This window comes from Bos indicus x Bos taurus, chromosome 26 (assembly GCF_003369695.1).
Source record: "Bos indicus x Bos taurus breed Angus x Brahman F1 hybrid chromosome 26, Bos_hybrid_MaternalHap_v2.0, whole genome shotgun sequence".
In the NCBI taxonomy this organism is placed as follows: Eukaryota; Metazoa; Chordata; class Mammalia; order Artiodactyla; family Bovidae; genus Bos; species Bos indicus x Bos taurus.
Window position 1 is genome coordinate 19,042,810 of NC_040101.1, and position 72,089 is coordinate 19,114,898.

At 45.3% G+C, this 72,089-nt stretch overlaps 1 protein-coding gene and 1 pseudogene across 1 annotated transcript in view; one reads left to right on the plus strand and one right to left on the minus strand.

Annotated features, from left to right (window-relative positions):
- Positions 1-3,068: 3,068 nt before the first annotated feature.
- Positions 3,069-55,593, plus strand: LOC113884388 (annotated as a pseudogene).
- Positions 55,594-60,681: 5,088 nt separating this feature from the next.
- Positions 60,682-72,089, minus strand: part of TECTB (tectorin beta) — a 17,891-nt gene continuing 6,483 nt past the window's right edge. Inside the window, exons 5-10 of the mRNA XM_027529069.1 lie at positions 70,027-70,130; positions 69,802-69,885; positions 65,487-65,649; positions 63,906-63,978; positions 62,486-62,518; positions 60,682-60,965 (exon numbers count right to left, since the gene is read on the minus strand). Coding sequence (XP_027384870.1) covers positions 60,916-60,965; positions 62,486-62,518; positions 63,906-63,978; positions 65,487-65,649; positions 69,802-69,885; positions 70,027-70,130 — 507 coding nt within the window. The 3' untranslated portion in view covers positions 60,682-60,915. The remainder of the gene's footprint in view (positions 60,966-62,485; positions 62,519-63,905; positions 63,979-65,486; positions 65,650-69,801; positions 69,886-70,026; positions 70,131-72,089) is intronic.

Below are 72,089 nucleotides of genomic sequence, written 5' to 3' on the forward strand. Positions count from 1 at the left end.
AGTGGTTAAGACTTCACTTTCCAGTGCAGGGGATGCAGGTTTGATCCCTGGTCTGGGAGCTAAGATCCCACATGCTTCGCAGCCAAAAAACCAAAACATAAAACAAAGCAATTTTGTAACAAATTCAATAAAGACTTTAAAAATGGTCCACATCAAAAAAAATTCTTAAAGTCTTTTTAAAAAGTGTTGTGGTTATATCTTATCATATGCTCTCATATGCTCTTGTTTTGGTGGGATAAATCCCCCAAATTGGAATTTCTGGGTCAAAGATGTATATGAGAACTGCTATCAATCAACATTCCTATGAGGAGTGTATGTCTGTTTCTTAAATTCTCACCAACACTGAACACCATTGGCATTTTCTCCTAGTTTTGACCATGCTTAATACAAAAATACTTACGATTAATAATAATTTGCATGCTTACCGGTGCAACAGTGTCCTGGATCTGAGGCTCCAAAGAGGAACACATGCCGTCATCTGCCTGAAGGTTTCTTATGGGAAGGCAATCTATAATCCCAGAGAATCTCAAATTATCCAGAGTGGGAATACCCATTTTAAGAAGTTTGTATGTGATAGTGGGAGAGAGGGGACACGGAGTATATCATATAATATTGTTCCCAGAATCCTGGTCTCGAGACCCTGCCTTATGCAATGACATGCCCTGACATGCCCTGTAGACGTGCTTCTTTACAGAGTTCCTACTAAGTGTGGGGCACTGTGCTAAGTACTTATGTCATCACACAACACCTTTACAACATCCTTCTGAGATAGATATTGTTCAGCTCTTTCTGAAGTTGACAAAACTCAGGCACAGATTTAACTGACTTACCCAAACCTACTTACATCTGGTAAGCATTTGAGCCAAAAAGATTCATGGAATTCTGCCTGTGATTAGAGCAAGGGAGTCCTTAGACTCAGACTTTAAAGAATTTAGACTTTAATCTTTAAGGTGTAGCAAGTTGACACCAAGTTGTCCTAGAAGAGGAGAGAGAATCTGAAGTTCAGTGCAGAAGCAGCGATGATGAATTTGGTTTGGAGAAAAGCAACTCCCCCTAATCCAGGGGTTTTGAAATGCCCTCTGAAGCAGATCAGAGCTAAAGCTCAGTAATCCCATGCTGGGAATTTGCTACTGAGGGAAATTAAGTAGTGAATAGTTAATGGTGATTCTTGACCTCTCTCGTTTTAGACTGTCTCAGAGCTTCTCGCACTAGTGTATTTAGGAGTATATGAGCATCTGTTGAATGCAGATTCCTAGAGTAAACTCAAGGCATCTGGTTCATAGGATCTGGAGTGGAGGCCTGGAATCTGTCTTTTTAACCATAAGAGGCTGATGTAAGTGGTCCTCAGATCAAGCCTTGAGATTCATAGTGAGTCTTCTGTGTTAAAATACATGATCCTGAGATGAGTGGGAGTTGCCAGCTCCCACCCTGCAAGGGCCCAAAAGAAAATCCATTTTAGTCGTATTTGAATTCTTTATGGAAACAATGACAAACTATTTTGGGGGCCTCCAAAATCACTGCAGGTGGTGACTACAGCCATGAAATCAAAAGACACTTGCTCCTTGGAAGAAATGTTATGACCAACCTATACAGCAAATTAAAAAGCAGAGACATTACTTTGCCAACAAAGGTCTGTCTAGTCAAAGCTTTGGTTTTTCCAGTAGTCATGTATAGATGTGAGAGTTGGACTATAAGGAAAGCTGAGTGCCGAAGAATTGATGCTTTTGTACTATGGTGTTGGAGAAGACTCTTAAGAGTCCCTTGAACTGCAAGGAGATCCAACCAGTTCATCCTAAAGGAAATCAGTCCTGAATATTCATTGGAAGGACTGATGCTGAAGCTGAAACTCCAGTACTTTGGCCACCTGATACAAAGAACTGACTCCTGGGAAAAGACCCTGATGCTGGGAAAGATTGAAGGTGGGAGGAGAAGGGGATGACAGAAGATGAGATGGTTGGATGGTGTCACCAACTCAATGAACATGAGTTTGAGTAAGCTTCAGGAGTTGATGATGGACAGGGAAGCCTGGTGTGCTGCAGTCCATGGGGTCTCAAAGAGTCAGACACAACTGAGCAACTGAGCTGAATTCTTTACACTGATGTGCATTTACCTGGTTGGTGGCTAGGTCATCTTACCTGGGGATAAAAATGGCTTCCCAAGAGTCTTGTCATCCCCGTAATATTAATGCTTAATATAATACGATTCTTTACAAGCGAAGTGTTCATACTTCATACATAATTATTCAGTAAAGAACTGTCCTCAGCTCTTTTCCCTGATCTGTGTAGAGGGAGAATTAGTATTCATTTGCCAGTAACCTTCCCATGGTCTCTAGACCAAGGTGAGGGATGTCAACTGTGCCAGTTGTGAGTAAACTCTTTCATAACCACTCATTCTAGGAAAATTTCTTATAAGATGGATTCAGAAATAATGACCATCATTACATGATCAACATCATCAATCACCCCATCATCCTTCTCACCACCACCACCATCATCTGACACTGACAAAGTGGCTCTCTTTGCTGAGATGTTGTACCAACCACTGGACTTGTATGATCTCTTTTAATCTTTACCTTGTCAGCTGAAGAAGATTTCATTAAATTTTATCCCCAATTTGTGGATCTGGAGATGAAGCCATAGAGAAGGGAAGTAACATGTCCTAGATCACATAACTACATGTGATGGAGTCAGAATTAAATCCTAGACCATCTGTCTACATTTGAATGGCTCCCATGATTCATATTTTACTAGGGGAGAAGGGCCTGGGGGTTGGAGATGATCTGGGGTTATGTGACTTGTCAAGAAACACGAAGTTGGACAGTGGTACCACTGGATCAATGACCAGGGCCACATCACCTCCCTGCCCCAGGCTCTTTCCTCAATACTGCTGCTTCTAGATGTGTTAAGACAGTCTCTGGAAAGGAAGAGTTTGATTAATTAACAGCACTGAAGAGAATACAAGCTGTGGTCCTCAGGGAACTTTGCACTGTTATTTAAGCTCTGGGCACAAGTGGTCAGGAGGCTGGGCCTCTCAGAGTTCTGCAGTGATCCAGGTATTAGACACCATTCATGGCTCCCAGGACAGGTGCTAAGCCCTCAGTCAGATCTGGGCTCTGTTTGGGGGTTGCATGCCATGTTGGCCACCCAACATTAGTTCTGATGCTCTTTGCCAGTGTGCTGATGACATGGCTTGAGGCTGCTAAACTCACTGTGGGTTTTTAGCCCCCCTGAAACATCTCCCATCCATTCAGTGTGCAAAGGTTGGGTGGTGGCCTCCAGACTGCCATGGACAAGACCAACTCTGAGCTGGTGGACTTCGGAAATTTCAGCTAGGAGTTTACTTACATCAACTCAACCTGTGGTGCCAAGGAGTCTCTCGCTCTTTCCATCAGCCAGGTCCAGAAAGAAGAGATTTCTCCCTCGTTTGGACCAGCATGCCCAGAAGCCACAGAGGTAGAATATACGGCCTTCTAAGAAAACTCTGAGTTTCCATTGGAGAGGGTGACCTTAAAGTGATGGTATAGAGTTGAAAATCTTTTGACTTGGATGGCATTATTATAAACAATAACTGTGTCAAGTCTTGGGTACCATTTCTTTAAAATGTAACCAGACCATGCGATGAAAACAATTAACACTTTCTTTAAAGAAATCCTCACAAGTCAAGAATTGTTAGTTCACTCACTAACTTGTTGATGTTCACTAAAAAAACCGTGGATTGTTTGGCCCTGGTGCTGTTGGATATGAACTCATTATTCACACTAACGTTGTCAGCCATGTGGTTCAGAAGAAACTGAACACAATTTTAAGTAGAAAAATATCTGTGTAGGTTTCCCTTTGGTGTGCATAACAGATTGCCATAAGCTAAGGCAAGAAAATGAGAGAAATGAATGATTTGTATTGGTTTAGCTAATGAGATTAGCTTTGTTAACATCCTTGGGATCTTGTGCTCTTTCAGGTGTAGATGCAAGGCTGAATAGACAGTACAGTGTTCATGTTCAAAAATCCTGCAGAACTATTATTAGTGGGTGCTACAGAGTTTAGTTTACATTTGAATTTGAATCTTAATCTCTCCTAGAATTCCCCATTTGACTAACAAAGCCTACCCATTCTTCAAAGTCAAGCTCAAAAGCCATGGAGCCTGTCTTTATCCCTCTACCTTCAATATTCACATCCCTAATTCCCAAATTAGAAGCAATTTCTTACTTCCCTAAGTTTCTCTAAATCTATTGTCTATAAATGTTGAAGGGCATATTTAACTCTACAGCTATTTTTACATGTCTTAACTCCTGTAATAATTGATCTCAAGATCTTTTTTAAGAGGAAGGTCTCTGAAGTTTCCTGTAAATAGTAGGCTTATAGTGGAAAACGAATGAGAAATGAATAAGGAACACATTAAGAAAGACTAAAAAAAGTAAGTAGTACCTATGAGTGTGGGCTCTGCTATCACACTACCTGAATTCCAAGGTTTACTACTTGCTCGTTTTGTAAGTTCCGTTTCTGTGCCCCCACGTTTTCAGCTCTAAAATGAGATGCTAGCTATTGCTACTATTGTTTTCTGAGATTTTGCATCATCAAGTTGGACCTAAGACGTTATCAGTACTCCAAAAGAGATGGTTCAGTATGACCCATAGACTCACTGAATCCAAAGTTGAGGCAGATATTTTATAGTGGAGTTGGATAGTAACAAAACTCAATTATGGAAAGACATCCCTTTGGTTACTTTAAGGTTATTGGTTTGCTGGCTTCTGAGTGGAACATCCCCATGTTTGACTTTGCTGGACAAACAGCGCAACTGGAGAACAACTTCTTGTATGACACCTATGTGAACCTCGTGCCATCCATGCACCGAGTCAGTGATGTCCTCCAGAAAAGCCTCCACTACCTGGACTGGAAACACATTGGCATGTTTGGAGGTCACTTCGGGACTTCCTCCTGGGATGGAGTGGATGAGTTATGGAGGGTTGTAGAGAATGAACTCAAATCCCATTTCACCGTCACCACCAGCGTAAGATATACCAACAACGATCCGGTCTTCCTTCAAGAGAATCTTAGGAGCCTGTCATTGATTTCCAGGGGTAAGTAGGAAAGAATTTTCTGTTCCTTATGTTTAGAGAGGCAGATAGAGAAAAAAAAAATGATTGTTTGAAAAAAACTAAGAATTTTCATTTTTCTATGAATGTAAGCAGATGAAAACAGGGTATATAATTAATGATACATAAAAGCATCACTACCTGGAGAAGGAAATGGCAACCCACTCTGGTATTCTTGCCTGGAAAAGTCCATGACAGAGGAGCCTGGTGGGCTGCAGTCCATGGGGTTAAATGGCTGAGCCTGTGTGCATGAAGGTGGAGGGTGATGGGTTGGTAGCAATAAACTGGTAGAACTAAAAAAAAAAGCATCACTACCAACAAGAAAAATATCGTCTACAGTGAAGTTCTTGATGCTATAGTGTTTTGATGTAAATGGTAATTTCTGGAAGAACTTGCTATGTGGGCTGGGTCTTGGTCTTGGGTTGTCATTCAGAGCTAGGGCTCTGGAGACAGACAGTCCTAGGTTTGAAACCCGTCTCTCACACTTTCTAGCTGTGTGCTCCAGAGCAAGTAGCTTAATTTCTCAGTGCCTCAGACATTTTATCTGTACGGGCGAAGACAATCATCTTACCTATCTCATAGAACAGAGAGGATTAAATAAGGTCATGCCTGTAAAGTGCCAGACCAAGTAACTGATAAACATATCATAGTGCATATTGGGGTAATACTTCTAAGGCTCTACTTTCTAGCAGGAATTAGTAACTGACTCCTTTCTCTTCTTCAAATAAACTGCTCCTTCTGGAGTTAGGATTTTGGGACTTGCTGATCCCTTGGCCTGAAGTTCCACCCATAATCCCACCTCACCCCACCCAGCACTCTTTTCATAGATAGCTTCCTCTCAGTCTTCCAGACTCAGCCCAGAGCCCATGCAATGTCCTCCAAGGGACCTTTCCTGACTACTTGATGTGGAGGAATTCCCCTCCCCGCATTAGTATCACAGCATTGTTTTTCCCCTTCATTCACTAGAATCCCGAATGACCTCTCTAACCTTTTTACTTGTGTATTGTCTGTCTGACTGTCAGCTCCCTGAGAACAAAGACTTTCTCTTTTGCTCACTGATGTATCCTTTGCTTAGCACATTGCCTGGCACCTAGCTGAAGCTCAGATAAATAGATTATAATTTATCTCATTTTAAAAAATAAATCACTAAAATAGATAACCAACATGGACCTATTGCATAGCACAAGAACTATACTCAATATCTTTTAAAACTTATAAGGGAAAAGTTATATATATGTGTGTGTGTGTGTACATATATTTGAATTACTTTGCTGTACACCTGAAACTAATACAATATTATAAATCAACTATACATCAATTAAAAATAAAAATTCTGAAGTGAAAGTATGCTCCAATATAAAAATAAATACATACAAGTAAATCATTGTTGTGCCCTCAGAATGCATGCTGATGTGTTTGGATGGAAAAAAAATACCACGGTCTACTCATTTTTTCCCCATCCCCACTCAGACAGTCTAAGCTCTCCTGGTTTTCAGTTCTCTGTCAATCCAACCTACCTACAAGCCAGGTCTATTGTTCTGAGTCAATTAAATGAAGAAACTAGAGCACAGAAGTGGTTTCAAACTTTTTCCATTTGTGCTCTGGGAAAGAGCTGCAGTGAAGACTTTAATTCCATGAGGTGAAAGCTGCTGGTCTGTATATGGCTGGCATGGTTCAAGAAGTACAGGCTCATACAGACCTGTGGTTATAACCCCAAATCTTGATTACATAAAAACGGATGCTTAGTTGTGTAAATACACAAATGAGACCTAGAAGGCACACCAAATGGTCAACTGCTTGTGATTATGGATGACTTGTTTTTGCTGCTTGTGTTTTTGTTTTTTTGTTATGCACGTGTTAACTTTTAAAAAAATAAATGACAAAGAAGAAGAAGTATAGTCTGAGGGAGCAGTTTAGGCATTCCTGTTTCCTAAAGCATGCTCAAGGAAAGGCAATGCTAATGTCTCATTTGCAGTGACTTCAGGCTAGACTTTAAAACGTGTATATGTGTGTATGCCCATGTGCGGTTGCTAACTCCATTTTGTCTTATAGTTATCATCTTAATCTGTAGCTCAGAAGATGCAAAACTTATCCTGCTGGCTGCAGAGAACCTGGGACTCCACACAGGAGAATTCATCTTCATCATTTTGCAGCAGCTGGAGGTGGGTGTCATGACCCCTCAATGGCTCCGGTAGGCAGAGGTAACAAGCACTCAGCACTTGCTAGGTGCCAGATGCATTAGCTCACTGAATACTCAACCTAGGAGGCAGCAACTCTTGCGTCCTTAACTGAAGATCAGGAGGCTGAGAGGAAAGAACCTACCCAGAGTTTGTTCACTCAGTTCCTAGGACAGGGAGACTGGCCTGGAGCCAGGCTGCTGGTCCTGGAGCCCGGCTCTCTATAGTCTATATCAGCCAGCACCAGCTGAGGAGAAACTGTCATTCCTACTGGATTGCTAGACCTGCCCTAACGCTCTCAAACTCAGGGCCTCCCAATTTCTTTTCTCCCATAGCCACCTCTGTTTGAGCCCCAATAAGTCCTGGAAAAACCAACATGCTGGTCCAATGAGGCAATTTGTAGGTGGTTTGGTTCTTTTGGTAACAATAGGGACAGCTGACATGTACCACGAATCCCACCATGAATACCAAGTTCTGCATTATACCTGCACCAGGGCTAGATTTTCCCAACAGCCCCTGAGACAGATGGATAGTCCATCCATTATTTACATGCACCATTGCATTTGATATTTTCAACAGCCTTGTAATATAGAGATTATTAGCATTGCAACTCAGAGATGAAAAAAACTGAGGCTTAGAGAAATAAGGAAACTTATCGAAGATCGTGGAGCTCCCAAGTGACAGAGCTGGTCTTCTGAACTCTGGGACTGAGCCCTTGGGCCCAACAGCTCTGCTTTGTGGAGTGTGTGCTAACTGCCAGGCCCCACTGTGAGTGCCTGATAAACTAAAACTAGCTCACATCATCCTATGGAAAGATAAGAAAACTGAGGTCCTGAGAAGCAAATTTATTTGCCCAAGGCCACACAGCTAGTGCATGAGGAAGACTGAGTAGTCAAACTAGGTGGGCTGGTCTCAGTACATTTAACCACCATACGTGCATCCACAGGCTTCTAAGAAAAAGCTTCTTGCATTTAGCCAAGGACACGCTGTGTAATTTTCCCAGCAGTTTTATCTTTGTAAAATGAACTTGTTTTATATGATCATAAGAAACTGGGGTTGCAAAGAATTGGACACGACTGAACGACTGAACTGAAATGAAGAAATTGAAATGGGGAGAAAGCAAGTAGCGGAAGATGCATAATAACGTTCCAGGTTTCTTTCATCTTTTCATCATGAAGTATTTCAGATTACCAAAGTGTCTCGGGTTTCATTGGGCAGCCAGTTGGAATTCTAATTGTAAGCCAAGATTTTCAGAACCTCCTCCTCCCTTCCCTTTTCATTGCTGTCCACCTTTTCTCCTTCATTTTTCCTCCTCTCCTTCATCTGCCTTCAGACACGTGAGGGGAAGACGGTGCACTAAATCTCAGCGTCAGCAGGGAAGCCCATCCAACCCCCTTGTCACTTTCTCCCCAAACCTTGATGATCCAATTCCAACTGGTTGGAAGTGCAGAAAGAATTTGGGCCTAAAAATAGACCTCACGGCATCCATACAAGTGAATTCATGATGTTTTAAAAAAAGAATAGCGCAAATCCATTTCCTAAAAGTGTTTACAAACTCCGGGAGATAGTGAAGGACAGGGAAGTCTGGTGTGTAGCAGTCCGAGGGGTCACAGAGAGTTGGACACGACTTAGCAATGAAACAGCAAAAAGTGTTCTCAGTATAAGCTGAAGTTGACAAAAATCAAGCTGCAGAACACCATTATAGCATGATACTATTTGTGTAGAATGTACATATGCTCACACAGACCTCTGTCCGTGTCTAGAACATTGGAAACCTCTCAGAGGAGATGAGAGGGAGTAATAGGGAAACTGGAGAAGATCTCACCGTTTTTCACATATGTACACACAGTGAGCTGGTATTACTGTCATAATTGTAATAATGTATGTAATAATGATATTAACCAATCACTTAAGCTACGCTATAAGCAGAAATTGGAGAATCAGCCAGTGTAAGTTTTTCAAGTTTTTGCCATCCATTGCTTAAAGGTGAGCTTCTTGCATCTTAGCTGCTCTTATTGTAAGCTTTCTTATTGATTGATTTTTTTTTTTTCTCATTGCTTCAGTGCTTACTAGAAGACATAGACTTCGCATAGCAGGTCTTCCAGAGCCATCATCATGAAGTATTTCAGACTGCCAAAAGTGTTTCCAAGGATTAGAATAGACATTCACAATTGACCCTGACTGTTGTTCAGGGTGTTTCCTGAGAACAGCTCATTTATTTCATTATTTTTCAGGACAGCTTTTGGAAGGAGGTATTGACAAATCAGAAGGTGACACACTTTCCTGCAGTCTACGAGTCAGTGTTTCTCAGAGCCCTCAGCTCTGCCCGAGAAGGCCCTAGTGGTGAAGGCTTCCGAGAGCAGGTCTACCGAAGGCTGCGGGGGCGACCGTTCCACAGCCCCATCCAAACGGCACAGCAGGTCTGACGGGGTCCTCCTGTACACGTCCGTCCCCCCTTCCTCGAGGATATCTGTGTCTGGCTTTCACACTTCCGCTCTTATTCCTTCTCTTCTCCCCCGACTCCCCAGGCTCCTAACACACACACACACACACACACACACACACACACACACACTCTCTCTCTCTCTCTCTCTCTCTTCATCTTCCTCAGCCCCAAATAAACAGTGGCCGGATGAGTTGTGAAATCTGCACCCAGGTTCACGAGAAGGGCAGGGGTTATTAATTGAGAGGTCATGTGGCTTGGGCGTCAGAGTCGTGGGCTTCCATCCTCGCTCTGCTTTTCACTAACTATGAGACTTTTGAGGGGAATTGTTTAACCTCCCCGCACCTGAGTCTCTTCCAAAAACGGGACTGGTAGTGACATCAGCTTCCAGTCTGTAGTTTGGAGAGTCTGAAGACATAGTACACGGAAGTGGCTGAACACATACCGGTGGGCACTCAGACCTCAACGGTTTCTTTTCCCGGCAGGATGCCGGGACCGGGAGCCAGAATGGAGTGGTCAGAACTGTGGAGCTAGGGCAGGTCGAGGCCGGCAGATGGTCTGGAACAGGGAGAAGGCAGCCATCAGCCAGTGGCAATTCCAGGCTGAGTGGGATAATGGGGCAACGTGTCTGGTTAGCCAGACAATTGGCCAGAGTTGAGCTCTTTCCAGTGTGGGGCCAAGCTGAGCCTGAAGCTGGTGAGAAAGCTACTGATGACAGGGATTCCGTGAGGAGTGAGGCAGCCGAGTGTGGACCCCAACACACAAGAAAAGATGATCGATGAATATTTGGGGTGTCATTGACTAAGTGTCAGCTCCATACCAGGTTCTATGGTGAGAACAGGGCCTCGCACCTAGTAGGCACTTGCATTTTTGTTGACTAAGTGAAGACCAAATATGTGCCACTTAATACAATAGATACCATACCTATTCTGCCTCATTTAACTGTCTTTATACTCACCACAACAGCCTTCTGCCTATTTTATAAATGAATGGGCCGAGATTCAGAGAGGTTCTGGAACTTACCCAAGTCTCACAGTCAGTACCAGGACCAGCCTGGCTCCTGGCTCCAACCCTCTCGATTAAACCCTATCCCCACCTGCCCATGGCTGACAACACTGTTCCCCACCTGAAGGATGATGCAACCTGCTAGAGAAAACAAGACCTGAAGAGGAAAAGTGCAGTTGTGATCCCCGGGTATACCGGCAGAGGCCAGGACACGTGGAGGGCCCTCCCTTCTGGGTCGGAATGATGCAGAACCTTTGCTAGGTTCTATGTCACCATGTTCCAGCGTGCTATGTCACACTGTTAAGAGGACAGAAAAAAGTGCTTCTAACTGAGCCCAGACTGTGATGGAGGAAGCCCCCAGCCCTTCTCAATGCTGCCTTTGCTTCCTCCATCTAAGGTGAGCGTTATGCTGCCTACCCTCATGATGCAGTCCTTCTGTATGCTGAGATCCTGATGGAAGTGGTAACAGCCGGGAGCGTTTTCCTGGATGGGAGGCCAGCTAGTGATCTGGGAGTCTGAAAGGCTCCAACTGGACCATGTTGCAGGGTAAGTGACTTGACTGTGGTGGGTTTTCCCGACTCGGTCCAGCTTCTCTGTCCGTGGGGCTTGGAGTTTGTTGGGCTTGTGATTACAGAATTCTTTCTCGTGGAGATTCCAGCCTTCTGGGAGAGGTGGTTGAGGTTCAGTCTCCAGTGGCCACAGTCTGCTATTCTTGCTCTGTCCAGGGGCTGCTCCAGGGGGTTCCTCTAGGATAGCTTTCCCCCCTGAAAAGTCCCTCCCACAGCTCCTTTCAAACTCAATCCATTGAGAATAAAACTCAAGGGAGGGAAGTGTGGGGGAGAATGGATACATGTATATATCTGACTGGGTCCCCTTCACTGACTGTTCAGCTGAAACTATCAGAGCATTGTTTGTTAATTGCCTGTGTGTATGCACTAAGTCACTTCAGTCATGTCTGACTCTTTGCGACTCCATGGGCTGTAGCCTGCCAGGCTCCTCTGGCAGGAAGGAATCCTGGAATGGACGGCCATGCCCTCCTCCAGGGGATCGTCTCAATCCAGGGATCCAACCCAAGTCTCCTGTGGCTCCTGTATTGCAGGCGGATCTTTTTTTTTTTTTTTTTTTTTAACCACTGAACCACCAGGAAAGCCCATTAATTTTCTATAGCGCAATACAAAATAAGTTTAAAAAAAAGAATAAAACTCAAGAGGGTGGGACCTACCTCTTGGGATCCCCCCTTGAGGCTCCCCAAGTTGTATCTTCTCTGCTGCTGTGCCTGCCTGCCCAGGACCTCAGCCTCTAAGGATGGAGCCGATCCCATTGTCACTTTCCTTGCAGGTGAGAGGATGGGCAAACTGTGTCGAAATCACCCTGGGAGCTGGCCAGTGGAGGTCGTCTTGCTGTACTCCAGCTTTCTATTTTGTAAGACAGAGATAATACCTGCTGCCATCTCTAATAATAATAATCAGCATCTATTGAGGGCTTACTTTATACCAAGCTGGGTGCCAAGAGCTGTGCTCTATTTCATTTAATATTCACACCAAACATGAGGTAGTGCTATTACCGCCTATAACACACTACACAGGCATGAAATCCCAGGGTAAAAATGTTACCTACTGGCCCAGGGTCACAAAGTTATGGGATGGAGGAGTTAGATTTCAGAATAAGGTCTGTTTACTTTATTTGTTTTCTCAGGGTTCATATTTTCTATCATTGTGTAATACTGAGAAGTAATTAAAATATACCATGTGAGGGACTTCTCCAGCAATTGTGTGGTTAAGACTATACGCTTCCAATGCATGGGGCTCAATCCCTGGTTAGGAAACTAAACTAAAACATATCAAGTGCTTGGTACATGGTATGCACTCACTTTAGTTCAGTTCAGTTCAGTCACTCAGTCATGTCCGACTCTTTGTGACCCCATGGACTGCAGCATGCCAGGCTTCCCTGTTCATCACCACTCCCAGAGCTTGCTTAGACTCATGGCCATACAGTCAGTGATGCCATCCAACCACTTCATCCTCTGTTATCCCCTCTCTTCCTGCCTTCAATCTTTACCAGCATCAGGGTCTTTTCCAAGGGGTCAGTTCTTTGCATCAGGTGGCCAAAGGATTGGAGCTTCAGCTTCAGCATCAGTCCTTCCAATGAATATTCAGGACTGATTTCCTTTGGATGGACTGGTTGGATCTCCTAGCAGTCCAAGGGACTCTCAAGAGTCTTCTCCAACGCCACACTTCAAAAGCATCAATTCTTCTGTGCTCAGCTTTCTTTATAGTCCAACTCTCACATCCATACATGACTACTGGAAAAACCATAGCTTTGACTAGACGGACCTTTGTTGGCAAAGTAATATCTCTGCTTTTTAATATGCTGTCTAGGTTGGTCATAGCTTTTCTTCCAAGGAGCAAACATCTTTTAATTTCATGGCTGCAGTCACCATTTGCAGTGATTTTGGAGCCCGCAAAAATGAAGTCTGTTACTGTTTCCATTGTTTCCCCATCTTATTTGCCATGAAGTGATGGGACCAGATGCCATGATCTTAGTTTGCTGAATGTTGAGTTTTAAGCCAACATTTTTTTTTTTTTTTTTTGCTTTCTGCCATAAGGATGGTGTCATCTGCATATCCAAGGTTATTGATATTTCTCCCAGCAATCTTGATTCCAGCTTGTACTTCATCCAGCCCAGTATTTTGCATGATGTACTCTGCATATAAGTTAAATAAGCAGGGTGATAATATACAGCCTTGACATACTCCTTTCCCAATTTGGAACCAATCTGTTGCTCCATGTCCAGTTCTAACTGTTGCTTCTTGACCTGCATACAGGTTCCTCAGGTGGCAGGTCAGGTGGTCTAGTATTCCCATCTCTTTCAGAATTTTCCACGGTTTATCGTGATCCACACAGTCAAAGGCTTTGGCATAGTCAATAAAGCGGGAGTAGATGTTTTTCTGGAACCCTTTTGCTTTTTTGATGATCCAACGGATGTTGGCAATTCGATCTCTGATTCCTCTGCCTTTTCTAAATCCAGCTTGAAGATCTGGAAGTTTCCGGTTCAGGTACTCTTGAAGCCTGGCTTGGAGAATGTTGAGCATTACTTTGCTATTAGGTGAGATGAGTGCAATTGTGCAGTAGTTTGAACATTCTTTGGCATTGCCTTTCTTTGGGATTGGAATGAAAATTGGCTTTTCCAGTCCTGGGGCCAATTCTGAGTTTTCCAAATTTGCTGGCATATTGGGTGCAGCACTTTCACAGCATCATCTTTGAGGATTTGAAATAGCTCAGATGGAATCCAATCACCTCCACTAGCTTTGTTTGTAGTGATGCTTCCTAAGGCCACTTGACTTCACATTCCAGGATGTCTGGCTCTAGGTGAGTGATCACACCATCATGATTATCTGGGTCACGAAGATCTTTTTTGTATAGTTCTTCTGTGTATTCTTGCTTCCTCTTCTTAATATCTTCTGCTTCTGTTAGGTCCCTACTATTTCTGTCCTTTATTATGCTTATCTTTGCATGAAGTGTTCCCTTGGTATCTCTAATTTTTTTGAAGAGATCTCTAGTCTTTCCCATTCTGTTGTTTTCCTCTATTTCTTTGCATTGATCACTGAGGAAGGCTTTCTTATCTCTCCTTGCTTTTCTTTGGAACTCTGCATTCAAATGGGTATATCTTCCCTTTTCTCCTTTGCCTTTAGCTTCTCTTCTTTTCTCAGCTATTTGTAAGGCCTCCTCAGACAACCACTTTGCCTTTTTGCATTTCTTTTTCTTGGGGATGGTCTTGATCACTGCCTCCTGTACAATGGCATGAACCTCCGTCCACAGTTCTTCAGACACTCTGAAGTATGCACTCGTTCAACAGCAAAAGAATCTGCTGCACTGCAGGAGCCTCAGGAGACTCAGGTTCGAGCACTGGGTCAGGAAGATCCCCCGGAGGAGGGCACAGCAATCCACTTCAGTATTCTTTCCTGGAGAATCCATGGACAGAGGAGCCCAGTGGGCTACAGTCCTTAGAGTCACAAAGAGTCAGACACAACTGAAGTGACTTAGCACGCACGCATCCATGTGCCCGTTAAAGGCAGCATTTATCTTTCCTTTGGCTTATCGTTCCCTTAATAAATTAAGATTTATACTTCACATGACATTTCAAAAGGACAGCCAAGCCCTGATCTTTGGGATACTCATAGATTCAGTTCACAAGGATCCCATCCACATCTTTTCCAAGTGGAAATATTAACCTGCTTTCCCTCTTTTCTTCCTGACCCTGAAGCATTTACTTAAAAAGGAAGGAGGAAGTGGGAGGAGTCTGTCTTCCTGATCTCAGTTTAATTCTCTGTCAGATCCATTTATTTCCTGGTTCAACCCTGGTTATTGCCCTTGCTGCAGCCCTTCTCCTGTGCAGACCTTGGGAGGGAGCAGTGTTCAAGCCCGAGCATTGAGGACACCAGCAAGTGGGCACAGCAAAGCAGCGAGAGGTGTGGAAGACCACACACCTGGGGTCCAACAGGCCTGCATCTTCCTGGCTCTGCAAACTCCAGGGAGTCTGTGCCTTTAACCCCTGCTTATTAGGAGTGGATGGTGGTGCCTCCTCTGCGGGGTCCACCATGACTGAAAGTGAAGTGAAAGTGTTAGTTACTCAGTCATATCTGACTCTTTGCGACCCTATGGACTGTAGCTTGCCAGGCTCCTCTGTCCATGGGATTCTCCAGGCAAGAATACTGGAGTGGGTTGCCTTACCTTCTCTAGGGTTAGTCGAGTGAAATCACGAGAACCTGCAGCGCTGGGTGCATTGCAGGAGCTGATGAATGTTAGTGTTGTGTCTTGTCTTGGGTGGGAACACATCTTCAGTAAGTCCTAGGTCAGACCCCAGGTCCTAGTTTGGAGTGTGAAACTGCTGTATTTCACTCCTACGGGATTGCTAACGTAGCCTTTGTGTGTGGGGCTTGGCATGTACTAAGCAACAACAAGGAATGCCCCTGGGCCTGGTCTGAGCAGCAAGCTTGCTGTTGCTGCTAAGTCACTTCAGTCGTGTCCGACTCTGTGCGACCCCATAGACAGCAGCCCACCAGGCTCCGCCGTCCCTGAGATTCTCCAGGCAAGAACACGGGAGTGGGTTGCCATTTCCTTCTCCAATGCTTGAAAGTGAAAAGTGAAAGTGAAGTCGCTCAGTCATGTCCGACTCTTAGCGACCCCATGGACTGCAGCCTACCAGGCTCCTCCGTCCATGGGATTTTCCAGGCAAGAGTACTGGAGTGGGTTGCCATTGCCTTCTCTGGAGCACCAAGCCTGAGCACAAACCAAAACCAGAAAGGAAGGCTGAAAGTGAAGCTTGCAAACTCTTGCCCCAGGGCCTGGCAGAGTAGAGAATGTGGGGAGGGCATTCCTCTGATATGAGTCGGCAGGCTGGCATTTTGAGCTCCAAGTTCCTCTCTCTGTCCCCTTTACTGTGTGTAAATGCTTTTCTTTCCAGTAATCACCAGCCCCATGTTTGTGGACTCCCAGGGAGAAAGGCACATGGATTACTCAGTCTATGCCCTACAAAAATCCCGAGACGACTCCCTCTTTATGCCTTTTTTTCAATATGACAGCAGTCAGGAAGTCATCAGGTATGGCAGGACTTTCCCAAGTTTAGTTCATGCTACGGAAAGAGGCCTGGGAGGAGACAGAGGGTTGGGGTTCCTGTTGGGAGGTCAGTTGGGGAATCTAGCTCCTATAATTAAGTTGGTGCTCTCTGAACTCATAAGTCATGGAGAAGTTCTATGCAGTCAGCAAAAACAAGACCAGGAGCTAACTGTGGCTCAGATCATGAACTGCTTACTGCTAAATTCAGACTTAAATTGAAGAAAGTAGGGAAAACCACTAGACCTTTCAGGTATGACCTAAACCAAACCCTTTATGATTATACAGTGGAAGTGAGAAATAGATGCCAGCAAATTTGGAAAACTCAGCAGTGGCCCCAGGACTGGAAAAAGTCAATTTTCATTCCAATCCCAAAGAAAGGCAATGCCAAAGAATGTTCAAACTACTGCACAATTGTACTCATCTCACACACTAGTAAAGTAATGCTCAACATTCTCCAAGCCAGGCTTCAGCAATATGTGAACCATGAACTTCCAGATGTTCAAGCTGGATTTAGGAAAGGAACCAGAGGACTTAGAGGAACCAGAGATCAAATTGCCAACATCCGCTGGATCATCGAAAAAGCAAGAAAGTTCCAGAAAAACATCTACTCCTGCTTTATTGACTATGCTAAAGCCTTTGACTGTGTGGATCACCCCAAACTGTGGAAAATTCTGAAAGAGATAGGAATACCAGACCACCTGACCTGCCTCTTGAGAAATTTGTGTACAGGTTGGGAAGCAACAGTTAGGACTGGACATGGAACAACAGACTGATTCCAAACAGGAAAAGGAGTATGTCAAGGCTGTATATTGTCACCCTGCTTATTTAACTTATATGCACAGTACATCATGAGAAACCCTGGGCTGGAAGAAGCACAAGCTGGAATCAAGATTGCTGGGAGAAATATCAATAACCTCAGATATGCAGATGACACCACCCTTATGGCAGAAAGTGAAGAGGAACTAAAAAGCCTCTTGATGAAAGTGAAAGAAGAGAGTGAAAAAGTTGGCTTAAAACTCAACATTCAGAAAACTAAGACCATGGCACCTGGTCCCATCACTTCACAGCAAATAGATGGAGAAACAGTGGAAGCAGTGAGAGACTTTATTTTTTTGAGCTCCAAAATCATTGCAGATGGTGACTGTAGCCATGAAATTAAAAGACGCTTACTCCTTGGAAGGAAAGTTATGACCAACCTAGACAGCATATTAATAAGCAGAGACATTACTTTGGAAACAATGGTCCATCTAGTCAACGCTATGGTTTTTCCAGTGGTCATGTATGGATGTGAGAGTTGGACTATAAAGAAAGCTGAGCACTGAAGAATTGATGCTTTGGAACTGTGGTGTTGGATAAGACTCTTGAGAGTCCCTTGGACTGCAAGGAGATCCAACCAGTCCATCCTAAAGGAGATCAGTCCTGCGTGTTCATTGGAAGGACTGATGTTGAAGCTGAAACTCCAATACGTTGGCCACCTGATGTGAAGAGCTGATTCATTTGAAAAGACCCTGATGCTGGGAAAGATTGAAGGCAGGAGGAGAAGGGGATGACAGAGGATGAGATGGTTGGATGGCATCACCAACTCAATGGACATGAGTTTGGGTAAGTTCCGGGAGTTGGTGATGGACAGGGAGGTCTGGCATGCTGCGGTTCATGGGGTTGCAAACAGTTGGACACGACTGAGTGACTGAACTCATAAAGATTGACTTTGGGCCTTCAAGGAGATCTTGCCCTTGACTGTGGGTATGGCTCAGCCACTTCAGATTCCACTTATAGCATCCCTACCTGTACCTCCACATCAGCCTAGGCCTCCTGTGATGCTGCATCTGGGCAGGTCCCACTGCCTGGTGTCTCAGGAAGAGGCCCTGGCCCTGGTTGTTGCTGGAGCACAGCAGCCCTTACAGGATTAGGTTCACAGTCAGTGAAACTGCCTCATCCAGACAAGACACGGGGATGCCAGGACATGTCTGCCATCCTGGGCTCCCAGTACCCAGAAATCCTGGGGGAAATAGTCTCTGTTTCTGTTTTCTCAGCTACAAATCAATGAGCAACTAAATGAGAATCTAAAACTTAATTCAGTTTCTGCTTCCCCCCCACCGCCACTGCCTACAATCAAGATTTGATTTGACACTTCTCTTTCCCCTTCTCTTATGGAATGTTGTTGTTGTTGTTCAGTCACTAAGTTGTGTCCAGCTGTTTGTGACCCCATGGACTGTAGCATGCCAGGTTTCCCTGTCCTCTACTATCTCCTGGAGTTTGCTCAAATTCATGTCCATTGAGTCAGTGATGCCATCCAACCATCTAATCCTCTGCAGCCCCCTTCTCTCTCCTGTTCTCAATCTTTCCCAGCATCAGGGTTTTTTCCAAAGAGTCTATTCTTTGTATCAGGTGGCCAAGGTTTTGGAGCTTCAGCTTCAGCATCAGTCATCTAATGAATATTCAGGGTTGATTTCCTTTAGGATTGACTGATTTGATTTCCTTGCTGTCCAAGGGACTAAAAGTCTTCTCCAGGATGACAATTCAAAAGCATTGATTCTTTGGTGTTCAGCCTTCTTTATGGTCCAACTCTTACACAATACATGACTATTGGAAAAACTACAGCTTTGAATATATGGACCTTTGTCAGCAAAGTGATGTCTCTGCTTTTTAATATGCTTACTAGGTTTTTCTTAGGTTTCTTTCCAAGGAGCAAGCATTTTATAATGGAATTTTAATGTTCCCAAATGGATTGGCCTAAGCAGGAGATGCTGGTTTGATTTCTGGGTCAGGAAGGTACCCTGGAGAAGGGATAGGCTACCCACTTCAGTATTCATGGGCTTCCCTGGTGGCTCAGATGGTAAAATGTCTGCCTGCAATGCAGGAAACCTGGGTTCAATCCCTGGGTTGGGAAGATCCCCTTGAGGAGGGCCAACCTACTCCAGTATTCTTGCCTGGGGAATCCCCAAGGACAGAGAGCCTGGTGGGCTAGAGTCCATGGGATCACAGAGAGTTGGACATGACTGAAGAAATAAAGCGACCGTGGCCAACTAGGTTCTCAGTGTTGCAGGAACAGGCATTCTCCATGCAGTGGGGATGTTATAGTCTGTGAAGTGTGAAGATGCTTTCTAACAAGATTTGTCTAAATCAAACATGGAAGAAAACCCCAGCAACATCGGAGAATTGACACATCATCTTTGAAGTCAGAAGTGACATGGTTTGAATCAAAAGATCGAGTCAGTTATTCTGCCCAGCAAAAAGATATTGCTCTCTCATGAATTATACTACCTAAAGGCTAGGTTCCAAGAGTCTAGGTGAGGTGGGGAAACTAGATGGGTCAGCAGATGTTTGAGTTAAGAGACCAAGGCCTGTTTTTGCAATGACGTGTGTGTTTCAGCTGGGCGATGGCACCCCACTCCAGTACTCTTGCCTGGCAAATCCCATGGACGGAGGAGCCTGGTAGGCTGCAGTCCATGGGGTCGCTAAGAGTCGGACATGACTTTCCCTTTCACTTTTCACTTTCATGCATTTCACTTTTTCCTTTTCACTTTTTACTTTCATGCATCGGAGAAGGAAATGCAAAGTTCTTGCATGCAGCAAGAACTCCAGTGTTCTTGCCTGGAGAATCCCAGGGACGGGGATTCCGTCTCCGGGGTCACACAGAGTCGGACACGACTGAAGTGACTTAGCAGCAGCAGCAGCTATACCTAAGGTAGAGACAAGTAGAATAAATCAAGTTGGCACTGACCTTTAATTGTCGTCTTCTTTTTTTTTAACACCCACGGGGAATTTCTCCACTATTTCTTGGCTCCATGGCTCCCTTCTTGAGGACAGACCTGGCTGTAGATTTTCCAATGAGCTTTGTGAAACTGAGCTGGCTTTTACAGGTCAGAGTGGCCGCCTGGAGAAGGGAGCAGAAAAGGATTCATTACAACAGGGCTTCTCAGCAGTGGCAACAGCACTGATGTTTAGGATGGGATAATGTCTGTGTGCGAGGGGCTGTCCTGTGCCTTGTAGGAGGCCTACCAGCGTCCCTGGCTTTCACGCACTGATGCCAGAAGTGGCCTCTGGCTGTAACAACCCAAAATGTCTCCAGACATTGCCAAATATCCCCTGGGGAGGCAGCGTCACCGGCCTCCCCTACTGAGAACCTCTGCCCTGAGAAAACTGGGCCCCTGAGAGTTGAGTCTCGGGAATTCCATTTCTACAGAGATGGAGTCTGGAAAAGGGAGTGTTACCTGGTGGTTAGGAGCCCAGGCCTGCAATGAGGTGGATCATAACTGAGAACAAGTGTAAAGAGAAGACATAGTATATGTTGAATGAAAGGTGGTTATGGTATTAGAGGTTTTCTCTACAAGGGAAGTTTCTATACAAGGAAGAGGTGAGTGCAGTTACCATGGGAATCAGATGGGTGTGGGAAGACCATGCACTTGGGGCCCAGTAGGATTCCCCGAGAAGACACATCTGAGTAGACTCTGTGTGCTTTAACTTGGACCCGAGCCTGGGCTGCTGTTGAGCCTTCTGTTTGGCAGGGCCAGGCTGGGGCCCCAGTGTGGTCACTTCTGCTCCTAGGCGGGCCTCAGCAATGCTATGTCTTTGCCCTTTAGGTGTGACTGCTGTGATCTTCACCCTAACCCTCCTGATTACCATCCTGGGAGATGTCATCATAGGTCTGATTTTAAGGATAAAGAGAGGAAAACTGCAGAGGCAAAATAAAGATATTTGGTGGCAAATCAATTATGATGACATCACCATTCTGCCCCAGAGCAAGGTGAGGCCACGCCTGGCCCAGACATCCACTTTCCTGCTCACTGCTGGTGCCCCATGGAAAGGTCCTGAGCTAGGAGCCTGTGAGGGAGCAGGCTGACTCACTTATAAATTGAATGCTTAATGGAGAGTCTTGGGCCCTGAGTTCTTGTTCTAGACCTACCACTTTCTTGCTGGGAATATCATTTCCGGGCCTCAGTTTCTGAATACTAAAATATGATCAGATGGTGTCTAAAGTTCCCTTCAGCTCTGTTTTGTGGTGTGTAGAAGAACCTGTATGTATGCATGCATGCTGAGTCACTTTAGTTATGTCCAACTCTGCGGCCCACAGACTGTAGCCCACCAGGCTCCCCTGTCCATGAGATTCTCCAGGCAAGAATACTGGAGTGGGTTGCCATGTCTTCCTCCAGGGGATCTTCCTGACCAGAGATTGAACCCGAGTCTCCTGCATCGGCAGGCAGGTTCTCTACCACTAGTTCCCCCGGGCAGTAGAAGAACCCATACATGCTGCTCAAATATGAAAGCTGTCTCCTGGGGAGCGTTTAGTTATTTTCAAAACCACATTAACTTCTTTAACTTACTGATCATTAAGACAATACAATTCATTTATTCAACACACACATGTGTTGCCCATCTACCTCAGGCCAGCAGAGTGGAGGGTACACGGGGAACGGATGCCTTCTGAGGGAGGCGGGTGCTCTGGGAGGTGTCTACAGAGTGAGGCAGAGGCCCCCGCAGGTCTTTGTGGGCGTGGCACCGGGTTGAACGTTGCAGCACTGTGAAGGCTTCAGAGAAGAGGTGTCATCTGGGGAGGGTGGGTTTGCTAGTGGTGACCAGGAGAGGTAGTGCCAGGGTATACTGAGGTGTGGGCTTCTCAGGGCTTCGAGGCTTGACACACATCTAACAAGCATGGCCTTCTTTGATACGTATATAACATTTATGGAATTCCAGAAAATACAGCATTAACTGTATTTGATGCATCCTTTAAGCCTGAAGTTTTGAAGTGTCTTTTTTTCTTCCCCCCCTTTTTTTTTTGTTTTTGTTGTTGATATTAGACAGGGTAATTTTTGCCAGGGTATATTGATTATTCTGAAGTACTTTTTGCCTTCCCAGAGGGATTAGTGAGAAATGTTCTTTAGAGTAGAAAGACAGAAGCCGAGTTTCTACACTTGGATAAGAGCTCTTTGTTCCTGCGGGAAGGTGAAGGGAGGGTTTCAAGTTTACTTTCAAGTGATTCTCAAAGTGATTGAAAACCCACAATTGAAATAAATTTTATGTCAAAGATTAAACATTTTAGAATTTCAGGTAGTACTTGTTCAGGAATACATGCTTCTGATGATATTCAGAGAATCACAAGACAGGCAGATCAACTATTGAGTTAGAATCTATGCACTTCAACAAGTATATGAATCTCAAATATCTCACAGCATAAGTGTTCCAGAATGTAGTTACTTGATAGAAAAGTGCTCAAGTTAGACCAAGGAAAACAGGTTTGTTCTGAAGACATTTAGCTTAATCGTAAAAATCAAGAAAGCACAATGAGTCAAAATCAGACATTCTTCTCGTGTTATGTATATTTTATTCCTGTTATATTGGCTTTATTTTCAAAATTGTAGTTTGCAAAATTAGTTTCCTTTTATTGGTATTCTTAAATGTACTATTTATTGAATAAATGAATTATGACTTTCAATAAAAGGTGACTTGACAGGTACTAAGTCAAAGAGTGGAGAAGGTAATGGCAACCCACTCCAGTATTCTTGCCTGGAGAATTCCATGGACAGAGGAGCCTGGCAGGCTACAGTCCATTGGGTTGCAAAGAGTCAAACATGACTGAGAGACTAACACTTTCAAGTCAAAGAGGCTTGATCAGGAGATTGGGATTCATTTGTAAATTATTTTTCAAGTGTCCCTGGGGATCCTGGGGCTCACTGGTCTGGCTTTGGGTGGATGGTAGAATGAGGTAGAGGTGTGGTGAGGAGGAATTGTGAGCCACCCTCTTCTGCAACCAAAACAGCTCTGCATTGGTCTATTGTATTCTATATTAGGGTCCTGAGTAAGACTCTTCTCGAAAAGCAGGGTTACTCTGTTTAAGATATATTTTCTAGGGACTTCCCTGGTGGTCCGGTGATTAAGGCTTTGTGTTCTCAATGTAGGGGACCTGGGCTTGATATCTTGTCATGGAACTAGATCCTGTATGTCACAATGAAAGATCTTGCATGACGCAACTAAGACCTGGCCCAGCCAAATTAAAAAAAAAAAAATTATAAATTAAAAAAAAAAAATCTTAAAATACATTCTCTAGGTGTTGGGGAGGCCCTGGGGGCGGGACGCAGAGAGGTCACATCCTCACATGCTCATTGAGGAAAATGACTTCAGCGTCAGGTCATGCATCAGCTTAAGTGCCAGGGTCAGAACTTGAATTGGGGTAGCCTGAGCCCAGAGTCTTAACCACGACACTGTGCTCATTGGCACAGACCCAGCAGTGGTGTGTGGAGCAGTTCAGCACTTGCACTGCAGGTCAGAGAGGTCAGGGTTGGAGTCCTGACTCTCATTTATTAACTGCTTCTCACCTTGGCACTAATCGTCCTCATCTATAAAAGTCACAGTCTCATTAGTACTTGGTCATCCTACTGAGAGCAACTGAGCTGTGTCCTGTTTTGCAGCCACCCCAGAGGGCCATGCCTGTGTCCAGAGGGAACAACAGTACCACGTCTAGTGGGACCATTTTGGGAGATGTCAACTCCTTTACGGACAGCCAGCGGGGTCAAGAGCTCTTTTATGCCCCAGTAGGGCTTTACCAGGTACTTATGAGGACAGAGTGGTTACATGCAGATGTTCAAATTCTGGTTGTACTCCCTACAGATGTGTAACCTTGAACAAGTTCCCTAACCTCGATGATCTTGTCTGTAAAAGGACGAATCATACCTGCCTTGCAGGGCCATGCTGCCTGTTAAATGAGGTCTCCCGTGTCGAGCAGTGAGCTCGGATCCTGGACATAGCACCGTGCTACCCCACGGGCGGGTTTGGGCTGGGAGGTGCTCAGTGATTGCTTCCTAGGTGGGTTTTTCCCCAGTCTTCTTTCCCTCCCTCCACTGCCCCCACCCTTTCCTAGCTCTTCTGAGTGTAGCGTTTTCTGGTTAATCCTGGGTTAAGAACATTCTGCTCCATCTCTGGCTCTAGGGCAAACATGCGGCCATCTGGTATGTTGGTGACCAAGCAGAAGCCTGGATCAGGAAGCTGCCTGTGTTGCAGGAAATCTGGCTGGTGAGGCCCCCACCCCTGGAAGGAGACAAAGCTTTGCTGCCCTCAGCCTCTCCTCTGCCAACTCCCAATTCCCACCTCGGGTGGGAGTGGCCCTCACCCCAAAGGGCAATGGTGGGAATCTGCTTCCTTAACTTGGCCCAAGACCACCACCCCAAGAGCCCAAACTGAGGTCTAAAGACCTCAATCCCCTTACGCCTGACTCAGCCCCTGAATCCTGGGAGCTCTCCTAGCCTGTTTTCTGCCTTTAATCCTGGCTTAATCCTGCCTCTTCATTCTTTGTGTCTATCTCCCTCGAACCCAGTCCTTGCAGGGAGTCAGGTTTATAGGGTTCACTTCTGGACACCCTGGTTTTATGTTGTGTTGTGTTAGTTGCTCAGTCATGTCTGACTCTGCGACCTCACGGACTATAGCCCACCAGGCTCCTCTGTCCATGGGATTTTCCAGGCAAGAATACTGGAGTGGGTAGCCATTCCCTTCTTCAGGGGATCTGCCTGACCCAGGGATCAAACCTGGTTCTCCTGCACTGCAGGTAGATTCTTTACTGTCTGAGCCACCAGGGAAGCCCTGTGGGTTTAGTAAATCCCCATTACTGGGGAGACATCAATCATCCTTCTGGTTTATTTGCTGGAGGCAGACTGCCTGGATTTACCTCCCAGCTCTGCCACTAAGAAGTTGTATGGTCTTTAACACGTTACCTTATCTTTTGAGCATCAGTTTCCTAATCTGTAAAATTCGAGCAGTCATAGTTCTTATCTCACAGGATCTTTGTGAAAACTAGCTGACAGTGTGTAAAGCACATACCATCATCCCTAGGGCAGGAAACATACTATACTCACAAGCTATTATTCCATCATTATTTTCAGATGTGTGAATTAAGGCATGTTCCCTTCTTTGGTGTTTGCACAGAATCACCGAACATCTGCATTGTCACCTAATACTGCAAAAAAAGGAAGTCTTAAGGTAAGCAAAAGAATCAGTCTTACCTCACATTTGATTAGCAGCACCCTTATGGCAGAAAGTGAAGAACTAAAGAGCCTCTTGATGAAAGTGAAAGAGGAGAGTGAAAAAACTGGCTTAAAACTCAACATTCAGAAAACTAAGATCATGGCATCTGGTCCTATGACTTCATTGCAAATAGATGGGAAAACAGTGGAAACAGTGGGAGACTTTATTGTGGGGGGCTCTAAAATCACTGCAGATGATGACTGCAGCCATGAAATTAAAAGACGCTTACTCCTTGGAAGGAAAGTTATGACCAACCTAGATAGCATATTAAAAAGCAGAGACATTACTTTGTCCACAAAGGTCCATCTAGTCAAGGCTATGGTTTTTCCATATGGATATGAGAGTTGGACTGTAAAGAAAGTCGAGCACCGAAGAATTGATGCTTTTGAAGTGTGGTGTTGGAGAAGACTCTTGAGAATCCCTTGGACTGCAAGGAAATCCAACCAGTCCATCCTAAAGCAGATCAGTCCTGGGTGTTCATTTGAAGGACTGATGTTGAAGCTGAAGCTCTAATACTTTGGCCACCTAATGCGAAGAGCTGACTCATTTGAAAAGACACTGATGCTGGGAAAGATTGAGGGCAGGAGGAGAAGGGGATGACAGAGGATGAGATGGTTGGATGGCATCACTGACTCAATGGACGTGGGTTTGGGTGGACTCCGGGAGTTGGTGATGGACAGGGAGGCCTGACATGCTGCAGTTCATGGGGTTGCAAAGAGTTGGACACGACTGAGTGACTGAACTGAACTGCACTGAATAAAGAAGCTTATCAATGCTTTTGCCCCTTCATCCAAGAGGAATTCTCCAGTCTAATTTCAAGATCTGAATTATCTTGCTGGGATGCCTGCAGAGGATTAAATTAGCACCGCAGTTGCCAAATGTCTGGTTTCTCTGTTCTGGGTGGAAATTGTCTGAGTTTGGTTTTGTCTCCTGTGGTGTCATAGCTACTTCTGGACTGTGTTCCTGGGCCCATCCTCCCAGTGGTATGTGACCATCAGCTTTATGTCAGGAACAAGGAAGTATTTGTAAAACTCAAGACTGCATAACTTTCTCAATATTGAATTGGGTTATGGTTTCTCCCAGGAAGAGTTCTGGTTACTAGATTTAGAGTTCTCTGCCACAGGTGTTATCATTTCTGCTTAACCATCCAAAGCATTAGGATCAAATCTACAGACCCTATGAAGCTCCCTGTGCTTCAGGTGAGTCACTTGTGATGTTTGGAATAATTGTGTTTTTCAGGATGTTTTGAGAAACTCAGGCCATGAAATGGATTGGATATTCAAGCTCTCATTTGCATATGACATACTCACATATCATATGTATCACATAAACCTATGTAAAGAACAAATAGTGTTCTTGAGTTGTTCTGTGTCTAGGATTAACTGTAATCTTTCTTGAAAATTCTGGTCCTCCTTAAATCTCTTCAAACAAAATAATTCCACTCCTAAAATCCACCTCTTCCATCAGATTTTCCATCCTTTTCACCCTCCCTGATCTCAAATACATGTCAACAGAGTAAAATATTTTACACTCAAGTTGGAAGGGATACCTAAATATGAACGGAGTATTTATATTTTAATGTAGATTTTTTTATCCCAAAGAAAATCTGATTACTGGATGATAAAGTGAGTTGGAGAGGGAGATCCTAATAACCCTTCCTTATCCCTAACCCTTGATTCTTTTCTCCAGAAAATGGGAATAACTGCCACAGTCACCATAGAGCTGTTGATCTAAGAGGTGGCCTTAGGATGCATATCTGAGAAAGCAACCTAGTAGGGGAATCTTTACTTTGGGCAAAGAGGGTTGTGATGGATGTAAAGAAGAGGAGGAGCAATAACAGTAATAATAGCTAAAATATATTTAGTGCTTACTTTGTTCTCACAACAAAATATAAGGAAGATCTAAAAAAAAGGTAGATTTACTATCATCCTCATTTCACAGGTGGAAAATGACTTGGGGGACCCATTCTGAGGGTGCTCTCTTCACCCTGGGCTAAAATCCAGCTGGTCTTCCTAAGCTCACTGCATCCGCTTTTTCCACTAGAGGGAACCAAGCCAATGACCTGGAAATGGGTCCTGGTGCGGGAGTCACTCACCCTGACACATGGCAGGAGGACAAGGCTGTCTGTCCATGAATCAACATTCCCATCCATCCATCAGCTGATAGACTCCTATAGGCAAGACCCTGCCTGAGTGTTGTAGGGGATACATGGGTGAAATTTAAACTCTGCTCTTCTGGGTTTTTAGGCCAGTGACTCACTGAGTGGCTGTGGCACATTACTTCCCCTCTAATGTTAGGAGCGGATCATTGAGCTTAGAAAGAGCAGCTGGATGGAGCCTAGGGTGAAGAGAACATTTTCAGAATGCTGGTCCACAGTGTCATGGCCCACCTGACTCATTCTCCATCTGAAACAGGGATAATAATAGATTTGCCTCATATTCTGTTGCAAGGATAAAGTAAATTAATGAACACTAAGTGCTAGAAAGTGAGCCAGAGGAAGTATTGTTGTAGCTACGCATTCTGGGAAACAAACTCACTCAGAAGGACAATGCAGATAGTGGAGTGCAGTTTATTACACCAGTGGGCCCAAGGCAGAGTCTCCTCTTAGCCAAGGACCCCGACCAGTTTTTGTGAAAACCTTATATACCCTAAGTGTATGTGCTCAAACCCATCTCCCCAGATTCCTTGAAACTAGTCTGGACAAGGTAAAAGAGAGATACGATGAAAGTTATCCCATGATTCATGTGTCACAAGACTAGATAAACAGTGGATATTTATCAACAGGCCTGTGGTCATATCCCGATAAACATCATGGAATTTACCACTTTGTTCTGTTGCAGAGATAATTAGCATATTCTTTTAGGCAACGGAGAGTCCAAGTACAAGTCCTGAGGCTCTTTTATCCGGGGGTCTGGTTTTCCATTGGTATGCCATTTCTATAGACACCTGACACAAAGTTCAGAATCCACTGGGAGGGTGACCGTGCGTGTAGCCTAATGTTCACAGCCTGGCCTAAGATGGAGTCCAGCTCTGTCTGTTTCCTCCTTCATTCCCCCCTCTTGATGCTCTTAACTCATATTATGAGCATCATTCATAGGGATATATTGCACCCTGGCTCTCTGACCGCCAATTTGGGAGAATGACATCAACTTTCGGGTTACAAAGTTCATAATACATTGTAAAATTCAGGGTCCACAAAGCAGAACTATCAAGGCAACTATAACAATGATAAATATAGTTTTCCATCAATCGCCCTTCACCCAAGAGAGGACCAAAGTTCAGAAAGGAATATTTTCATTTGATATTGCTTTTACTTGGTTTTTCATGTCATCTAAAGCAGTCAATACATTGCCAGATAAGTCAAGAATGTATACACAACATTCAACCTTAATCATAGCACAGGTCCCTCATTGAGCAGCTGTGAGTATGTCCAGAGCAATTCTATTATGAATTACTGCTTTTCTCATTTGGATTTGCTCTTCATTTAAGGCTTGGGTGGCTTTTGTTCTATCTAGGAGGGCCTGTTTTGTGAAATTAGTCAAGGCCTCTACTTTAATCATAATATCTGTTGTCCCTATAGTGAAAAGTGAAGTTGCTCAGTCGTCTCTGACTCTTTGCGACCCCGGGATTTTCCAGGCAAGAATACTAGAGTGGGTTACCATTTCCATCTCCAGGAGATCTTCCTGACCCAGGATTTGAACCCAGGTCTCCCAGATTGTAGGTAGATGCTTTACCATCTGAGCCACCAGGGAAGCCTAAGGCAGCAATATACTCATACCATTGAAACACAGATCTTGTCCACCTAGCATGTAAATAAGGTAGATGTATCGGGGCTTGTTGAAGGTTAGGCTTTTGTTACATTGGCATTTATATCAAATGTAACCCCATGACCCGAGTCTATTGACTGTAGGTCTTACACCAAGACAGCAAGGCGAGGTTATGATTGACAAGAGAGAGGAAAGTCCCTTTTTGTCATCCCAGAAAAGAGCAGAGTGGTTTAAAATCTCCTTGGCAGAGTGGTGACACCCACCAAGGAAGTCCATCCATCACTGACAGAGGCATAGCCCCACATATCCAGCAGCTGGAGGTGTTTTGGAAGTCTGCGGAGGAATGTGCCCAAGAGATTAAAACATTGTCCTGAGCTGAAATGGAAGTTAAATTCAAAATCATGTTGATGAGGCCAAGCAGCAGGAGTTGATTGTGCGGCTTCATCCTGAAGGGGCTCATCCAGGATCTTCTTTTCCTTCTTCTTAAGGATGATCTTAGTCTCTCGAGGGTCAGCGAGGTCCCTCTGTGCAGTCCATTCAGTGTTTTTGGGTCTGCGTGGTATGTTCTCTTCACCCTCGTATGATGGATCCAAGGGACAATACCTGCAACTTTAACTGCAGTAGGGGTAGTTAGAATAACATAAGGGCCCTTTCCAGAGAAGGCAATGGCACCCCACTCCAGTACTCTTGCCTGGAAAATCCCATGGACCGAGGAGCCTGGTAGGCTGCAGTCCATGGGGTTGCTAGGAGTCGGACACGACTGAGCGACTTCATTTTCACTTTTCACTTTCGTGCATTGGAGAAGGAAATGGCAACCCACTCCAGTGTTCTTGCCTGGAGAATCCCAGGGATGGCGGAGCCTGGTGGGCTGTCGTCTCTGGGGTCGCACAGAGTCGGACACGACTGAAGCGACTTAGCAGCAGCAGCAGCAGCAAAGGGCCCTTTCACCAAGGGGCTGGCAAATCATGTTTCCAATCTTTGACCCATATTTAGTCACCAAGCATAAACTCATGAATCTGTTCCCCAAAGGGGAACAGCACCCATTCTTGTACAAACTTAGTTACCTGATTTATTACCTTACCCAGTTCCATCTGCTGTGAAGTCCTATCCCCCATTACCTGAGGCAAATTTGTTGACACCTGTTTTATTTTGGGAGGGGGGCCTCCCATACACAATTTCGTATGGAGAATAGCCTTGGGACTGCGGGGTCATCCTGAGTCTGAGCAGAGCTGTGGGAAGCAAGTCCACCCAGGAGCAGTCAGTCTCTATGACCCACTTGGAGAGTGTCTTTAAGTGTCCAGTTGGTTCATTCCACCATCTCACAACTCTGGGCCTATATGCAGTGTGCAGTTTCCATTTGATGTTTAAAGTTTTGCTTACTTGTTGTACTAAATCAGCTACGAAAGCCGGGCCATTGTCTGAACCAATGCTGGTAGGAAGTCCGAATCTGGGAACTATTTCCATAAGCAGGCACCGGGCTACTTCTGATGCTCTTTCAGTCAAGGTAGGAAAAGCTTCTACCCATCCCGAGAACGCACATACCGTGACCAGCAGGTAACGGTAGTGTTGATGAGGTTTCATTTCGGTGAAGTCCACTCCCAGGTGTTCAAAGGGCAGCGTGCCTTTCAGCTGAATACCCAGAGGTTTTTGTCCGAATACCCGAGAGACAGCATTAACCTGTGAGCAGGCAGCATGGCCTAGGTGGGTCGCTTGGTGTGTTTGGCTTACCAGATTGTGTGCCAGCTCCTTTGGTACCAATAATTTGCTACTTGGCAATTCCCACCATCCCTTTTCAGTCTTGATGGCCCCTTCCGCTTTGGCTAACCTGACAGCCGTTGTCCTTGTTTTATCAGGCTAGTGCCTTCAGTATATAGGACCCAACTAGGGTCTGGACCCTTGCGTCCTTCTTTAAAACAAACCCCAGATACCTTACCTCCTCCTTGCAGATCTGTGCCTTCTTCTTCGACACCCGGTAACCTGCTTCCATCAGCAGCTGGAGCAGAGCTTTTGTCCCTTTCTAGCATTTTTCCCTGGTCTCGGCAGCCAGCAGCAGGTCATCCCCATATTGTAGGAGCCAACATCCATACTCTTCCAGATGGAATGAGTTCAGGTCAGAAGCCAAGGCTTCCCCAAAGATGGCTGGGGAGTTCTTAAACCCTTGTGGGGGAGTCCAGATGAGCTGTTGTTTGGTGCCCCCGACTGGATCTTCCCATTCAAAGGCAAAGATGGGCTGTGATGCTGGGGCGAGGCATAAGCAGAAGAAGGCATCCTTGAGATCTAGGCGAGTATAAACTTTAGTCCTCAGTGGGAGGAGGCTAAGTAAGGTATAGGGGTTTGGAACAGTGGGGTGTAAAGTCAAGTAGCCTGACTGACTAGCCTGAGATCTTGTACAGGCCTATAGTCCTGTCCTCCTTCCTTTTTGACTGGCAGGATCGGCATATTCCAAGCCGACTGACACTCTACTAGAATGCCCACTTGTTTCAATCTATTGATGTGGGGCAGTATGCCGGCCCAGGCCTCTATTGGTAGTGGGTACTGGCGCTTTCTAACCGGGATGGTGCCTGGTTTGAATTCTATTATCTTTGGGGCTTGATGTTTAGCCAGCCTGGGGGGAGAGGGGGTTGTCTTCCGCCCAGACCTCGGGGAATAATTGAGTTAGCTTGCTCTCATGAGCTTCCAGCCCACCCAGTTCTTCCTTTGGAGGCTCATGCAACCTCCACTCATTTTGGGGTGGAATTGAGAGAGCGAGCAAATAAGTCATAGTGTCCATCTGGAAGGTGGGCCTCTCCTCAGGGGAGAAAGTCACTTGTGCTCCTAGTTTGGAGAGCAAGTCTCTTCCCAACAGGGGTACTGGGCTCTCAGAAATGTAGAGGAATTAATGAATCACTTGGCGCCCTGCCACCTGACATTTTCTGGGCTGGCAAAACGATTTAATCATCTCTTCTCCCGATACCCCAGTTATAGCAGTAGTCTTTTTGGACAGTGGTGCCACAGGTTTTGTTACTACCGACAGTTCTGCTCCTGTATCTACCATGAAGTCAATGTTTTGGTCCCCCATTTTTAAGGTTACCAGCAGCCCTATTTAATTTCCAAGCCGGCAAGCCCCGCAACTGCGGGAGCTTCCTCTTCCTTCCTTGCCGTAGGGCATTCATCCTTCCAGTGGCCAAAAGCTCAGCACCAGGCACACTGGTTTGGCTGTTTAGGGGCCCAGGGCCTCTGTTGGGATGGTTGAAGGACTGTCCTGTCCCTGGGGCAGATGTGGTTTTCCGGAGGGCCAGAGATAGACTTTCCCAGAGCAGCAGCTAGCATTGCAAATCTCTTGTCTGTTCTCTTTTGTTCCCTCCGGTTCTCGGGCAGAGCGCAGTCTCTGCTTAATTCCAACGTCTCCCTCCCCTTCATGTCAGTACTCACCAGGAGAGGTGGGTATAGCTTGGGCAGTTTGGCTGGAGCTGGATCCTGGAAGTGTTGGCCAGAGGCTTCTGTCACCGGGATCGGAGCCTGCCGAGGTGGTGGCTCTACGACCTCGGGGAGAGCTGGCGAAGGAGCAGTGGCTGCTTCAGGAACTTCACCTGGCCCTGGATTGGGCATCAAGGCGGCCTTTGGTCCTGGTGGAGCACTGAGAGGCAGGCGAGTCCTTATCCAGTATGGGGGAGGGGTCAGGTCGTCCCCGTCCAAATCCTGTAGAATTTGCTTTTTATCATCAGTCAATTTTTGTGCCACTAATATTTTTCCCTTTCCCTTCTGGATACAGAACCTTGTCCAAGTAGGAGGGTCTTGAGCTAACCCTAGCCATGAGTCAATATATGGATATTGATCCAGGCTCGCCTGTGACTACTGTATAGACTGCTTCCACTATTTTTAAGTTCATGGTGTACTCTCATGGCCATCCTACTCCCATAGTGGGCCATTCGACCTCAAAGAGTATGTGGAGGCTGTTAGGCTTCATCTTCACCTCATAGTCTCCTCCTAATCCCTCCTTTAATTTTTAATCATGCCCTCCAATATAGTTGCCTTAGATTCACTTCCCCCCATCTTGCTTACCTTCTCGGACCTTCTTCTACTTTTCCTTTTTGTTCTGTCTACGAACTTCTCAGAACCCTATGTACTTCTGATATTTCCACTCAATGACACTTAAATTGGCATTCTGCCTCCTTCCTAACTGGGGTGAGAAGAGCCTTACCTGCCAGATCCCAGAGGGAGAAGGGGGATCGGCGTGTCTTCACCTGCTGGTCAGCACAGCCGAACCAGAACACCATGGGGTCCAAGACTGTTTCTCCCTTAAAGTCCGTTCTGTCTTGGTGGGCTTGATCAGGTGCAGATGAAAACACAGATGGGTTAAATATCCCATGTCCCAGGCCATCTCTGGAAAAGCCAATTCATATTCACTTATGTATCTCCCTCCTTCTAGCCTAACAATTCCAAGGGGGTCAAGAATTTCACAGCAGACGGGACACCTCCTGGGGGAGAGCAGAATACGAGCATACAAGGACCAGTTTCTTATCCTAAAAATCTCCTGGTGATCGCTGGTAATAATTTTCCCTGAGATGGTGTGGACACACCTAAATGACCTTCACAAATTTCCTTCCTAAGCCCAAGCATGCTCGTCAACCTGTGTACCAAGCAATCGCCGCCTGCCTATTCCAGGCTCCTTGGGTCCCCCACTCCTTCTAGTCCCTCCTAGGCGGGTGATCAGGTCCCCTCTTCCACCCTGCCGGGTGGGTTCCTCCTCACCTGAGCACTCAGTTCCCCTGCTGCCATGCGCTACCTGCTAACGTGAAAGGTCCGGGTGTTGAGAAGCAGAATCCTTCCAGAAGGGCGAGGCGCCTTCCCCACTCTAGAAGATTCAAGCCACAAGGCCTCGGAGTAGTCCCAAATGGGACTTGTCTCCTCAAAGTGAGGAGTTTCCCAGCCCATGCACCAAATGTAGCCACGCGTTTCGGGAAACAAACTCACTCAGAAGGACAATGCAGATAGTGGAGTGCAGTTTATTACACCAGTGGGCCCAAGGCAGAGTCTCCTCTTAGCCAAGGACCCCGACCAGTTTTTGTGAAAACCTTATATACTCTAAGTGTACTTGCTGAAACCCACCTCCCCCAATTCCTTGAAACTAGTCTGGACAAGGTAAAAGAGAGATACGATCAAAGTTAACCTGTGATTCATGTGTCACAAGACTAGATAAACAGTGGATATTTATCAATAGGCCTGTGGTCATATCCCAATAAATATAATGGAATTTACCACTTTGTTCTGTTACAGAGATAATTAGCATATTCTTTTAGGCAATGGAGAGTCCAAGTACAAGTCCTGAGGCTCTTTTATCTGGGGGTCTGATTTTCCGTTGGCATGCCATTTCTATAAACACCGGGCACAAAGTTCAGAGTCCATTGGGAGGGTGACCATGTGTGTAGCCTAATGTTCACAGCCTGGCCTAAGATGGAGTCCAGCCCTGTCTGTTTCCTCCTTCAGTATCAGATATATTTTAGCTATTATTATTACTATTGTTACTCAGCCTCCATGTAAGTTTCTTGGATGAGGTTGACCTGATTGACCTCGAAGGACATTTGTTCCTCAAGAATTTGATTGCTCTTTGTGTCTAAGGAGCTAAGTCTTAATGACCCTGTTAAACTTTGACCTCCCAGGCCTTAGTGGGAAGCCAATGTATTGTTACCAAGAGAAAGGCAGTGGCACCCCACTCCAGTACTCTTGCCTGGAAATCCCATGGACGGAGGAGCCTGGTGGGCTACAGTCCATGGGGTCGCTAGGAGTCGAACACGACGGAAGTGACTTAGCAGTAGCAGCAAGGTAGACAAAGAGAACCTCCCTGTGACTGGTTTCCGTGGACAACTCTGAGTCACCACTCATACTATTTTAGTAAAACTTCATTGAGCGTCTCTTAAGGGTTTGATCTAATTTGTGCACGTTCTTAGGAAGACAAGGACTTGTTTTCATCTTTGAATGGCTTAAAATTAAGTTTGAGAAAAAGTGAAAAGGTCAGGAATTGTACACAGGAAATTATTTAGATGGTGGTGTAACGGTTTTAAAATAGGAAGCTCTGACGTGGTGTCCTCTCTTCTGGGATCTTCTCTTTTTCCCCTCCCCTACTTTCCATTACCTTCCCGCTAAGCCCAGGGAAGTAGTCTCATCTCATCTCCAGTGCTCTGCCTCCCATCCCAATCAAAGCAGTTGGCATCATTTATATTGGATGTAAAGAGAAAGCTAGTAAGTTCTCACCATGATATGAATGACTAGCCTTTTTGATGTGGGTGTTTGGTCTTCGAGAATTAACTCAAAGGATGGTCTGGAGAAATGCTGGGGTGGGTGTGAATGACACTTTGAAGGGGACAGTCTCCCCAGTGGTCATCAGCTATTTTAGGGTCACTGAGTCTGTCCTCCATTCCACGCCAGAAGAACAAAGGACAGCTCGACTCTGCTTTGGAAGGCTCGCTGTCTCCTGAAATGAAGTATGCACATTGCCCTATGTCAAGGCTCATGTAGGGCCTGTGAGGCCAATTACTCTGCAAACATTCGTTGAAAGGGGATTAAGAATAACAGAAAATTCCCTAGATCATGTTGGAGCTTTGGCATGGGTGACTTGCGAACCCAGGTGCTGGATCGAGCTCTAGGGGTCAGGTTGCACTTCTGGCCGTCACATGCCAGTCATAAGAACAATTCCTCTCCCGATGTCCATTTGACCAGAACCTCCTCTATACCCCGTAGCAGGGAGATTCTGAGATGCCACCGACTTTTCAAGATAGCAAATGTATATTAATCAAGCACCTAATTGGGTTAACCCAATTGGGAGGGTGCAGAGGAATGTGTCTTATTGTCCTGTGCTCAGAGAGTTCAGCCCAGTGGGGCCAGCTTGGGAAGGATCTTTGGAGAGTATAATACTCATCTTGAGTTAGGGATAAGCCTTTGTTTCTCAGTGAGAGATATCTTGATTAAATGGATGAAGGACAGTTTGGCATAGAAGTTGTCTTGGGGATTTAAACCCTGGCTCTGCCATGTATGCACCAGATGACCTTAACTCGTGTCCCTGTGTATGAAATAAAGATAACAACAGTACCTGCCTCATAGTGTGGTTATGAGCACTAAGATATGCGTGTTGCTTAGCATCATGCCTGCTCCAAAACAGTTATCTAACAAATGTTAATTGTTAGTATTAGCAGGAGTATGGTTTACTCTGGAGGAGGAAATGGCAACCCACTCCAGTATTCTTGCCTGGGAAATCCCATGGACCGAGGAGCCTGGCGGGCTACAGTGCTTGGAGTCACAGAGTCAGGCACGACTTAGTAACTGAGCATGCATGGTCTTACTGTTACCCCAGATAATCCAACTGCTAATACTAAAAACCATACACTTTCTTATTTAATTGAACAATAGGACAAGCCTGCATTGTTTAAATATGATACCACCAGCTACATGTGACTACTGAACATTAGCAGTGTGGCTAGTTCAAATGGATATGTGCTAAAAGTATAAAATGCATGCCAGTTTTTGAAGATTTAGTTAAAAAAAAGGAATGTGAAATAGCTCAATAATATTTTCATGTTGATTACATGTTGAAATGATAAGTTTTTTTAATACATTGGGTTACATAAAATAGTAAAAGTAATTTCACCTGCTTAACTAAAAAATTAAACATGATATATCTGTTTACATTATATTTCTATTAGACAGTGCTCTTCATAATTAGCAATTAACCTTGTGGTTAATTTATCCTTAGCTCCAATATTTGTAATATTCATATTTACTTCATTTTCAAAAGGAAAAATAAAGAGGTTTAGTGAGGTAAAGTAACCAGCCCAACTGGCAAGAGGCAGATCGGGCTCTGCAACCAGTCTGTCTCCAAAAGCTGAATTTTTTCTTCCCTGCCAAGTGCTAGAGAACACAGGTGTGGGATTCAGAGGGAGGAGCCGTGTGGGCCAGTCTCAGCCTTCCAATTGGAAAATAAATGTGGCCTCAGACACGTAGGTAATAGAACTGCCAAAAGTATATGAAACCTGGCACTTAAATTGTGAGACTCTAATGGTTTTTTTTGTTCTCAAACAACAGAATACATTTCTTATACACCTTATCGGACATTTCCATCAAGATAGAAAAATAAAAACAAAACAGACAAAAGCCACCTCTTGGAGAGAACTACCTTCATAGGATATCAGGCATCCCTAAACATGTCATTTTTGTCCTCATGGAAGGAATTCTGCTAATATCCCTGGGTGTCAGCGGTGGTCAGCAGCAACCAGAATGTAGAGGGTCTCACGTCTGGGGTGTGCCTGGCACTAGCAAGGGCAGGGACAGTCGTGTGTGTCCAGGAGGAGTCCTGCAGAATGGAGAGGCCTCTGTGAGGTCTGAGAGGACTCTGGATGGGACTCAGGTCTCCCCAGATTTCAAGCCCAGGCCTCTGTTTGTTGGAGCCTCGCCGAAACATTCCAGAGACAACCCCACCCGGGCCCCTCCGGGACTGGTTCAGCGAGTTGCATTTCTAAAATGTGATTCAACTTTGTCATCTCAAGAAACAATGAAGCAGAGTGGTAAAGGAACACAGCTTCCTGATTTTTTAGGGGTGAGGTGGGGGTAGTGTACCCCCTGAGTGAGGGGCTCTTGAACAAATGAATGTGGAAATGAACATGTCTCCCACCATGGCCTGTCTGTTTCTGTCCATCAGTCTCTGTCTTCCAGCAGCGTCCGTCGGCACCTGCTCTAATCCATTTACTCATTTTCACTCTTCAGGGCCTGCTGTTCCTCCACAGGAGCCCCCTGGGGTCCCATGGCAACCTGAAGCCTTCCGACTGCCTGGTGGACGCCGGATGCAGGTGAAGCTGTCGGGATTCGGCCTGTGGGAACTCGAGCATGGCCGGACACACAGAACATACAATGAGGAAACGACGGACCCATCAGGTAACCACTGCAAATCCTGCACCCTCTAGCTGTCAGGAGAGGGGTACAGGGCTCCTCACCCCACCTGCGCTTTCTGATGCTCACCCGCTCGGGTCCCTGCTGTTGGGCCTTCCTCTGGGGCTGATGGATGCGGTTATTCCGGTCACCCAAAGAGAGGGGGAAAAAACCCCAAACAACCCACTAGTGGCCTGAGTCCATGGTGGGGTGTCTGAGTGAGGAGCCTAGTCCTTGCCCTGACTTAGCTGGGTGACCTGAAGGGAGTCTCTGGCCTTGTCTTCAGTCTTCTGTGTCCCCTCGTGTCTTCATGCCGTGTTCTCAGTGGAGATGGCACCACCTGCCAGGCCCCTTACAGCTGATGAGCTTGGTAGTTCCCCACCCTCTCTGCACTTCAGTATCACTTGAGAAGCTTCAAAAGACACGAAAGGGGCTGGGTCCCATCCAGTGCCAACTGAATCAGAACTTATGAACATGGGGTCTGGGCATCTGTGTTGCTTTCTAAAAGCCTCTCGAGTGATTCTGATGTACATCTCGAGACAAGGCACCACCTGGAGTCCAACCCTCCTGCACACGTGTGCGAATTGAGACTCCACGGCTCTTCCTACTTGTCTAGGCTTACTGAGCACTCTTGAGTCTTGCCGTGCACTGACCTGGGCCCTAGTGAGCCCAGTGTGCTCCGCTTTGACCGCCTCTCTCTGAAGCAGCAGGCTGCCAGCAGCTTTGCTGTGTGCATGTGGGGAGGTGTCTATCATATGGTATCTTGCAGAAAAGACAAAGGGGGAAATGTTGAAAACCTCTTAGTAGCCATTTCTTTCTCTGCATCCTGCACTATATTTTCTTTTCATGATTGTAGCCTATAATGATATAAAAATCTATAAACACCACCACAAAAGAAATGTAAGTTTATAAAACATCCAGCACAGATACATCTGTAGAGACAGAATGCAGATTGGTGGTTGGCAGGAGTTGGGAGGTAGGGGAAATGGTCAGAAACTGGTTCATGGATTCAAGGTTTTACTTTGGGGTGTCAGAAATGTTTGGGAACTAGATGTACTAGCTGTATGGCATTGCCAGGGTGCTCAATGCCACTGAGTTGTTCGCTTTCAAGTAGTTTTATGTTCTATGAATTGTTACATGATTTTTTTTTTTTAATGTAGGCAGTACAGAAAGGAAAAAGGAAAAGAAAAGCTGCCTGTAATTGCACAGTCATGAGTTAACTGCTGTTAACTTGTTAGGGCAGGATCATCGTTCCTTCATATTCACACACATGGGCCCCCAAGTGTATGAATCTAGAGATATCTCCAACCATCAGGGTCAACTTCTCGGGGACTGGATACTTCAGGGCTCCTGTGCTTCCTGGAAAAAGAAGGGGTGACTTTTTCTGTTCCACCCAGCAGCTCTGACCTTTGACAATCTTGGCTTTGCAGAGTTCTTACTGGGCAGCCCCAGAACTACTGTGTCTCCCCCAGGTGCCCTGGTCTGGCACCCAGAAGGGAGATGTTTACAGCTTTGCCATCCTAATGAGAGAGCTGATCCAACACCAGGACCTTGGACCTTTTGATGATCAAAACCTGACCCCAGCGGGTAATGCTGGGAGAGACTCCTTGGCCGGCTTGGTCATTCAATCTAGACTTTTTTCTTTCCTGTGTAGTCAGTTCTTTATTTTAAAAATCTTACATCTTTAGACCCTTTTTGAACAGTTCCATCCTTTCACCTTCTTTGGTCTTTTAAGATACTGACATTTTCAGAGTCCAGATCTCTTGTCTTGTAGAATGTAGTACTACCTGGATTTGTCAGTTTCCCAATGGCTGGATGTAGGTTATTTTTAGCAAGAATACTTCACATCAGGAAGCGCAGGCTATCGTTGATGTCAGTTACTTCCCTGCTTGCTCAGCTGGTAAAGAATCCAGCCGCAGTGCAGGAGACCCTGGTTCAATGCCTGGGTTGGGAAGATTCCCTGGAGAAGCGCATGGCAACCCACTCCAGTATTCTTGCCTGGAGAATCCCATGGACAGAGGAGCCTGGGGGGCTCCATTCCATGGGGTCGCAAAGAGTTGGTATCAACTGAGAAACTAAGCACAGCAAAGAGAGCTACCTTTTAAATGCTTGCTTTTATTCTTTGTTTTGTGAGATGTTTATTAATTTAGAATCTATTCCAGTCTTATTTTTTTATTTTTAAAATTCATATTCCTTCTTAAAGAATTAGAAGACAAATTACAGTTCGGTTACAAAAAAATTAAGGAACTCAGAACTACATACTCTATTCAATAACAGCAGCCAGAGCAATTCTGTAAGAAAATGAGTCAGATTGTGTCACTTCTCTACCCAGAATCTCCCCCTGACTTCCCATTTGGGGAGTGAAAGATAAATCCTTACAATAAATAGCCTGCAAGATCACTGAAGGCTTCTGATGGGGCCTCTGTGACTTATATTAGTGTTTGGTGGCTCAGTGGTAAGGATTCTACCTGCCAAGCAGGAGATGCAGGTTTCATCCCTGGTTTGGGAAGATGCCCTGCAGAAGGAAGTGGCAACTGACTCCAGTATTGTATTCTTGCCTGAAAAATACCATGGACAGAGGAGCCTGGTGGGCTATAGTCTGTGGGGTTGCAAAGAGTCAGACATGACTTAGCAACTAAAACAACAAGGGCTGTGACTACAAGCTGGCTAGCTTGAAACAATATTCTTGCACAGTTCTAGAGACTAGAAGTCCAAAATCAAGGTTTAGCTGGGCTGAGCGCCCTCTAGAAACTCTGGGGGAGGCCCAGTCTTTGCCAGTTTCAAGGTAGCTGCCCCAGCCTTCCTGGGTTTGTGGCCATGTAGGTCCAATCTCTGCTTCCATCTTCACATTGCCACGTCTTCTGTGTACATTTCTTCTGTATGTGTCTTATGAGGACACCTGTCCTTGGATCAGGGCCCACTCAAATAATCCAAGATGATCGCTTCAACCCCAGATAATTATATTTGCAAAGACACTTTTTCTTCAAATAAGGTCACATTTGCAGGTCCTGTGGATCAGGACACAGGCGTATCCTCTGGGGACCACCATTTGGCCTTCTCCATCTTCCTAATTCTGCCTCCCATGCCTGGCTCCTTTTAATCACACTGGCCACCTTTATGTGCCTCCACAGTGATGCACTTTCACTCCGGAGTCTTAGCAAACGCTGTGCCCTCTGTCTGGACATCTGTTATGCCATATTTGTAAGTACAAATTTGTTTCGTTCTTTCTTAAGGACTACAACAGTTTTCACTGTAAGCCTATGTTATATCTTGGGCTGGCCAAAAAGTTCATTTGGATAAGATGGTACAGACAAGCCCGAATGAACTTCTTGACCAACCCAGTATTATTGATTGGTAGATGTTTTGATTGTGTGCCATTATTTTTTTTTTTCTTTTCCAAACTCCTGCAGTGAGTAGTCATGAATCTTTGTGGACATGTGTGAGTATTTCTTCAGGGTGGATTTCTGTTCATGAAATTGAAAAGGTAGACCTATTTTAAACATATTTAAATTTTCTGCTAAGTGGTGTCCACTTTTCTACTTACAAAGGATATATTCAGGTTTGAGAGGTTTGGGGAGCCAGGTTGTCTCTGAACACAGTCCATGAGGGAATTACAGGAAAAGTAACGGGAGGTGAAGCAAAACCTGATCAAACTCGTTTAGAAAATTCACAGTAGGCATAACCCCCAGCACTGTTATTTTGCACTTTGGCTGCACATTGGAATTTCCTGGGGAACTTAAAAAATGTCTGAGGTTTGGATCTCAGCCTCAGAGAGCCTGATGTCACTGATCTGGGTCTCTAAAATTTCCCAAGTGATTCTAACATGTAGTTCAGGTTGAGAACCACTGTCATGGAGAGAGGATGTGTGTGTGTGTGTGTGTGTGTGTGTGTGTGAGAAATGTGTGTTTGTGTGTAAATCAGCCCACCTTTCTCTCTTGATTTCTTTCCCCTTGCAGTGCTGTGTTTAGTCACGTCTGACTCTTTGCAACCCCATGGACTATACCCTGCCGTGCTCCTCTGTCCACGAGATTCTCCAGGCAAAAATACTGGAGTGAGTAGCCATTTCCTTCTCCAGATCTTCCTGAGCCTGGGATTCAAGCTGTGTCTCTGGCATCTCCTGCATGGACAGGTGGATTCTTTACCACTAGCGCCACCTGAAGGCCCTTATCTTCCCCCTTTTGTTTCCTGCCTTCCCTACCATTTCTAGTCCATCCCCAATGGCTCATCCCAAGCTGCTGCTTTAAATCGTCGTGCATTTCCTGGAGACTTTTTCAAGTAAGGAGCCTTTCTGAGTGTACTAGTCACTTTGAAAGCAGATTCTGGTTTCTAATTTGTGGCAAAATGTAGGAGAGATGAGACTACTCCCAAAAGGTTGATCTCAAATCCAGGGGCATCTGAATTTGGAACCAAGCAGCTAACAGATCTTCCCGCACTGAACCCAGGTGGACGCCCACCTATGCTTGTTAAGCTCAGCTGCCATGTGATTGTGCCAACTGGGTGGGGAGGGGGGTGTGGAAAGACTATGGACAGTGGGTGCATTTCCCCCTCATTGTGGGCATCTGCTCACCAAGCTGGATGAGAGGCAGTCACAGGGGACGATGGGTACAGAGGACCACAACCAGGAAGAGTACAGTGAGCCCATAGTTTATGGGCTAACAGTCCCTTCCATTAACTTCTACATCCCTGCAAACAAATCCTGGTCCTGGAAACAATGTCAATTCCCTGCATACATTAGAGCCATGGTTCTCAAACCTTTTACTGCTTCCCAGGTGGCTCAGTGGTAAAGAATCTGCCTGCCAATGCAGGAGACACAGGAGACAGTGGTTCGATCCCTGGGTCAGGAGGATCTCCTGGAGAAGGGCACAGCATGCAACCCACTCCAGTATTCTTGCCTGGAGAATCCCACGGACAGAGGAGCATGGCGGGCAACAGTCCGTAGGGTTGATACGAGTCGAAATCAACTTAGTGACTGAGCATGCATACTCGCAAACATTTTAGCGGGCATCAGAATCACCTGGAGGGTTATTTGAATTGAAAAGTAGAGGGATGTGCCCAGGATCTGTGTTTTAATTAGTTCCCCAGTTGATTCTGAGACACACTAACACTAACATTTGAGACTTGATTTCCTCTCTCCCTGTACTGTCCTCTTAAGAAAGAAGTCTCTGTGTGACGGTTTCTCCAGAGGACAGGGGCGTGTGCTCCACCACTTTGAATGGAGAACAATCTGCATAAATTATTTGGAATTTATTTCTACAGGTTCATCTATGCTCTCCCATTTATTTATTAATTCAATTACCTATTACATTTCACTTATGATATGCATATATAATTTATTATATGATATAGTTATTTTATATTTTGAGTTATCTAACACTACTTTGTTGCTCAAATTGTTTTATCTTTGACCGTTTCATTTCGATTGCCTTCTGTATACCTTTGACGTATACCTGTTGCGGGGTTTTATTTTGTGCTTCCTTAGTTTCTGGTGGTATAAGATGCTTTAGCCTCATCTTGGATTTTCCCTGCTTCAGAACTAGAGTCAACTGCTTTTGTTAAGAAACCCTGACTCCTTTATTGGAAAAGGAACACCTGGATGCTAGGTGTGCTTGTTGCTATGGGCATGCTGTTGTTTCTAGCCCCTCTTAGTAGACAGAGTAAGACAATGTGTGTGTATATACCAACTCACACGGACACACACATTCATATCATTATCTCCCCATCTGTGTCTACATTAAGGTAAACATGAGTTCGTGTTGACATCTTCAGTGTCATTATCGCATGGTTTGTTTATTTTATTCTCTCCCCATCACTCATGCATCACTTCCTTTTCCAATAGTGAGCATCCTGGCTCCCGCCATCTGCCACCTGTTCACTTACTTGTTCAATCCCAGTATATGTTTACAGTAGTATCAGAGTTTTTCATCTGAATCCCCAGGAGAAGCATTTCTACCAGCTAGAGGATAGTGATTACGGATATTTCCTTTTGACTTTAGTCTTACCATCCCTACTCGTTTTATTTTATTTTTGAGTATTTATTTATGTAGCTGCATTAAGTCTTAGTTGCGGCGTGCAGGATCTTCACTGAGCCGTGCCGGTTCTTTTCTTGCAGCCTGTGTGCTCAACTGCCCCGTGGTATGCGGGATCTTACTTTTCGACCTGGATCAAGTCAACATTCCCTCCATTGCAAGGCAGATTCTTAGCCATTGGACCAGCAAGGAAGTGAACGCCAAGGACCACCTTAAGAGAACTCTCTCTCCTTTTTTTAATGTATCTAGTGGCATGTGGAACTTCCCCAACCATGGATTCAACCTGTGTCCCCTACAGCAGAAGCTCAGAATCTTAACCACTGGACTTGCCAGGAAAGTCCCTATCTACTCATTTTAGAAGCTGCTTACATCAGTGCTTTACTCCCTCCCCCTTCAATGAGGTTATGTCACACATTTGTAAAACAGATTCTTTGGTCTCTGTATTCTGTCTTGCAGTTGTCCGGTCTCCCAACTGATATGTTTTTAAATTTGCCCTGTGGGTTTTGGCGAATACACAACGTCATGGTCACAACCAGAAAAAAATCCCCAGGGCTTCCCCTATTTAACTTTTCCTCCTCCCCAAATTCCTGGAAGCTTCTGATCTATTTTCTGTCTATAATTTTGCCTCTTCTGGGATATCATACACACAGAATCATACAGAATGTAGCCTTGTCAGACTGGATTCTTACACTTAGTAAAACATTTAAGATTCATTCATTTTGCCACACCCACAGTGTTTTTATAACAAAAACATGTACATTGTTGTCAAACATTATTTCCTCTACAAACCAGAATGTTTAATAAAAGTCTGTAGACGCTAATGAGGAAGTGAAAGAAAGTAGGTTTACATAGCTGGACACAGAGGCAGAACATACTAGTTACAATTTATTGTTTGTTAAAATAACTTTTATGAACAATTTTACTGGTAATGGAAATTTCATAAAGCACACTTAGGGTGTTTCTAGTACCAAACGGATATATATTCCTAAGATCACAGGGAGATATCCTTCATTTCAAGAAAAGTTTTATTAGAAAAAAATCAGATTAATATATATCAGGAGTCCCCATTTTCCAGGAGAATTCTAGTATTTCCTGTAAAATATTCAGATTTCTTTGAAATTTTAACCTGTTTGATTTGCTTAAAAACTGAGTTTGTAAATTTGAAAACACCTCTGTTTAAAGCGAAGTGTCCTCAATGGCCCAAAGTTCAGGCATTGAGCTACCTAAACTCCAAATGGATTTCAGAAATCATCCACCGAATCAAGGACCCCACGGCCTCCGAGTCACTTCGACCTTCCCTATCAGAGGAGAAGGGAAATGAAATTATGGTGGTCATGGTGAAGGCATGCTAGGATGAATCTCCAGAGAAAAGGCCCACTTTCTGTTTCATCTAGATTTTACAGGAAGCCAGTCTGGAGGGTGAGTAGGTGTGTAGCAGAGGTTTTCTCCTAATTATTTAACCATTAGAATTTTAAAGCTCTGTGACTATGATTGATTCTGGGTGCCTCCCTCCCTCCCTCCATTTCCTCCCTCCTCCCATCTCCCTCCTCCCTCCCTCCCTTCCTTTTCTTCCTTCATCATATACTCATTCAGTGCCCATCATATACAAAGCACTGGGCCACGTGCTGGCTGAAGTCTAGTGGTAGATTCTCCCTTTATTCCATAAATGATTTAAACATGGATCAGACTTTCATTGCCTTCCTTTGTCCACCCCAGATACTGTGTCTCAATCAAGACTCTCCTTCCCAAGGAGTTCTGATATGACCTCAGAATCTTTTTCAAGCCAACATTCCAGGGGGTTATGACTCATTCATTGGGACTGGATTGTAGGATAAAAAAACTATTCACCAAACTTAGAGTAGGTTATTGACTTTAATTATTCATGGCTCTTGAATAGTTTTCTCAGTAGTGGCTTCACATGAGGGTCACTGTATCATCTTTTGACCCGTTGAGTGTCAGAAGGTACAGCCTTTGAGAAGTAGCTGGAGTTGATAGACGCCTGGGTAGGAGTCGGGCATCTACTCCTAATTTTGCCATTCTACTATACCTTCTTAAAAGAACAACCCCGTGTTCTGCATTTTTCATGTCAAAATAGTTTTAAATAGTAGGTCTCAGGTCAGTGAATATTTTTTGCTTAGGAAATAGGGTCGCCAATGTTAAGGTAAGTGTATTTCCTATAAGGGCCTCAGTCTCCTCATGTGAAAGATGAAAAATTTATTTGATTTCTCTGAAGACGCCTCTAAAACAAGAGCCTATGGGATCTAGAAATGCCCCTGATATCTGTCACCAGAAAAGAAAACATCTGGTGTTGCCATCTGAAGAGAAAAGAACAACTCATCCTGAAACCTACACTTCCGCACGCCCATGACAATGATGTGAAATGTAGGGAAGAGGGGCGTGGGGAGGGCAGTGAAGGCTACTGTTTGTCCAGTGCCCACTGGGTAGCAGACACAGCCCTAGTACTCACTGCCTCCCTGAATTTTCCGAAGGACTCTGTGAAGTGTGTATTATTATCCTCATGTCTCAGATGAAGAAACAGACTGCAAAGACGGAAGCGGGCAGTTCAAGATCACACAGCTGGTAAAGGACGGGCTGTCCTGCCAGGTGCCTATGGCCATTGGCATTTCACTGCTGTCCATTGGCAGCCCTTGAGTATGAAAGCTTAAGGGCAAGACCTGCTGTCTTGGAATGTATGCTTGGATGTTGTGTTCCACTGTGGCCCTAAAGTTCTTGGACAAAGATGTAAATCTCTGGGTTCTTTTAAAGCCACGTGAGTGTACTAGAGACAGTGTGATGAGCTAGCTGGAAGTGTACGCCAACCACATGGAGGAGGTGGTGGGAGAGAGTACCAACCAGCTGCTGGCCGAGAAGAGGAAATGGATCAGCTTTTGTCCACAACGCTGCCCAGATATTCCAAAGTTCCGGGGGCCTTGACAAAAGAACCAGGAAGCAACACCATTGCTATTTAAGGAGGCCCCACATGGAGAGACAATCTCCTTTGTTCTTTTCTTAAGAGACTGTTAGGCTCTTCTAAAATGGGTCAAGCATTCTGTGGTCATTCGGTACATTTTGTAAAGGGAGACAGAAGCAAATGCCCTCCAAGCCACAGGAATTACAGAATGCTGCTAAGTCACTTCAGTCGTGTCCGACTCTGTGCGACCCCATAGACGGCAGCCCACCAGGCTCCCCCGTCCCTGGGATTCTCCAGGCAAGAACACTGGAGTGGGTTGCCATTTCCTTCTCCAATGCATAAAAGTGAAAAGTGAAAGTGAAGTCGCTGAGTCGTGTTTGACTCTTCGCGACCCCATGGACTGCAGCCTACCAGGTTCCTCCGTCCGTGGGATTTTCCAGGCAAGAATACTGGAGAGGGTTGCCATTGCCTTCTCTAATATAGATAGATCTGTAAGATGGAATAGTGAATGCAGCAATAGGAGGATACCACTAGATGGCGCTCTGGCTTCATGAGTCCGATGCGGCGGCGGCTGCTGCTGCTGCTAAGTCGCTTCAGTCGTGTCCCACTCTGTGCGACCCCATACACGGCAGCCCACCAGGCTCCCCCGTCCCTGGGATTCTCCAGGCAAGAACACTGGAGTGGGTTGTTATTTCCTTCTCCAATGCATGAAAGTAAAAAGTCAAAGTGAAGTCGCTCAGTCATGTCCGACTCTTCGCGACCCCATGGACTACAGCCTACCAGGCTCCTCCGTCCGTGGGATTTTCCAAGCAAGAGTACTGGAGTGGGTTGCCATTGCCTTCTCCGCATGAGTCCGATACTCTCGGTCTATTCAGATTACTGTTCAGTCTCTGAGTCGTGTCCCACTGTTTGGGACCCCAGGGACTGCAGCACGACAGCCTTCCCTGTTCTTCACTATCAGATTATTTATATTATACGTCTGTCCAGATATTTTGCACAATAGGCACTACTAACTTCAGATTCAAAACTTGCTTCATTTTTGGCTCTGTTATCACCTGGGCACTCTCTGAACACTTGACAGAGTATCTGCTGTTAAAATTCCTGTACCCTTCCGTGTGTCTTGACAAAGAAAGGGGGTTGGCGATTTGAATGTGTTAATGTGAGATTGGTTGATAGAAGCAAAAATGTTAATTAATGAATTGATGAGTGTTTACAATTGTTTCCACATCTGCAGGCTGAATCTTTCTAATCAACTCTATAACCAGTAGGGGCAAATGCAGTTCTCTCAGGGAGAAAATCTTTTTTGAAAAGGCATTTATGTGACCTGCTCCTCACCCCTCCCCGAATTTATACCTACCAATTAAAATATCTCTTTAGAGAAAATGCAGGCTGGGAGATGGGTGTCAGAAAATTCCCTCTAGATGATGGATTCTTGTTAACCAAAAATCTAATGCACTGAAGCAAAAAAGATCTACCAGGGAGACTTTGTAGGGATGTGTAGGAGACAATTGGAGAAGGCAATGGCACCCCACTCCAGTACTCTTGCCTGGAAAATCCCATGGATGGAGGAGCCTGATAGGCTGCAGTCCATAGGGTCTCTAAGAGTCGGACACGACTGAGCGACTTCACTTCCACTTTCACTTTTCATGCATTGGAGAAGGAAATGGCAACCCACTCCAGTGTTCTTGCCTGGAGAATCCCAGGGACGGGGGAGCCTGGTGGGCTGCTGTCTATGGCGTTGCACAGAGTCGGACATGACTGAACCGACTTAGCAGCAGCAGCAGCAGCAGTAGGAGACAATATGAATAAGATACTATTCAAAAACGTCCAGCTTCACTGGAGAATGGCTTGTTGCAGGAAGGTCCGTGGAACCAGAGCATTTTGAGTCCGTGACAATCTTTTTCTCTGACATTGTTGGATTCACAAAACTCCGCTCTCTCAGCTCCCCCCTGCAAGTTGTGAAGCTCCTTAATGACCCGTACAGTCTATTTGATCACATCATTAAAACTTCTGACGTGTGTAAGGTGAGGCACCTGGTCCTGGGTCGTGGGGACACACACGACCTTGTAGCTGTCCCCCCTGGGCGTGAATGAAGATGAATCCAGCCCAAGACATCAGTCAGGAGGAAGGCTCTATTTTAGGCTGGCAGTCTATCTCAATTCATGGCAGAAACTCAATATTTGATTCCTGTTTGTTTTCTTGGAAAAGGGCTTGATTCATCACAGATGTAGGTGCTTGTCAAGAATCATCAGCTATTCCCTCTGTTTCCTTCCATTATTTTATCTCACAGTAAACACATTTCTAAAACAGGCATTGACCTTCTACTGGCTAATTCCTCCCGTTCCCTCCTGAATATTTCTTTTTCATATTCAGAGAGGCTCACATTTACTCTCCTTTAAAGCTTGTCTTTGAATCCGGTGTGTCTCACTTCTTTTACTGTGATCTTTAGCAATTCAAGCTTAGATTATCAGACTCATGACTAAAGGTCAGAGAGCAACTACCTGACTAGTACTACTGCTCTGGAGAGGTATGAACAAGTTCACCTGGAATGAAGGGTGAGTTTTGCACAAAAACTGACAATCTGGCTTCATTCATTAATGCCAAGGCCACCTTGTATGTTTTCTGGTGGGGCCAGATGATGACTCCAGGATGCCCATATTCACACACACCAGGTGGGCAGCCACAAGTTCATCAGCTCTCACCTCTGATACCAGGGCTCTCTGCCTGTGGTCCTGGATCAGGAAGACTTGGGGCAATGGAATCATGTCCTCTGGCAACACATCCTCAGTGGTGTTCCCCCAAAGTTCCCCAACGATGTAGCCCCAATTCCAGAGAGGATGGAAAGATAGTACAGACAATCTCGAAGAGCAGATCATATTCACCCAACAAAAACACAAGCTGCTCTGCTTAGAAGATCCTCCTCTGGGATTGCCTCTTAGCGTTTTCTTCTCAGCTACATTTTGCATGAACGAATGCTCACATCAGTTTGTATTAATAAAGGATGTGCCCAAGGTGGGGTGAGGTAGCCTAGAAGCAGTTTGACTTGTGTGCTTGTTGATTTTGGGTAATTTCAGTGTCACCAGGAGGCAGACGTGTTCTTACTGCCTGGCTAAGGCCGGAAGTTTCACCTTTACCATCATCGTTGGAATCTGCTGAAATGCAGATGGATCTGAAAGGAGCTGTAACTTTATACTTACGCTTGCCATTTATTCTCTCTTGTGAATGAAGGATCTGAAGGATGATTTTATTAGGAGGATTAGGGAAAAAGAAGACAGATGCCTGCTGCTGCTAAGTCGCTTCAGTCGTGTCCGACTCTGTGCGACCCCATAGACGGAAGCCCTCCAGGCTCCCCCATCCCTGGGATTCTCCAGGCAAGAACACTGGAGTGGGTTGCCATTTCCTTTTGCAATGCGTGAAAGTGAAAAGTGAAAGGGAAGTTGCTCAGTCATGTCCAACTCCCAGCAACCCCATGGACTGCAGCCTACCAGGCTCCTCCATCCATGGGATTTTCCAGGCAAGAGTACTGGAGTGGGGTGCCATCGCCTTCTCCAAGACAGATGCCTACATTTATATATTTTGTGTAGTATAAATGTATGCATAATGGTACCTAAGGGCCCTTATGTGGAGTGAAGATATTCCAGGTTGGATAAGGTGGACTGCCCTTGAGGGATCCAGGAGATCTTTTAAGGTCTGCCTCATCAGTGTATCGCTGTCTAACGAGTTTTGAACTTGGGTTGGGGGAATATGGTCACCGGCAGCCTCAGATTTCAGAAGGGAAAGTCGTGACTAGGGGAGAGGGTTGGGGAAGGAAGGCTTCATGGAGGAAGCAGGGCAAGGGGGAAGGACCTTGCGCAGGACCTTGAGGAAATGCTAGGACTTGGATGGTGTTGCGGTCATGGAGGGCGGCCCTTCCAAGGATGGGGTCCAAAGCAGGATCAATAGCGAAGGGCCTGGCCTCGAACCCATCCCCTCACTCCCAGCCTCCCTTGGGAAGAACACAAAGCCGCTTTCTTCCTTTGTTTCCAGGTTGAAACCACTGGAGATGCATACATGGTGGCTAGCAGACTTCCCATCCGCACTGGAATCCGACACGTGGACGAGCTTGCCACCATGTCCTTGCACTTCCTCCGTGCCACCATCCACTTTCAGATTGGGCACATGCCCAAGGAGAAGCTGAAGCTCCGGATTGGCCTCCACACAGGTAGACAGCACCAAGGGCAGGTGGCCTTGTGGCCCCGATACAGCAGCAGATAGTTCTAAATCCACACCCTAGGCCCGAAATGGGAAAATCCTCAGAGGGGAAGAAAAGATCGAATCATCTTTGCTTGTGTGTTTCTACTTAGCCAGATTGCTTGGTAACAACAAGGAGACACAAAGATTCCAAGATGTTTAGCCCCAAAATAGGAGGGGCCTCCAAACCAGAACAGTTATTTTGGGCTTCTTTCCCTCCGTGCCTCACCATCAAATGCCCTTTGATCTGTTTTTATCAAACTCATGGACCTGTGACTTGGGAATGGATGACCTGCACTTGATTAAATGCTATCCTGTCACTGTCTTGAAATTCTTGATAATTTTTGAATGGAAGATCCCTTATTGTCATTTGAGACTGGACCCTGCAAATTACGGTAGCCAGACCTTCTCCTCCCTCTCCTTCGCAGCTTAACTAAAATAGACCCTGACTCCTAACCAGAGTTAACCACTCCGATGTTTGTGCCGCTGATGCCTTGTGTACATCCCAAGGGCATGAATAACATCATCATTGATTTATGTCTTAGTCAGCCTGGTTGTTAAAATGCCATACATAGACCGGGTGGCTTAAACCACACACTTTTCTGGCAGTTCTGGGGGCTGGAAAGTCTAAGCTCAAGGATTCTACCACAGTGGGTTCTACCTGTTCAAGCTTGTAGAGTGCCTTCTGGCTGTGTCCTCATGTAGAAAAAGAAAGAGAACTCTGGTGTCTCTTCCTGTTCATTTCAGGGCTAAGTCATTTCAGTCATGTCTGACTCTTTGCGACCCCATGGACTGTAGCCCACTAGGCTCCTCTGTCCCTGGGATTCTCCAAGCAAGAATACTGAAGTAGGTTGCCATGCCCTCCTCCAAAGGATCTTCCAGACCCAAGGATCGAACCTATGTCTCATGTCTCCTCCATTGGCAGGCGGGTTCTTCACTGCTAGTGCCCCCTGGGAAGCCCAATTCCTCTTCTTACAAGGGCACTAATCCCATCAAAAGAGCCCTACACTCACGACCTCCTCTAATTACCACCTAAAGGCCCCACTTCCTAATACCATTGTATTGAGTTTAGAGATTCAACATGTGAATGTGAGGGGAGGCACACAGACATTCAACCCACAACAATTGATTATGTTGCTTTCCACTCAGAGTCTGTGAATTCCATAGTTTGCCTCATTGTAATCCTTGAAATCTGTTGCCAAACTTTGCTCCAAGAGAGTACTTGACAAACATTTGTTGACTGGATGTGCATTGTGGAGTTGACACTGGGGAGATTGCGGACTGGCCGTGCCCCTCTGTCCTTGGCTTTGCAGGTCCCGTGGTGGCTGGCCTGGTGGGAATCACCATGCCCAGATACTGCCTGTTTGGAGACACCACGAACGTGGCACCCAGAATACAAAGCAGCAGTTTGCGTGGGTATTGTTTACAGCACTTCGCAAACACAAGCTTGCTGTCCCTCTGGTCCCCTATCTTTAACCAGAGAGTATTTTTAGAAGACCATTTGCATTTTGTCTACTCTTTTCCATCTGAAGGATAAGATCGTTATCCATTTTAGACAACACGGGTTGCAAGCTTTGTAGATAAACCTTTGCACTGAGCTCTTGATGGAGCCCTGCAAATACACATGGAAGCTCATAAGACTTTCCATCCTAAACACTCAGGTACACCTAGGGTACTGCTAAGTCGCTTCAGTCGTGTCCGACTCTGCACGACCCCAGAGACGGCAGCCCACCAGGCTCCCCCGTCCCTGGGATTCTCCAGGTGAGAACACTGGAGTGGGCTGCCATTTCCTTCTCCAACGCATGCAAGTGAAAAGTGAAAGTGAAGTTGCTCAGTCGTGTCTGACTCTTAGCGACCCCTCGGACTGCAGCCCACCAGGCTCCTCCATCCATGGGATTCTCCAGGCAAGAGTACTGGAGTGGGGTGCCATTGGGTAAGATCATTTAAATAAGGAGTAGGAGTCGGCAAACTTTCTGAGCAGGACCAGAGAGTAAGTATTTTAGGCTTTGCAGGCTATAATCTCTGTTGCAACAACGTAACTGTTGTTGTCATGCGAAAGCAGCAGTTTGCAACCTGTAAATGCTGGGTGTGTTTATGTTCCAATAAAACTATTTGCAAACACAGGTGGTGGGCAGAATTTGGCCTGTTGGTAGCAGTGTGCCAAACGTGATGTATAGTTTTGGTGATACCAAAGAAATCTATGGCCAGGAACTCTGGGGAACATCAAATTCTTTTGCTTCAGAGTAGTTTTATTGCACTGATTATTGCTAGACATATATATGCCATTTATTGACAGATATTTATCAACTGGAAAACTAATTATTCAGTGATTTAAATATTAAAAAATTTAGATTAACATCTTTTGAATTTGTAGATCTTTCACAGCACATAAGACACACACACAAAATCTTTTCCCCTCTGATTACTTTGTTGTCTAAGTTAATCAATTGAGTTCCCAAATCCAGATTTAAACCACTGTCTTCGCTTATAAGTTAAGAGTTCAAGGATAAAATATGAAATTGGAAGTGCTGATGTAGGCTCCGAGCCTGACTTTGGTTGCAGTTCAAGTTACAAAGGACCTTTTCAGTGGTACCTCTCAGTTCTGGTACCATCCCAGGGAGCCCGAGGGGCCCAGCTGACCTCCACCCATCAGGAACACCAGCTTGCATATGGAGTCAGTTCTGTCTTATTTATAAACTGAACCTATTAAAGCTTGAGCAACACCTAGCAGCGTGTGAGCAATGCCTGTATGACTGGGGGTCCCAGGCCATGTGTCCCAGATGTGGGAGATGTTGTCTGTGATTTGCTTAATGAGAGGTGCTGGCGGTCCCAGAATTTGAGCCAAGTGTGAGGTGCTCCCTCAGCCTTTGCCCTACTTTTGACATCCATAGGAGATTCACAACCATGGTGATGACTAGACTGTAACTGGTTTCTGGCAGCTGTCCGGATCCAGGTCTCTCAGAACACTGCCAGCATCCTGCTGGCATGGGGAGGGTACGATTTGCAAAAGAAAGGCACCATTCCAGTCAAGGTAAGACCAGGGCCACTGTGAACACCCGTCCCCACTTGGGTCCCGGAAGGAGATGTCAGGAAACTTGATGGAATGAGTGAGTCTCCATGCCCTGGTTCATGGAGACCACTGAGGGCCACATAGAGCGCTCGTGACTGCCAGTTGTCTTCCTCCAGAGAGGGCTGTATGGTTACCTTAATGGTCAAGCGTGGAATCTGTGACCTTGGCTCCCACCTAGACTAACCTCTCGTGCGATGCCTCCTTCCTCTTTGCTGCACTGGTCTCCTGGCTTCTGCTTGAACACCCCAGAATGAAGTAGTCTCCCACATGGAGCAACAGCAAATACAACCCAGGAATAATCATGCCCACATTCTTCTATTTCCCTTCTCCTGAGTCTAAAGTGCCCAGGTGGAGGTGATGGAAGCCCATTGGTCTGGGGGCACTTAGGCCTCATCTCATCTCTACACATTTCCGTATCTCTTCCCTTGCCCTCTGCCTTCTTTCCATGCTGGCTCCCAGTCCATCACTGAAATGTACCATGAAACCACCTCATCTTTTTGATAAACCTTGCCTTTCTGGGGGTGGTGGTACTTCTCACATCTTGGAGATGTTCACTGTGGGGGTGATGAGTGGTTACTGGGACTTTGGGAGCTTGAGTGAGTGTCAGGGTCCAGGGACAGAAGTGAAGCAGGGAGGGGGTGGTACCTTCAGTTTACTAAGCCTGGCTCTGGCGTCATCTAATGTCAGGTAAGAGGAAGCTTTTTTTTAGATGGCAGAAGTGTAGACCTAGCTATGAATCCTGTTCCCACTAGTTCCTAGCTGTCTCATTTGGGGGCTTGGTGTTATAATCTGTAAAATGGGAACAGTGATAAGACTGCCCTCACAAGGTGGCTGTGAGTGTTGTGAACCTGGCTGTGAGGTGTTTCACCTGGTGGCCTACTCACGGTAAGAGCTCAGCAGATTTTATTATTACTTTAAAAGATTTTCTTTGCAGTAGACTGAGACTCCACTAGTCCTCACCCCCTAGGCCATTTGCTGAGTGTCCATTTGGGCTTATCAGCCTAGTCCAAGGACATGATCACGATTTCATCGGTGATGAAGCTTCTCCCTTACTGAGGCAGCTCCTGCCTGGAAGCAGTTTGGGCTACAGATGTGATTCTCAGGAAGCTAGCAAGGATGACCTGAGTTGTCTGCTGAGAGACCACACTTGACAGACAGCCTCTCCTGCTCTGAGATTCACCAGCCCTCCTTGACTTCCCACAGGGCAAAGGAGAACAAATCACGTTCTGGTTGAAGGGCAGAGAAGACTGCAAAGGAGAACAAATCACGTTCTGGTTGAAGGGCAGAGAAGACTGCACTATTCCACTCCTCAAATTTGCTCAGAAAGAAGCTGAAGTCCCAGGGATCTTCTGAGGTGAGTATTTTCTTCAGAGGTGTTTGTGGGGTCCCAGGAAAGTCTGTGGGGATGCCTTAAATATCCCGTTTAGGGGTTGTGGTTCAGATGGCCAAGTAGTTAAGAACCTACCTACTGATGCAGGAGATGCGGGTTCGATCCCTGGGTAGGGAAGATCTCCTGGAGAAGGATATGGCAACCCACTCCAGTATTCTTGCCTGGAGAATCCCATGAACAGAGGAACCTGGTGGGCTATAGTCCATCAGGTCACAGAGCCAGACATGACTGAGCCACTGAGCAGACACCTATGGTTCCAGGGTGTTGAGTCAGGCTCCCACTTGGGGGAGCCATCTAACTGGCCTCAGCGCACCCTGGAGCCCTGTTCAGTTCAGTTCAGTTTAGTCGCTCAGTCGTGTTCAACTCTGTGACCCCATGGACTGCAGCATGCCAGGCCTCCCTGTCTATCACCAACTCCTGGAGCTTACTCAAACGCATGTCCATTGAGTCGGTGATGCCACCCAGCCATCTCATCCTCTGTCCCCTTCTCCTCCTGCCTTCACTCTTTCCCAGCATCAGGGTTTTTGCCAATGATTCAGTTCTTCGCATCAGGTGGCCAAAGTATTGGAGTTTCAGCTTCAACATCAGTCCTTCCAATGAATGTTCAGGACTGATTTCCTTTAGGATGGACTGGTTGGATTTCCTTGAAGTCCAAGGGACTCTCAAGAGTCTTCTCCAATACCCCAGTTCAAAAGCATAGATTCTTCAGCACTCAGCCTTCTTTATAGTCCAACTCTCACATCCATACGTGACTACTGGAAAAACCATGGCTTTGACTAGACAGACCTTTGTTGGCAAAGTAATGTCTCTGCTTTTCAATATGGAGTCCTGTGGCCTGGAGCAAACCTAGAGTTTGATGAACTGGATACAGTGAACTCAAGACCAGGGCTGCTTGCTGCTCCCAGACCTGCCAGTGAGCCTGCCTCCCTGCCAGAAGTTTCCAGCCCATTAGCTTGCGAATTGGCAGTGAATCCAACTTCATTCTGGGGAAGGAGAAAGCTGGAGAATGAAGCCTGGGGCCAGGGGCCTGCCTCCCTTTGCAAAGTGCCTGCTCCCTAACCTCTAGTGTTTATTATCCTTATCAGCTAATCAGAAGGCAGGGACATAGAAGCCCACAGCCGAAGGCATCTCAGGAATGTTTTCTAGGTTGAAGCTCTATCTGAGGTGTGAATCACTGAAATCCAACAGAATTAGGCCACCCGGGCAGGCAGAACCCCCGCACTCTGGCTGGAAGGCCTGGCTTCACTTCCTGTGAGCACTGCGCCTTCCAAATGCATAATATCCTGTTCTCAATTTATTGCTTAATTTCTTTCCTATCCACTGAGCAAAGGACAGAATCGAGGCTTGAATTTTAAGTAGGATTTTTAAAATTCATTTATGAAGTATTTAATTTTTTAATCTCCAGGAGAAAAGGTGAACCCATCGATTCTGCCATGAGTAATTTCCCCTTTACAAAAAGAATGGGTTTTGCAACAGATCTACTGAACCACTGATGCATTTACAGTATATATATTTTTAATTCCATGAAACTCCTTGCATCCAGATTATCTTCCATGTGGCTGCCGCTGAAAATGGCAGAGCAACTTGAATGATATGTCCTCTTTGAGTCTTTTTCTATTGAATTTCCAGGACTGAAGATGTGAAAACCAAAGAGGAATATTTTCTTTTTCATTTGACCTCAGAGTGGCCTTTGTGGAGATATTTCTGAGCTCTGTATAGGGCTTTTTGGTGGGATGGGAGCATTTAATACCAAATTTGACAAAAGGTTTGGTGGAATTCCTGCCTTTCTTCAGGAAGAGGGACACCATCTAGGCACCGAGGGTAGAGCTTTGCAAATGGTAACCCAGCTCCATGGAGTGCCTGAGCTCCCATCAGCAGGACTCTTCTGCCCTGAGGTGAGCAGTTGAATTCTAGGACTTGCACAGATGCCACAATTCCGTTTTCACTGTGGTGGGCTCTGCTCCTCTCCAAAGCCCTTCAGCATCAAGGATTGAAAGCTCGTGACTGATGCTTGGAAGGAGAGAGGAAGAGGCATTTATATGTAGGAAACATGGAGCTACGTTGGCAAGGAGACCGTGGGCCAAAAGTTGCTCCTCATGCCTTATACCTTCTTCCCTTGTTTGGGATCAGGGCTTCTGAGTGCTAGCACTTTGTCCAATCATGAATGCAAACAAGGCAGCTTCTGCTCTGGGTGTCTCAGAGAGATTGGCCAGTCCCATCCATCCGTCCATTCGTGTACATATCCATCTATTTCTCTACCCATGTATCTATCCATCCTTATGAACATTTCATTAATTCAAAGAGCATTTATTGAGTACTTACTCTGTGCCAGGTACCACACTGGGAGACACAAGAAAATATGAAACTTTCCATGATCTTTAGCTCTCAGTTTACTGGGAGAGAGGAAGCATACTAGTAATGCAATGTATTAAGGACTAACAGAGGTAAGTGCAAAAGAGCAGGAGTGACTGAGAAACCCAATATTCGTGCATTGAAAGAGAATTAGAAAATGATAGAGATGTAGGGATGGGGTGGGATGTGGTAATCGATTATTAATGTCCAGTCTTTGTATTTGTATCAAGTGTGGGTGTTGGTTCCTTTCCAGCCCTAGCCCACAAGCGTACACAGTTATGTTCACATAGTAAAGACTGTTACTTCTGCCTTTTTCATCAAACATTATGATACAAACTTTTGGCATCCAACCACACACATCCATACACACACACACACGTGCCTACATATATGTATTCACACACATTCACATATATACATACACATGCACACACATAGACTCATATATACACATATGCTGAGTGTATACATACATCTCTCTATATCTCTCTATAGTTATAGGTATAGCTGTATCTATCAGTTGGCCAATAGGTAGAGATTTCTGTGCATGTGTACACTCAGTATATATATGTATGTGTATATGTCCATGTCTCTCTCTATGTATATCCTTTGAATTACTCAAGTTAAGAGAGAGAGATGTCTTTAGGACTCATAACCAGGAATTTCGATAAGAGCAATTTCCTAAAATCTGTATCCAGGTTTCTTCTATATCAAGCAAGGATGCCTAAAGGGGAAATTATTATTCCTTCCTCTTCTCAATGTCTATTTTTTCTTCAGCACTAATGGGAATTTGCAAGACAGAATGTTTGGAGAGTAGCTTTCTGTTAGTGATAGAGAAGTTGTGAGACATGAAATATACAACCAAATATCATAGACCTGTTAGTTAACTTCAAGTCTAAACATATGTAGTTGCTACTGAGACATGATGGCCTTAGAGACAGTGATGGCCACAGAAACTTTTCCCCCAAACACTCACCACGTGAAATGGCTGCACCTCCTTGCACAGAAAGCCAATATTGGAATTTTCGGAATGCAAATGTAGGATAAAATGATTGAACACCAGTGGGATATATGTGAATCTAAGAAGGTCTAGTTATAGAAACCTCTGAGTGGATTGAAGAATTGGCTATCAACATGATATATTAACACAGTAAGCTATAGTCATTGGTTATTTACTTTAAGAAGATGTTTTATTTATTCTGTAGCACCACAAAGAGATACAAGATCATTAAACATTATGATAAAACAAAGCAAAACTACCACAACATTGTTTTACTCTGACAGCCAAGGATTTGTGATTATGCCTGTGAGTATGCTATTAAAGAGTTTTTGATTAGAACCAATAAAATATATCTTCTGTCTTTTTGAAGTAAAGGCTAGCTACAAAAATTCTGAATTTATAGGAAGAAGAGATCCCAAATGGTTGGAGTACGAGCTTTGAGACCAGTTCGACTACATCAACTTATTTTAATGTAACCTATTGCTAAACACGCACTCTGGGTCTCCAGAGATTTTAGAATTAGCTTAATTTCTGAGTTCATTAACACCATTTAAAAGCACCATCAAACTACAGATCTTAAAACTTCTCAAATACATTAAATGCAGAGATACGAGCTGACAAGATTTCCAACAATAAGCCCAAATCTATACAAGACAAAGAACAGAATTTAAAGCTCAGGCTTTTCCAATGACATCCCAGCTGCTAGCCTCAAACTGGGGTCCTCAATATATTTTCTGGGATCTGCCGATTCTCTACCAGGACAACTTCTTTCCGTTTTTCTTTGTTTGACTGTATAAGTCATTCCTGTCAACGTTTTCTGGGTCACTGGAGTGGCAGTGCTCTCAGCATCAGACCCCACATGGTTTCACTGGCCGTTTGTTTTCATTTTCTTTGCATTTATGTTTCCGATGTTTTGTTGGTTCCCTTTGAACGATACAGGTTAGTGAGAGAAAAACAGATATGGGCTTGAATGTCACAGTCAAGGCTAAATGAGGTCAGACCACTCTCTGAATCAAGATTTCTTAGCAGAGTGAATAAAAATAGTGAGAGCTGTGGGCATCACAAGGCACAGCAGGATGGGATTGCCAAGCTGCAGAGAACCTGTCACGCTGGTCCCTCTGAGGCATGTTGCAAGCAGCAGTTTCGTTTAGGCAATGCTGTATTATCACGTGAAATTAATGCTAATGTTTTATTCCTTTTGCAGCTTGAGTCCTATTCAATTTGTCATTTTCTTCTCATCTTAGAAGTCTATATCAGCTATAAACATAGTGAGTGTCTACCTACATAATGTCTATACATATTTTAAAACTTTATAGTAAAAAAAAATTAGGTTAGCACTCATGGGGATTTCTCAAGAATCATTTTCCTTCATACTGTTCAGTTTGGAGCAAAATAAACGTTTCTGCTCTGATTACCACATCATCACTTGAAAGATTAGAACCCCTGCCTAGTGGCTCAACCCTGGTCCTTAGATAGGAATTGCACAGCCTTGATGACAAAGGCCCCTTGGGCAGACTTGGCTGTTCCGTGCATACTGTCCCCAGTGCTGACTTTGTGCTTATTCTCTACCGTCTCCTCAAAATGTTCAGCTGTGCTTGGTTGCTACTCTTTTCAAATCAGAATAACTTTCAAAGGAGTCCACTGCAGCCCCGACTTGAATCTGGGGAAAGGAGACTTCCCCACCAGCTGCAGGGGAGAGACAGCAGAACCTAAGAGCCACAGGAAGTCACAAGAAGAAGTGGGGCACCAAAGAAAAAACGATCACTGAAATTCGCAAAGATCACCGGAACACGTATTTGGCAAAGCGCTATTCTCTGCTCCCCAGTGATATGGTCTTCTGTTTGTTCTTTTGGGCAGCGCAATAAATGTGGTTTGTCATTGACAGAGGAGATGGTCTTGGTGGAGGAGCTGCATCTGCCTGCCCAGCTTTCCCTTATAACACAGCACAAACCCCCAGCATCACGATGAGGTGATAGAGGACATCTGTGGACCAGACAGGAAAGGAGACAGAAACAGTTCAACAAGGAGCAAGGAGAACTCAGGAAAAGAGTCAACATCAAAGAGTCCACTCAAGGGCATTGAGTGGGTTTTCATAAAACTCTGCATGTTGTATACATAGTCAGATTGTTTCATCCTCCAGGGTTTCCATAGCTCACCTTCATCAGTGCAAAGAACCCAACAGATAAGCTCAGGATATGGAACTCTGACAAATGGGAACCTGAACTTAAATAATATAGTGATGGTGCTTTTCACTGTATGGTGTTAGCTGTAGAACTTCCTTTAAGAATGAGAATCCTGGTATCATAAAGAATTGATTTGTACAATTTCCTGTAATTATGAGAGCAAAGCCTACATCTGTGAGTTTATGAATAAATAGAACTGGCTTGCCCATCTTCTCGCATAGCTACCTCCTTCCTCTAAGAGGCTTCTCGGGCTGCTGTCTAAATCACTATTCAGCTCCCACCCACCCCACTTCACACACATTAGGAAGGGCAGGAGCCCTGCTTGCTTTGTTCACTGTAATAGTCACACCACCTAGAGGAGTGCCTGGTACAGAGTCAATAATTATGGTTGATATTTACTGGATGTTTGCTGCATGCTGAGCATTGTTTAGGGCTCTTAGCTGTAATAGTTAAGCCACACAACAACTTCTGTGTATGAGATGGGCAATTATTAACCCAGCTTCAGAGAGGGAACTGGGGGATGCACGGGTGAGGTCATGGCTCAAGGTCACTCAGTTCATGACGGCAGGGTCACAGAAGGGACTAGAAATATTTGTTGAATGAACAGATCATTGAAAACTCAAGCTTTGCAAATGCAGAAACCCCCAGGAAACCACCTGGTGATGTCTGTGCTCAGACATGGTGGGGATGGGGGTAGGGGTCCCGTTCTGCTTCATCCAACTTGCCCCCAGCTCCTCCCTCCCTTCCGAGCTCAGGGGCTGGTTGGAGAGAGACCACTACCTCCAGTCCCCCTCCACCTCATTCAGATGTGCTTTAAAGTATACCTTTTAATTCTTAAGGGACCAAAGGTAAGCTTCTTTTAAAACATAAGAGGAATTTGCTGTATGGCTCAGGAAATTCAAACAGGAACTCTATCAACCTAGAGAGGCGGGCTGGGGAGGGAGATGGGAGGGAGGTTCAAAAGGGAGGGGATATATGTACACCTATGGCTGATTCATGTTGAGGTTTGACAGAAAACAGCAAAATTCTGTAAAGCAATTATCCTTCAATAAAAAATAAATTAAAAAAACACATGTGCATGCTAAGTCACTCCGGTCATGTCTGACTCTTTGCAACTCTACGGACTATTGCCTGCCAGGCTCCTCTGTCCAGGAAAGGTTACTGGAGTGGATTGCCGTGCCCTCCTCCAGGGAATCTTTCTGATCTGGGGATCGAACCCTGCATTGGCAGGTGGGTTCTCTACCACCAGCATCACCTGGGAAGCCCCTTTGAAACACACATCTGCCTGTTAAAAACATTGCATGGAGCTCTTTTCCTTACCTGAGAAGCTATAGAGACCAGAGGATCCCCTGCCTGTAGTGAGTAAAGAGAAAATGCAGAAGCTTTAAGAAAATATCACAGAGGGAGCAGCTGTGTTCCTAAAACACAAACCTGACTGATTTTCCCCTGATTAAACCAACCAACTCCCCACTGCCTTTAGGACAAAATTTCTAGCAGGCTTGACAAGGCTTCATCTCACCATTCTCTTCTCAGCTCTCTCTAGCAGGGCTTGGTAAACTTTCCGGAAAGGGGAGGTGATAATAAATATTTTCAGCTTCACAGACCACATGGTCTCTATTGCAACCACTTGAGGTGGTTGAAAGCAGGTGGAGACAACCCCTAATTGAACCAGTGTGGCCATGTTCCAGTAAAACTTTCTGTAGAAACACCAAAATTTGAATTTCATATAATTTTTGAGTGTTATGAAATACTGTTTTGATTTTTTTCAACCACATAAAAAGGAAAAACCATCCTTAGCTTGCAGATCATACAAAATCAGGCAGTGACTGGGTTTGGGTTCCTGGCCAGAGTTTGGTGACTCCAGCCTTGCCGCAGGCTTGCCCACCCTTGATGTCACAGCCCCCTTGAGGGCCTGACTTCAAGACGACCCACAGAGGTCTTCCCTAAGCCTGCCTAGGTCGAGTTGCCCATCCATCCATTCCCACAGACCCTGCCTCCCCCACCACGATGAACAGTCACCTCCCTTTCCCTTAGCATTTAGCATCTCTCTCTTTGCTGGATGGTACATTCTAGAAGATGAGACCCATATGTGGCTCCTTTATTTCTGAAACACCAGCACTAACCCAGGCCGAGCTCGCTCCTTTACTGGTTTGTTGAATTGCCCTGGATGCCCCGCTGCTGCTGCTGCTGCTGCTAAGTTGCTTCAGTTGTGTCTGACTCTGTGCGACCCATAGACGGCAGCCCACTAGGCTCCCCCATCCCTGGGATTCTCCAGGCAAGAACACTGGAGTGGGTTGCCATTTCCTTCTCCAATGCATGAAAGTGAGAAGTGAAAGTGAAGTCGCTCAGTCATGTCCGATCTTTGCGACCCCATGGACTGCAGCCCACCAGGCTCCTCTGTCCATGGGATTTTCCAGGCAAGAGTACTGGAGTGGGGTGCCATTGCCTTATCCCTGGATGCCCTAGTAGCTTTGTTTTCTATTATTATTGCCTGCACACCGTGTCTGGAAGTTCAGCACTTCCTAGTCCCTGCGGGGCATTGGAATTGCAGCCACAGGCCCAACTTTTTAGGGTAATTAACAAACTTCCCCACCGCCCCCAGGTGGGGAGACTTGTTGCAGGTAAAGGTTGTGTCTACAGGCACAACTGGTTTGGCAATTCAGTGAAAATGCTCAAACTGGCCGTGCCTGTGAACATAGCCCGACATGAAGGCAACCGTTTGGAAAACAGAGACGCTTACTACGGAGGGAGAGCTCCACCACCAGCACGCCCCCAGTCTGGTCCCGGAGGAGGCGTTTCCGCTTGTCACAAGTCTGGAGACCCAGCAGAAGCCAAGGGGAGAGGAGGGGAGGGCGGAGGTGGGATCAGAAACAAACACAGGAGAGAAAAGAGATTTTTTTTTTTCAAAAGTCACAAACTTGATGGAGTCAAAATTCCCCAGACCTCAGATACTAGTTCCCTTATTCTTTTATAACCAAGAGAGAGATGTATCTCATCCCTTCTCTGACTTGACAAAAAGGAAGAACAAAAAGGAAGAAATCTTTCCATCATGAACTCTTCAAGCTGGAACAAATCCACATAGCGTGTGGGAACACTTTTGATGAGAAGTAAGACTTTTGCCCATAGTTACTCTTGTCAGAGTGGTCTGACATGTGGACACCTGCAAAATGTGTTCCAGTTCATTTTGTTTTTTAAAGGTAATACCAATTATCCTTCCAGGATTGTCCTTCCAGGAACAGTTAAATGTTTCTCTACTGCCTTCCCTTTATCTGTGTATAAGTGACTACTATCTGGCCAAATAGGGATCAATAGAAATAGAGATTATCATCTTATATCTGTTGGTTACTACAGGTGAGCAGGTACCCTCTTCAGAAACACTGTGTCCCTCCTCACCGAGGTCTCTGGTCCAAACAGATTGGAGGAGGTAACAGTTTGGAATTAAGCGCTTTGAGGTCTTTAAGGCAGTGGTTTCCAAACTGGAGCATGCCTCAGAATTACCCGAAGAGCTTGCTAAAGCACAGATGGCTGCGCCCACCCAGAGTGTCTGGGGTAGGGGGCTGAGAATTTGTATCTTCACCTAACAAGTTCCCAAGTGATGCTGAAGCTGCATGGACCGCACTTTGGAACCACTGCCTTAAGGACCAGGTTCACACCAGGTCCCAATGGAAAACTGTCTCCCACCTGAATTCACTCTGCATGTTGATCTTGCAGCAACTTCTTGGGGGAGAAGCAGAAGGGAAACTGACCGCCCTGCATGAGCTACACTAAATGTGTCTGTGAAGCTGGGCCCTTTCTCTCAGGTGATCAGAACAACTATGATCTCATGTGGGAATTCCTACAGCATCTCTCTGGTCCCTCACAAGTCCCAGAGATGGACCCTCAGGCTGGTAAGTCAAGAACTCAAAATACCTTTGCCTTCCATCCAGAGCTTACTGCTATCACCTGGATTTTGAATTTCCCATATCCTTTTAACTTTTCCAAAGCATTTCCACGTCTGTTATTGCTTTCATTTTCTCTAACACTGCTCTCTGAAGAGAAGGGCCGCTATTACTCATCACCACTCTATCCTTAAAGATGGGAAAACCAGGCTCAGGGGTTAAGTGACATGGGCCAGACCATGTAGCTTGTTGGTGGCGGGGCAGAACCACTTGGGACATCTGCTCCCACCCTCAGCATCCTTTCCTCCAGAATGTCCTCAGCACACACCTACAGGGTCAAGTGATAATTTCCTAGCTTAAAAAAAAAATACAGCTTCTCAAATACTGCTCTCCCTCACCCCCAGGCTCAGGTAACACTCTTGTTCTGGGGAGGGGTGGCTCACCACGGGGCAGGAGAGCTTCTCACTGTCACAGATGAACGTCTCGCAGTGTAACCACACCTTGGATAGTTTGGGGATGTTCTGGAACCGGAAGGCATTGAATTGGAAGGTTGCCCTGTGGTCTTTCCCGTTCTCATGCACAAGGACGGTTTCATCCGTGGGGCAGCTGGAGCACACGGGGTGGAGGGAGGGAAGTGGGGGAGACAAGGTCACCTCGTGAACTCCAGCAAGAGTATCTGAGGCAAAGTCACGCATAGCCCCCTCTGGGCTGTTACACAGCACACTCTCCTTTTGAAGCACTTTGGGGGCACCTCACTTGTCTTCGTTTCTCTGGGGAGCTATGAGATGGCTGTGGTCATCCCTAGTCTACAGACAGAGTACAGCCAGGGTGAAACAACTTTGAGAAGCCACACATCTGGTAAGTCATCACATCTCTGTCCCAAAGAAATGAAACCCCCAAGATAGTGTCCTTGGCGGACTGGAATGTGTCCAGACTCTCAGCATGTGTCCAAAATAGAGACAGTGGTGCTAGGAGCAGCATTTCCCAGTCTGCTGCCACAGCCACCTCTGCCCAGGTCACACCCAGCACATTGCTGTGTGTGTATTGTGAGGTTTTGCCACTGGGAATTTGAATTCATATTACTTAAGTTTTATGTCCATTCTATTATATATAATTACTTTGGTAAAAAAGTGATATTTTTAATATGCGCACAGAAAAAAATGGCTCGAGGGATACTACCTAAATAACCCTGGCTATTACGGACTTTTTTTTTTTCTTTTTCTAAATTCTCTGTAAGGAGAATGTGCTATTGGGAAGTTTCAAAATTCCAAAAGTATATTGCAGTAAAATAAAAAAAAAATGATAACAGATGGACATGGGTTGAAACCCATAGTTCTCACCTGGGGGCCATTTGGCATGTGGTTGTCATGACTTGGGGGACTGGGGAATGCTCCTGGCGTCTAAAGGGTAGAGATCAGGGATGCTACAGAATGTCTTGGAAGGCACAGGACAGACCCCACAACAAAGACTGATCCAGCCCAAAGAGTCCATGGTGTTGAGATTGGGAAACCCTGGTTTAAGCACAGTAATTTTTCATTTGCCCAGCACATATGGATTCTCTACATAAGTGCCAGACATTCAACCAGGTGTTTGGAAGAGACACAGTGTTTCTTGGGAATATACAGAGGCCCACAGAGTGTGGGGACTTGCGTATAGGTGACGGTGAGCATCAGGATCTGTCCTCTGGAACAAAGGTCTGTGGGTTCAAAAGCTCAAGACCAGTGAACAGCCCTGCTTGGACCCCAAAGTTCATGCCTCTCCTGGCGTGTGCCTCTGACTCTACTGTCATTCCAACTCAAGACATACAACAGAGAGCAGAGCAACCACCCCAGGGAACCTTCATGGTGGACCCTCCCTTGCCCCCTCTATCAGAATCAGACATTAGGGCCAAATTAGAGGTAGGACAGAAGGGATGTTAACTCTGAGAGTCATTGAGTGAAATGAGGCCTGAACACTGCACCTTTTATCTGACCAAGGCTGGAAGCGGGGTTCTGTTGGTGGAGGCCTCTGAGCGGTGACAGAGCTTAGGGCATTTTCTGAGCTGTGAAACAAGACTCTTGAAGGATCATTCGGTCTTTAAACCTGAGATCCTCATACGAATTCAAGACTAAGTGCTTAAAATAGATCCTTGCTGCTGGAGTGTCCAAGGCCGGGTGTCAGCCAGTGGAAAACAACGTAAGCAGAGCTTTGTTGGCGGCAGGCAGGAGGTAAGCCATAGGCAGGCCTAGATGCCTTGGCACTTCCGACTGTGGCATTTGCCTGTCCGTGACAGGTAGCTCAGGATTGTAGAACGTCCAGAGGGAGGCTTTTACATCGTCACCACTGGAGTCTCCTTTCTCCACCTGAGGTCAAAATTCCTGACAACCTATTTATTGCAGTCTCTCCAGGCATTTTGAAAACTGGGCTTTCCTCCCAAAGGGCCTGATGTGAACCAAAAGCATGTGGAAGGTTATGGAGTGGACTTTCTAATTGTCCCCCCTTGGCACTGGTCTTTGTGTACGTATCTCCAACTTCAAGGGGCCATTTCAACTAGGCAGAGTTTGCAACTATATCGGGGCTGCTTTGATTTAGCAGCACTTAAATGCATATTCCCGGGGTTCACCCTGGGATCTCCTGAAGTTGTAGGTTTGCGATGTGTCTGCATGAGTAGCAGGCACCCGAAGGAAATCCTGTGCACACTAGAGTTCAAGGACCACTTGTAGAGACTACCCCAAAGTCACAAGCATCCCCTTTTCTGTATCACACATCTGCTAGGTGAGCAAGAGTATCAGAACTATCTGAGGAGACAATTCCATGATGTGTCAGAAGACTTTGCCCTTGGTTGGCTAGTGTTTGAGAGAGGTTCCCAATGCCTATTGATAATTTCAAGGTCCCTACAGGTCAATAATTTATTTTAGAGTCTCTCTGAAGTCATTGGATTTGTACCTACAACAACAAAACCTAAATGGCTCATTCAATAACATATGAATTAAGGAGCCAAACTGAGCTCTCATCCCTGCAGGAAGATAGGTGGCTTGCATGTGGCCCTTACTGACCTGTCCTACCTGGTGTTCTAGGGTGATGTGTGTGTGCGTGTGTGTGCGTGTGCGCACGTGCACTCAGTCATGTTCTACTCTTTGCGACCCCATGGACTGTAGCCTGCCAGGCTCCTCTGTCCATAATGCTGCTCAGATCATCATCCCTTTACTATCTTAGACTTGTGGAATTTGAATCTGCTTGTTCCTCACTTTCCTCATCTATAAAATAGTGATTATTATACTACCTACTTTCTAGGAATTTTAATGATATTGAAAAAAGTATTTGTAAAATACCTATCTAGAGCAGTGTCTGGTATGTTGTAAGAGCTATATGAAGTGAAAGTCACTCAGTCGTGTTCAGCTCTTTGCAACCCCGTGGACTATACAGTCCATGGAATTCTCCAGGCCAGAATACTGGAGTGGGTAGCCTTTCCCTTCTCCAGCAGGTCTTCCCAATGCAGGGATCAAACCAAGGTCTCCAGTATTGCAGGTAGATGCTATACCAGCTGAGCCTCAAGGGAAGCCCAAGGGCTGTATGAGTGCTTCTTAAATAAATATAGATAAATATCCAAAGTGGCTTTATCTTTGATATCTCATCATCTTTGTCCCTGGCCCCTGTATTTTTGCTTAGCCCTGATGAGTTCCAGTGTAATTGTCTGCTTTCGTTTGGGGAATGGCCTCTTCTGAGTTTACTGTGTGTGGACAATGTGTAAACTTCTGAGTTTACTGTGTGTGGCCTCTCCTGAGTTTACATTGCGTGGACAATGCCTGCATCTCAAGTATACTCATCTACTCATCTAGTATACTCATCTACTAGCATACGCTAGTATACTCTTTTGCTTTCCAAAGTTACAATTCTAAGTGTTTCTAGACAACTGTCATCTCAGGGTCAGCATGTCATCACGAACTCAAGAAGAATCCAGATTCCCTTACCCAGAACCTCTCTTCCCTGGGAGCTTACAAACCATTCCTCATCTTCACAATCCACAGTCAACAGTAGAAAGCATTCTTTGTCACGTGATCTTCAGATGCTGTGCCCTGTCCTTCCCTCTACTATATCCGATCAGTTGCTCAATTTTTATTGCTTCTCCCCCTTGGATGGCGTTGGATGACCTTCTTTTCATTCACTTAGCTACAATGGTCTTTATACCTCTTGTGTACTGTTTCTAAACCATCTATGTGTGATTTCTAGAATCACTTTTCTATGCTGTAATTCCAATACTTTAGTCCTCTACTCCAAATTTTAAGAATTACCCATGGAATTATTAGTAAATAAAAACAGTGATATTAAAATTGATTGGATACCAACCAGGTACTATATGCTAAACTTTTTACATGGACATCTAATTTAGTCCTCATCTGGGTTCTGACGTCAGATGGACTGGATTTGAACCCAATGTGCCCATTTCCCCATAAATACGCACATACACTAATTATGTGACATTACTTAACCTCTCCTATGCCTCAGTTTCCTCATCTGGAAAGAGGAGATGATAGTAATCATACTCACTTGTCAGGGAAGTGAGTTAGTACATGATAAAGCTCTCGGGATAGTATCTGGTACCTAGAAAGCACTATGTAAGCTTTTCCTGGTATCATTACTCAGTTTGGAAACACAGAGGAAGTCACTAACGTGGCCCCAACAGGCTCCATCTCTTCCTCCCAAGCCGTCCTGAGCCAGAGTCACCCTGGATCACCTGGTCCCACCACTCAGGCTTGTGATCCAGAGAACGGTACCTACCCCTTGTTGATCAGCTGCCACTGCAAAGGATACATGAAGTCAGCCGAGGGTGTGGCCCAACAGCTGTTCAAAACCACTTTAAACCTGAAAATGAAACAAAACACATCTCACTTTAAGCCTGAGAATTATATGCCTAGAAATGCTGGGTGATTAAAAAGCCTCTGGTCTGGTCTTTTTTGGTCATCTTTGTATTTACAAATACAGACAATAAGAACACATACTTACCTAATGCTTAACCCTTTGGCTTCTACTCCTGCAAACAGATCTGAACCGATTTCGGATGTCTCCAGGATAAAAGGCGCTTCTTTCTTAATGGAGAACTTGGCATTCTTTGGAAGGAAATTGACACTGGGCATTATGATCTGTCAGGATGAGTAGTTTGGTCTGACAGGAGTAGATACATCAGGACGGGGTTGGGGGTGGGGATCAACCCAAAGACACAGGCTCGGGAGGCCACAGTGAGACCCTCGGAGGCCAGAGAAGTGGTACCTCCTAGGATCCTGGTGCCATCTTAGCATGGATGAGGACATCATATAACTGGGTTTGCTGGTTACAGTGAGACAGGTACTGTATGTTGCATCCATGCCGATGAGGAGCAAGACTTGCTTGATGGAAAAAGAGTGGAATCCAGCAATGCTGGATTTCCTTGAGCAGATTCCAGCTTGGATTGGAACGTTTTTACTTTTGATTCCCAAGTCAGTTAACAATAACAACAGAGACAACTTTCTGATCACCTACTACGTGTCAGGAACCGCTCTCTATGTTGAGAGACTAAGTCAGGCCGTCCTGTCTGTCGAGATTTATCAGTGAACAAGAAGAGAGCTCTGTCTCCAGCCACCTGACGTTCTAGCAAGGGAGTTGGACAGCAGGCAGTAGGTTAAGTGAATTACATGACTAGGATAGACTATAGTATTTGATATAGAAAAACTATGGGAAAAAAGTGTAGAGCAGGGTAAGGTGGATTGGGAGTACAAGGAGGGGACAGGTTTTAATTTGAAATATAGTGGTTGGGAGGCTTCCTTGAGGAAGTGACATTTGAATCAAGACTGGAGGGAGGAGATGCCAGGCAGGCATCAGGCCATGCAGGAAAAGGCCCTAGGGGGAGAGAGTGGCAAGCAGGACAGCAGGGTGGCCAGTCTGCTGGAACGCTAGTGAATAAAGGGGAGGTGGGGAGAGGCAGGGAGTGAGGAGGGCAGGAGAGGAAGTTAGACTGTAGGGGTGGATTCAGGAGACTATGGCTTCAATTCAAGGACAGCTGGGACTCATTGCCGTGATTCAAGTACAGGGGAATCAAGACAAGGATCCTGGATTAATCCTAGTTCCCATCACTAACTTGGGACACACCACGCAAGCCAGACTTTTGATCCTTAGCATTCCCATCTGCAAAATGGGAATACCTTTTGCCTTCGTCTGCCTTGCAGAAATGTTTCTATGATGCTGGCTATATGCAATAGGAGCATAAAGCTTAGACCAGGATACTAATGATTTCATGAACTTAGAGATTTACAGAACTGCAATGGGTAAACAATGACAGCAAGGACATCTAGATAAAATAGACCTTAACACCCTAAGGGTCAAATTTAGGGAACTGACAAGAGGGTTCAGAATCATCTTCTAGGGTCTCTTACATTATCTTATCAATCGCAGGTCCAGCCAGGGCCTCCTAACTTGGTCACCCAGAAGTCAATTTTTTTCTTTCCCTTCTCTCAGCCCCCGGCACCATTTAAATGGTTGTAATGATTAAACAATAACATTCTTAAATATAAGTGATCAGCTTAATGTGCAAGTTGAAGTGGCAGAGGATAGTAGCTTCTAATGTTCCTTATTATTTTCTGAGATTTATTTTATTTCAAGGGACAGTTTCCAAATGTAGGATCTACCTGAGGATGATAATACCATCACCAATGTAGCCGGAGGTACTTTTCCTGGCCCCCATCTCCTAGGAACCAGGAATTGGAATACTGGAATGCCTCCACTTGCAGAGGAACCCTCCTGATTGTTACAAAGTGTCAAACACAATCTTTACCCTTAATTCAATTTCTGAGAAGAAACACCTTTGATGGTCAGTTTCTCGACTTCTCACCTGACAGAAGGCAATGCTCAATGTGCCCCCACTTTCTTGATAACACGAAAATTAGGGACCTATGTCCAGAGAATGTCACCCTTTAATACCCAGGCAATTTGTTTTGGCAAATTCTGGGCTCCACCTTTTAGTAGGAGCATTAACCCAGGGGATCATACTCAGAGAAGAGTGAATAAGATGATGAATGGACCACCAAGAGCGGGAT